Below are 71883 nucleotides of genomic sequence, written 5' to 3'. Positions count from 1 at the left end.
CAACCTCACGAAGAACCTCCTTCGACAAACAAAGTTGAATTGTTGAAAGCGCCTTTTCATCCAACTCGTCCCATTGATCATCGGTCATGGAAACTGGTTTCTTTGACTTCCCATCTAAAGCTTTCTTTAATCCGCTCTGGATAAGAACGGCCCTCATTTGGACTCGCCAAATAGAAAAGCTAATTTTGCCATCAAACTTCTCAATGTCAAATTTTGCAGACATTTTGAAATTCTCAATTTAGTAAGAGCTCTGATTCCACTTGTTAAGGTTAGAGCACAATGCGGAAGCACAGGATTGAATCAATTGAGAACAAAAGAGAAGCAAGTAAAGGATAAAGAAAATAACACACAAGATTTAACGTGGAAAAACCCCTCAGTGTGAGAGGAAAAAAACCACGGGCGATCAAGAGCAAAATTCCACTATGTAAAAAAGAAGAGTACAAGAAATCCTCTTATAATGATGAGGACAAATGACAATATTTTTTCTCACAAATACTCTCTCAAATGGAACAAGAATTCTCACCAAGAATGCACTCACAATATATGTGTAAATGAAAGAGATGTTGTGTGTTGTGAAGATGATTTTGAAGCTCTCTATATGTGTCCTTTTATAGGCAAGCAAAGTCTTGGTATCTTGGATTCCAAGCATTGGATGCTTGGAAACAAAGCCATAAAAGTGACATAAAATGCCCTTAAAGAGAGCCATAAAATTGTCATAAAATTCTTTTAAGGCATAGTAATGAGAGGCATCTAACAATCTCCACCTTGGCTCGAATTTGATAAGTTGCTCATCGCCAAATAATGCCCCGAAGGGCACTCAAGTGCTGTAGAGACCAACCAAGTCCAAGCAAAGTTGGAACTTGGTATTCGGAAGTGGCTTGGTAAGTATATCTGCTGGATTCTCTGATGTGTGAATCTTTTCCACCATAATTTCACCAATAGCAACAATATCTCGGATAAAGTGACGTTTTATATCAATGTGTTTGGTCTTGTCATGATAACGATTATTCCTGGTCAAATGAATAGCACTTTGACTATCACAAAACACTGTAAGAACACCCTGTATTAGACCAAGTTCATTTACCAAACCTCGGAGCCAAATAGCCTCCTTCACACCCTCCGTTGCTGAAATATATTCTGCTTCAGTCGTAGACAATGCAGCAATGGACTGAAGAGTAGCTTTCCAGCTAATAGCACTATTACAGAGAGTAAAGATGTAACCAGAAAGAGACCTCCTTCTGTCAATATCACCACCATAATCCGAATCAACATAACCTACAACGTCATCAGTTGTAGCCTTGTTTCTGTCAAATACCAAGCCAATACCAGAAGTACCTTTTAGATACCGAAAAATCCATTTTACAGCACTCCAATGATCCTTTCCAGGATTATGCATATATCGACTTACCATGCTAACAGCATATGCTAAATCAGGTCTAGTGCACACCATAGCATACATAAGACTACCAACTGCACTAGCATAAGGAATATGTGACATACGCTCCATCTCTTCCTCTGTATGTGGGCAAAGATCTAAAGATAACTTGAAATGTGCAGCAAGTGGAGTAGAAACAGGTTTACAATTATTCATATTAAACCTTTCAAGCACTCTTTCAATATATTTCTCTTGGGATAAAAACAATTTACCAGCTTGACGATCCCTGTGAATCTCCATACCAAGAATTTTCTTGGCTGCACCTAATTCTTTCATCTCAAACTCATTATTGAGTTGAATTTTCAATTTCCGGATCAAAGACTTGTCACGTGAAGCAATTAGCATATCATCAACATACAGTAACAAGTATATGAATGATTCATTTGGAAATTTCTGGAAATAAATACAGTCATCAAATTGACTCCTGCAATAACCTTGCCCAATCATAAAAGAATCAAACCTCATGTACCATTGTCTGGGAGCTTGCTTAAGGCCATATAATGATTTCTTCAATCGACAGACAAGATGCTCCTTATCAGGAACAATAAATCCTTCAGGTTGTTCCATGTAAATTTCTTCTTCCAGCTCTCCATGTAGAAAAGCTGTCTTTACATCAAGTTGCTCCAACTCCAAATCAAATAAAGCAACAAAAGCAAGCAAAACACGTATAGAAGTATGACGAACAACAGGTGAGAATATCTCATTAAAGTCAATACCTTCCTTTTGATTAAAACCTTTAACAACTAGTCGTGCTTTGCATCTTGGATCTTCAACCCCGGGAATACCGTCTTTCTTCTTATAGATCCATTTACATCGTAATGGTCGTTTGCCTTCGGGAAGCTCTGTCAAAGCCCAAGTACCATTCTTATGAAGACTTTCAATCTCTTCATTCATAGCCACTAGCCACTGTGACGAATCAACACAAGAAACAGCTTCTGTATAGCTGGCAGGTTCAACATCATCATTTACCTCTTGTGCAACTGACAATGCATAAGCAATTAAATTATCACCATCAGTGTATCTAGCTGGCCTTTTAATTAGTCTTCTGGTTCTGTCTCGAGCAATACAATAATCATCTTCTTGCTGATGAATAGGAGAAGTTGTACTGTCATCACAATCAACATAATGATCATCAATGCTAGATTGATTTGTAGAGGAAGATGGAACATCAACATTAGGAACTGTAGGTTTCACTATCAACTCCACCTTCTCGCTAGTACCCTGTAGATTACCTGTACTAGTAGAAGAAGACACAATAGATTGTTTTCCAGAAGATAAAAATGCATCCTCATTAAAAGTCACATCTCTGCTAAGAATTAATTTCCGTGACTTTGCATCAGAATACCATAAGCGATATCCTTTAGACTCAGATGCATAACCAAGAAATATGCACTCAACAGCTCTTGGAGCTAATTTACCATCATTAACATGTGCATAAGCAGGACATCCAAAGATTCTTAAGTTAGAATAATCAACAGGATTACCTGACCAAATTTCTTCTGGGATTTTGAAATCAAGTGCTGAATGTGGAGAACGATTAACCAGGTAACAAGCAGTAGATGCTGCTTCAGCCCAAAATTCACGCCGATGCCATAACCCAGCATTTGAGAGCATACAACGAACTCTCTCAAGTAGAGTCCTGTTCATCCGTTCTGCAACACCATTTTGTTGAGGATTTCTTGGAATAGTTTTGTGTCTAGCAATACCATTTTTTGTGCAGAACTCATTAAAATCACCATTGCAGAACTCTAATCCATTGTCTGTTCTAAGCTTCTTCACTTTCTTCCCTGTCTGGGTTTCAACAAGAGTTTTCCACTTCTTGAAAGTGGAGAAAGTCTCATTTTTATGCTGCAGAAAATAAACCCAAACTTTGCGAGAAAAATCATCAATGATGGTCATCATATAGCGACATCCTCCATGAGAAGGAAATTTAGAAGGCCCCCAAAGGTCAGAATGAATATAATCAAGAATACCTTTGGTACGGTGAGTTGCAGTGGAGAAACTAACCTTTTTCTGTTTCCCAAAAACACAATGTTTACAAAAATCCAATTTACCAATGCCATGTTTACCAAGATGACCTTGTTTGCTTAGAAGGTGCATACCTTTTTCACTCATATGGCCCAGGCGCATGTGCCATAATTTGGTAATGTCATTATCATGCATTGAAGAAGATACAGCTGTTGAACCTGTCACAACAGAACCTTGCAAGACATATAAACTACCAATCCGGTTAGCTTTCAATAATACCATAGCACCTTTCAATACCTTTAGAACTCCACCTTCAGCTGAATACCTACACCCGAGAGACTCTAGGGTGCCAAGAGAAATTAAGTTCCGCTTCAAATCTGGAATATAGCGGACATTAGCCAAGGTTCTGACAACACCGTCATGAGCCTTGATCTGAATAGTACCTATTCCTGCAACTTTGCATTGGGTATCATTGCCCATCAAAACAACACCACTGTCAACATGTTCAAAAGTGGTGAATAAGTCCTTATAAGGACACATATGAAAAGTACATCCAGAATCAAGAATCCATTCTGTTTTACTCCTATTATTATAAGAGACAACAGATAAAAGAATATCACCGTCAGAATTGGCTTCAATATTAGCAGCTTCAGAGGATTGTTGAAATTTTCCCTTATCTTGTTTTTCTTGTTTTTTCTTTAAGATAAAACAATCAGGAATGTCATGCCCCGGTTTCTTGCAATAGCGACAAGTTTTGTTGGATTTGCGACCTCTGGATTTGGATCTGAACTTTTTATAATTGGTACTCCCTTTTTCTTGAGTTCTACCTCGAACACTTAAGCCCTCACCCTTGTCCACAGAATTAACTTCAAGATCAAATTTTTCTTTGGACAATAAATTAGATTTAACATCTTCAAAGGATAAGGTATCATTATTTCCATACAACATGATTTCTTTGAAGTGCTTATAGGTAGAAGGTAAAGAGACAACCAACAAAACAGCTTTGTCTTCATCTTCAATATTAATATCAATATTTTGCATATCCATAATAATAGAATTAAACTCATCAAGATGAGTTTGAATAGGAGTACCTTCAACCATACGAATGGTGTATAACCGTTCTTTGAGACGAAGCTTGTTTGCGAGGCTCTTGGTCATGTATAAAGTTTCTAACTTCAGCCACAAAGCCGCAGCGGTTTCTTCATTGGCAACCTCACGAAGAACCTCCTTCGACAAACAAAGTTGAATTGTTGAAAGCGCCTTTTCATCCAACTCGTCCCATTGATCATCGGTCATGGAAACTGGTTTCTTTGACTTCCCATCTAAAGCTTTCTTTAATCCGCTCTGGATAAGAACGGCCCTCATTTGGACTCGCCAAATAGAAAAGCTAATTTTGCCATCAAACTTCTCAATGTCAAATTTTGCAGACATTTTGAAATTCTCAATTTAGTAAGAGCTCTGATTCCACTTGTTAAGGTTAGAGCACAATGCGGAAGCACAGGATTGAATCAATTGAGAACAAAAGAGAAGCAAGTAAAGGATAAAGAAAATAACACACAAGATTTAATGTGGAAAAAATCCTCAGTGTGAGAGGAAAAAAACCACGGGCGATCAAGAGCAAAATTCCACTATGTAAAAAAGAAGAGTACAAGAAATCCTCTTATAATGATGAGGACAAATGACAATATTTTTTCTCACAAATACTCTCTCAAATGGAACAAGAATTCTCACCAAGAATGCACTCACAATATATGTGTAAATGAAAGAGATGTTGTGTGTTGTGAAGATGATTTTGAAGCTCTCTATATGTGTCCTTTTATAGGCAAGCAAAGTCTTGGTATCTTGGATTCCAAGCATTGGATGCTTGGAAACAAAGCCATAAAAGTGACATAAAATGCCCTTAAAGAGAGCCATAAAATTCTTTTAAGGCATAGTAATGAGAGGCATCTAACAACTATAGAGTCTGACCGAGGACGAGAAGGGTGAAAACTTGGAAAAAGCACATAGTGCAATTTTGTTGTGCTTGGGAGATGATGTTCTACGAGAAGTGTCAGATGAAACTACGGCTACTTCATTATGGTTGAAGCTGAAAAGTTTGTACATGACGAAATCACTCACTAAGATGTTGTATTTGAAGAAAAGAATATATACTCTTCAAATGCAGGAAGGAAAGCCCATAAAAGATCATCTGGATGAATTTGACAAAATTATTCTAGATCTAAAGAATATTGATGTTAAAATTGAAGATGAAGACCAATCAATTCTTCTACTATATTCTCTTCTAATTTCTTACGAGTACTTCATTGACACCATGATGTATGGTCGAGAAGATCTGACATTGGACGAAGTAAAGGCGGCGTTGCACTCGAAAGAACTGAAGAAAAGAGTATCAGATTCGAGATCTGAAGGCTCAGGTGATAGTCTTTTTGCTAGAGGAAGAACAGAGAGGCGAAACCAATTTGGTGAAAGAGGGAAATCTATGTCCAAGTCTAAAGCAAAACCTAGAAAGTATAAATGCTTTCACTGTCACAAGGAGAGTGATATAAGAAAGAATTGCCCAGAGCGCAAAGGGAAGGAAAATATTTATGAATATGGAGATACAGCTTTAGCAAATGGCTATGATAGTGCATATGCACTAACAGTCTCAATGCACGACTCAAAAGATGAATGGATACTTGATTCTGGATGCTCATATCACATGTGTCCCATTAAGGATTGGTTTTCAACTTACCAACCCTTAGATGGGGGCAAGGTCCTTTTGGGAAATAATGGTTCCTGCAAGGTCATCGACATCGCCACAATTAGAACCAAGATGTTCGACGAAATCGTAAGGACGTTGACAAATGTAAGGCATGTTCCAGAAATGAAGAAAATTTTGATTTCTTTGGCAACACTATATTCAAAAGGTTATAGCTACAAAGGTGAATGTGAAACTATAAGAATATCTAAAAGCGCTATGGTTGTAATGAAAGGAAATAAAGAGAATAGTCTCTATATGTTACAAGGAAACAAAATCACGGGTGTTGTTGTTGTCTCCTCAACATCTGATTTTGATGTCATCAAACTATGGCATCTAAGAATGGGTCATGTCAGTGAAAGAGGTCTAGCCGAGTTGGCCAATCAAGGATTACTATGTGGTCAACAAGTCGGGAAGGTAGACTTCTGTGAACATTGCATTTTTGGGAAGCAATGTCGAATAAAATTCAACAATGCAGTTCATCGAACAAAAGGCACGTTGGATTATGTACATTCTGACTTGTGGGATCCTTCCCAAGTACTTTCTCATGGTGGTAGCAGATACATGTTAACCTTCATTGATGATTATTCAAGGAAGGTGTGGATCTTCATTTTGAAACACAAAAGTGAAGCATTTATCAAGTTCAAACAATGGAAAATCTTGATCGAAAAGCAAACCGGGAGAAAGATCAAGAGAATGAGAACTGACAATGGTCTAGAATTCTATAGCAGAGAATTCGGAAATTTTTGCAAGGGTCACAATATTGTCAGACATTATACCGTGAGACACACCCCACAACAAAATGGACTTGCAGAACGAATGAATAAAACCTCACTTAAAAGGACAAGATGTATGTTGTCAAATGCTGGATTGCCAAAAGAATTTTGGGCGGAAACTGTTAGTACAACTTGTTACTTGATCAACAAATGTCCATCAATGGCCATTGGTTTTAAAACTTCAGAAGAGATGTGGTCGGGTATTCCGACAAATTAGGAAAATTTGAGGATATTTTGTTGTCCTGCATATACTCATAACAAAGAAGGAAAACTTGATGCAAGAGCATTGAAATGCATTTTTCTTGGATATCCTGATGGTGTAAAAGGATATAAATTGTGGTGGCCAGAGAAAATAAAATGTATTATTAGTATTATTAGTAGAGATGTTACTTTTAATGAAGCTGAAATGCTAAAGCCTCATACAGAGTCATCAAGTGAAAATGAACATCCTAATATCTAGGAGAATGTGGAGTTTGAGGTGGAGCCAACAAAAGAAAAAACACTTGATCAAGAAGAAGTCCATGATGCATGTACTGATATTGATATCTCCCAATTACAACATTTTCAGTTGGCTAAGGACAGGCAAATGAGACATATAAAACCTCCAAAAAAGTATGGCTATGCTGATCTGGTATCATACGCTCTAAATGTTGATGATGATATCAGTAATTGTGAATCATAATCATATGAAGAAGCTATCAACAACAAAGAAGCTTCCAAATGGATTTCTGCCATGACAGAGGAAATTGAGTATTTTCATGAGAGTCATACTTGGGTTCTTGTGAAGCGGCTGAATGTTTAAAATATTGTTGGATGCAAATGGGTCTTTAAGAAGAATGAAGGAATCCTTGGGATTGAAGATAAAAGATTCAAGGCACGATTAGTGGCCAAAGGTTTTACACAAAGAGAATGCATTAATTCCAATGAAGTTTTCTCTCCTGTGGTAAAACATAGCTCTATTCGTATCCTACTTACAATTGTAGATCAATTTGATCTAGAACTTGAGCAACTAGATGTCAAAACAACATTCTCTCATGGTGAGTTGGAGGAACAAATCTACATGAAACAACCCGAGGGATTTAAAGTTCAAGGGATGAAAGTTCATGTTTGTTTGTTGAAGAAATCTTTATATGGCCTAAAACAATCTTCCAAACAATGGTATCGACAGGTTTGACACCTTCATGCTCGAAAATGGCTATTGTAGAAGTGAGCATGATAGTTGTGTCTACTACAAGAAGCTGGCAAATAAGTCATTTATCTATCTCCTTCTTTATGTTGATGACATGTTGATCGCATGTAAGAACATGTCAGAAATTAGAAACTTGAAAGCTCAATTGAGCTCAGAGTTTGAAATGAATGACTTAGGAGCTGGAAAGAAAATTCTGGGAATGGAGATTCAGATGGATAGAAAAGAGGGGACACTCTTTCTGTCACAAAACAAGTACATTGAGAAAGTGTTGGAATGTTTTGGCATGCAAAATGCTAAACCAATCACTACTCCATTGGCGACTCATTTCAAACTTTCAATAGCCTTGTCTCCACAAACTGAGAATGAAAAAGAGGAGATGTCAAGTGTACTTTATGCTAGTGCGGTTGGCAGTCTCATATATGTCATGGTGTGCACTAGACCAGATATTGCTCATGCAGTAAGTGTGGTAAGCAGATATATGATAAATCCTAGTAAAGTTCACTGGAAGGTTGTAAAGTAGATTATGTGCTACCTGAAAGGTACCACAAATATAGGGCTTTTGTATGGTAAAGTCAAATATGTTGGAAACAAGATCACTGGATATGTTGACTCGGATTATGTTGGAGATCTAGATAAGCGAAGATCGTTCACTGGATGTGTCTTTAACTGTATGGTTGTACTATTAGTTGGAAAGCAACACTACAATCAATTGTTGCTTTGTCTACAACTGAGGCTGAGTACATCGCAGTAACAGAAGTTGTAAAGGAAGTCATTTGGGAGAAAGGTCTAATTGAAGAGTTGGGTATACAACTCAAAGAAACAACCATCTGTTGTGATATTCAAAGTGATATACATCTGACAAAGAATTCAATGTATCATGAAAGAACTAAGCATATTGATGTTCGATACACTTTATCAGAGACATAGTGGAGAGAGGAGTTGTTAGAGTGGAGAAAATACCCACTACAGATAATCTAGTGGACATGATGACGAAGTCAGTTCCAACTACCAAGTTCAGATATTGTGTGGACTTGATTAATGTTCAGATTGTCTAGTGAGCATGAAGAAGAGTAGTAGGAGAATAACTATGGTAGTATTTTAGCCAAGGTGAAGATTTATTGAATATTGGCTAAAAGAAAAAGATGAGGAAAAGACTTTCTTGAGCCAAACAAAAAAAGAAGTGGCTAAAGATCATCTTGAAGAAATGGAGAATTTCTAGCCAAGTAAAAAGAAGTGGCTATAGTGAAACTAACATTAATGTTCTTTTCACTTGGCCACATAATCTTCAAGAAATTTTGCTATAAATAGGAATGTTTCATGTCATTGTAAGACACATCAAATATTTAGTTTAGTGCATATTCACTATTCTTGTTCTTGTATTCTAATTGTGTGAGAAATACTTGAGTGAAAGTGGGACTGAGTGTACTTGGGATTTAGGAAGTGAGTGAAATAATTGTAGTTCTCTTTTATCATAGTGGAAAAATCATTGTTGTTCTTCAGTTGTAGACATAGACAAATTGTCGAACCATATTAAATTATCGATGTCATTTTCTCTATTATATTTTCTTCATGGGTCTTCCGCTCGAACAAAAGATAAAATCATCGTTCCGTTACTTTTAAGTTTAATTAATTCCAACTGCCAAGCAGACATTATTGAATTTGAGTACATTTTTATCTCTTTTTCAAGACCTTTTTTTTCATAACTATAATAACTAAACTATAATGTAGAAGAGTGGATTTGTGCCTATGCTGCTGTAAAGAGTAGAGCATGTCTTGGTTTGGTGGTGCTTTCACTTGTACCTATACTCTTTAATATGGCACACTTTTCAGTAGTATACATATAATATATAATCTATGTGATCTTCATAATAAATTTATGACAATTCTTTTATTTTTCTAAAATAAAGTGAGGTATGCATGACATGGACCAGATCCACTTCCGGTGAATCTGTACATAAAATATTATATGCAATCAAAAGTTCTATTATCAATATCATTAAGTTTTTTAAATTTCCCCCTCATCCTATTCATCAATTTTAAGGAAATCTAATGGTTTAGATATACTCACTAATTTAAATCATTAGATTTCCCTATAACTGATGGTTAGAATATATATTAAATTTAAAAAACTTAGTCTTCAAGTAAGTAAATCTTTCAATATCAATATGTTAATCATACATTATTATCGACTTTTAAATAAAAATAATATATATATATATATATATCTATATGACTAATAAATATTATAATAATAGTTTATAAACTCTTATATTATCTGATTCATAAATTTTATACTCTAAAATTAGTAGAGTTTCATCTGGTGCAGTTCAATTCAATCACCACCTAAAATTTTAATGATTCTTTGATTGATTATAAGCACTATTATATGTTAGAAAAGTTTTTATGCACTTTGAAAGAGAACAAATTGAAAGTAACATTATAGAGAAGATATATATTTATATATACTCGTTCTATTCAAAAAGGGCGCACTATAAGCTTTAATAATCTTTACATCTTGAGCTAAAAGGTCCACTAAGATAGTGACTAACTTACTAGCAGTGATTAGTGGACAGATGAACCAAATTATGCACCATATTGTGTTAGACCCGTCTCATGATGTCAAATTAGTTGATGTCAAATTCCATCATACAAAAAGTGTTCAATTATGGTAATTTCTTTTTAAAAACACTATTATTATTATATCAATAAGGTGTTGATTTAGTTATATAAAACCCTATTAGATATCCATAATAACTAAAAAGTAAGTGTTCGATTCATGTGAGCAATACTTGTTGGGAGAGAATAATCATACAGTTTGAAATGAATTAATTTTTTACTTATAAGGTAAGGAGGTACTTTTAATAATACAACAAAAAAAAGACTATTATCACCATTAGTTGATTTTTCACATTTTTATTAACGGCTGATAATTTTAAATAAATATTTAATTAACACTACGCCACAATTGGTATTTACCAATGCACATTTAACATTGTTTATGTGTTGAACGCTATTAAATATTAGGTGGAGGAGAATTCACAGCGCTCTGTTAAGAAAGTGTTGTTAAAGGTGTTATTTTTAACAACATTTATTAAAGAAAGTGCTGTTAAATATCATACTTCATATATTTAACAGCATTTCTTCAACAAGCATTGTTAAATGTGTTATTTTTAACAACACTTGTTTAAGCAAATGTTGTTTAAGATATATTATCTTTAACAACGCTTATTGAAGAAAGCGCTGTTAAAGACGATACTTCATATATTTAACACCAGTTCTTCAGTAAGCGCGGTTAAATATAACACCTTTCGTGAGTGGGAATTTTTTCAAATTCAAAAACAAAACCTCACATAAGATAATACACATATCAATCAGATTATTATTTCTCTTACTTTTCTTCTTCTCCATGATATTTTTTTCTCTTTTCTTTTTAGTTTCTCTCTTCAAACAAGTTATCGGTTTTTTGTTTTTCTCTTCACGCATAAGGTAAATCATTATCTTATTTTAATTCATTTATTTCTTTTTGATTCAGTCTTGATGTTTGCATTTACACCATAAATAACAAGTCTTTATTTGTTGTAAAGTTATGCAGTTATGATGTTCTAGTGTTTTGGCTATGGTTCACTGATTTAAAACACAAGGGAGTCATAAGGTGGTCTGATGGTGAAGAGGGTGGTCGTAAGAAATGGAGTGCAGGAGGTTATGGGTTCGAGTCCCACCATCAACAAAAAAGGGAGTTATAAGGTGGTTAGATGGTAGGGTGTAGGAGGTTGAAGGTGGAGTCCCACCATCAATTGTTGTTAATTTTGTATTTTTTCATAACTTTTGCAATTTGTTTAGAGATGACATTTTTTTTTTCGACTTGCATTGATTATTGAGAAACACATGAACACTCTATAAGGACTTGCACATTTGAGGAGAAAGATGAACAATTTGCGGAGGATCTCATTACTAATATGTTATTTTATAATATTCGAATTTGTTAAGGTTTAATGTAGCTGGAGTCGTTGATGATTTAACAAATCTATTGTAAATGTGGTGGAGTTGGACATGTTTGTCATATATTTGATAGAATGTCTGAGAGAGATATTGTCTTATTTAGAAAGTAAACATTTAACAGTGTTGACTTCAGTAAGTGCCGTTAAATGTCTACTTTCTAAAGCGCTTCAAAAAACATTGTTGAATATCACCTTATGTATTAGTGCACTCACATAGAAAGTGCCTCAAAAACGTTATAAAATGACAATTTTAAACATTGTTGTTTTATTATTTTGGCGTAGTGTAATTAATAAAGAGTGTGAATAAGCAATTTAAAATATCACTAACATTACCTTTGTTAATCATGCACATGAAACAGTTATGCTCACTATATTAATATGTAAGTGCTAAGGTTGAATATGAGGGTACCCTTGTTTATACTTTTAAAATATTTGTCTAATTATTTTTTAAACTTTATTCATAAGGAATTGTGATATTTCATCAATACTGTTTCTTTTGTGTGTGTGAAGTATGAAAAATATCATGATTCATATGTGCTCGTAGGATTAAGAGAAGATCCTCAAAGATGATTTTTCTTTAGGGTTTGTGTACGTAAGAGACTTGCACTGAGAAAATAAGTCTATGGATTGGGCTGGAAATGTATTGAACACTTAAGACATATTGGCCCAAAAATGAAAGATGAAATTGATTGACACAGAAGCACGTTCTGGTCATAGCAGGTTCACAAATGACAAATCCTTGGAAAAGTTACAGATGTAGTATAGTTTGACTAAAATATTACCAAAGTAGTGTACATTTTATATTTATTACAAGTGTGGTGTACATTTTGATAAATTGGCAACAAAGTACACGAGTTCAATATTATTTTTTTCCTACTCCCACGTAAATCGTCAACCGCATCCACGTTTTATTAATTAAATAATTTCCCATTGAAATTGTTGATCTGGTTGGCGATTTTTGCTTGTTTCATTGTTAATTTTACAAAGAAAGTCGTCAGCCACAATGGAGTTTTTGGGGGTTTATTTTTTCATGCAAATTGTCATCCATATATGAGTTTTTGGGGTTTTATTTTTTTTATTCATCTACATGTAACTCGTTAATCCTTTAGGAGTTTCTCCTTGAAGTTTTTTTACCCATTCAGAATAAGGACTCGTAGTTTTTTACAATATTAAAATTCTAATACATTAAATCCCAGTAAACCTTTGGTAATGAATAATCGTCATCCCTAAGTTTTTGGTCGTGATGTTTGTCATACAAGCGGTTTAATGAATAATAATAACAATGATTTATTTATTGGGATTCAATTTGCTACTAAAGAAGCCACAATAAATAAAATAGCATGTATTGTGGCTTCTTTAGTTTCGAATTGCATCCCAATAAATAAATCATTGTTATTATTGTTCATTAAACCTTATTCTAAATGGGTAAAAAACCTTCAAGGAGAAACTCCTGAAGGATTAACGAGTTACATGCAGATGAATAAAAAAAATAAAACCCCAAAAACTCATATAGGGATGACAATTTGCATGAAAAAGTAAACCCCCAAAAACTCCATTGTGGCTGACGACTTTCTTTGTAAAATTAACAACTCGTATACTTTGTTGTCGATTTATCAAAAAGTACACCACACTTGTAATAAATATAAAATGTACACTACTTTGGTAATATTTTAGTTAAACTATACTACATCTATAACTTTTCCCAAATCCTTCTACCACATAAGAGTATCTAAATTATTTATGGAAAATTAATAGTTTGTTTTACAAAAAAATGTTACGCAAACTTTTAATTATATATGAATCATTATTTTAATATTATGACAAAATTTAAACATCACTTATTTTCTCAAATCTCACCATCACTTTTAGAAACGGAACAGGATCCACTTTTCTGGAAAAGTTATATCCCATGTTCCAAACCAATCAGTGTTTGCCAACAAATTAAAAATAATATCACAATTTATTTTTATTTTATTAAAATAATATGTTAATTTCATATGTCAATATATGAACTGAATGGGACAGGAATAGGGACACCAAGTTAAGACAGGTGATCCCATCCTTTAGAAACATAGAAGATATCATTTGTTTTTAAGACTGTGACATTAGCTTGAGAATATGTGATGTGTGTTCTAGAAAAATGTGTTCAAAAATGATTTAAATATCACTTTTTTTAATGTACCAAAAAAAACAAGCTACAACGTTTATCAAGTTGTTGGTAGAAAAGGGTGTATTAAAATGTTAAACTTTTTATGAGAAATTTGATAGTGATATTGAAGGTTGTATAAATTATTAAATACTAACAACAAAAAATAGAATATAGTGAAAAGAAAGGTGTAGTAGCACCTTAGCCCTTTCCTAAATCTGTATGTAACCCTTCAACATTCTCAGTGGCGATTGATGAAATACAACTTAGGCTTAGTTTAGGAGTTGGATTTTAAAAGGGAAGGAAGGGAAAGGGAAGACTTGGGAGCTATGAAATACACTTGTGAGAAGACTCTCAAGCCTTCCATTTCTCTTTTTTTCCCTCTAAAATTCAACTACCAAACTAACCCTTAAACTCGTAGCAATTCTAGCATTGTTAGAACACATTAAGATGCTTCCCTTTTTTCTTAGAACTCTTTTTCAATATCTCTTTCACTGCTTCTGCTTGGTACAACGCAGGATATGACCTACCAAACTTGTTGAACTTAACACAACAATTCACATGCTTTTCCAATGCTTCATTTTTCTTCCCACCATTCTTTTCCATTTCTCTGCTCACAGCTGCAGCACAAATCCCACACACTAACCTCCCTAAGAACATTTCACGCATGCCCTTTATGTATTCTTCTGTGCACTCCTCACACATTCCACAACACTCACATTTACCACTCTCTACCCTTGACATGGATGGTGATTTTAGTGCTTCTAATTCTTCTACCTCTTCTTTGTTGTTTAGCTCAAAGGTTATATCTGATATTGTTCTTTGAGGATCATTATCTGTTGAAGGTTTTGGCCTTGAGGGTATCTCAATATTGTTCTCATTGTTGGTGGTAGAGTAACTAATTGTTTGTTTTTCATTGTTGGGGTTTGCAGCCATAGATGTATATACAAGAGAAAACGTTCTTATTTGTGTGTTTGAGTGGTTTATAGATTTATGACCTAGGTAAAAGAATTTAGAGTAGCTTATACCTAGTTATGATTATTATTTAGTGTCAATGTGGGTTTGAGATAGGGAACTTGATTAAGTCTAAATTTATAGTGTCTCTTATTTTTCTCTTGAAACCTAGCTAAGAGTAGATATATGCAAAGTTTGATATTTTTGTCATGCAAAGAAAGGACGAGAAAAAACCTTAATAAACCAAATATTTAATGTTGAAGTTCGAACACGCGTAAATAACATTTTTTTGCAACAAATTATTTGCCCATAGATTCTCACGTGCGTCACTTTTGTGCCAATTTAATTTGAAAAGTAAAGGGATGACATTTATAATTTGAACATGCTTAATTGGTTTATGTATCCTATTGATTACATATGATGCAGCATGCATGTGTATTCGTAAAGGAAAGGTGGTGTATTTTTAGGATTCGGTCTTATTTAAATGATGGTTACATGCACCTTAACAATTTATAACAATATGAAGGTGCATGTTTGAGATGTAACAACGTAAGGGAATTTCGTTTGGTTAATCTCCATTAGTTTCTTGTTATTGAAGAGGATTCGCGCGATAGGGTGTATGTTTTTTTTGACACAATTCAATATAAAAGAAATGTACACTTTACAATATATAAATTAAATTAATCACAAATATTTGCACGGTTATGCACTAAATGAGTTAAGAATTGTAAATATTTATTGAAAAATTAAATATGTCACATTTAATATGTTTTGATATTTAAGATTATATATATAGATTAAGAAATAACTAAATCGTGTAAAGATTGATATATTTAACTAAAATGCTATCATTTAATCTTTATTTACCTTCGATAATTAAAAGACGAGGAGAAGTAGAAGGTGAAAAAATAATATAATAAATAAAAATATAATTAAAAAGAATGTATAGAATGTTATCTAAAATATGAATAATTTTTTAACAAAATTGAAAGATTAAAACACAACGAACATATTAGAGAGTAGAATTTCTCAATTTAAATTAATTATAGCATTACGGAATAATGTGATACTTTTTGTGTATTAGGTAGAATTTGATAGGAGTAATATTTTAATATTTTTAAATTCTCACTTATCCGGCTTAGGATCTACTCTGCTGAAGATATGTCTTAAACATGCTTGTAAAACATGAAGTAGTGTTTTTAATGATGAATAATGATATGTGACTCAAACTATTTCTGGGTAAATAACTTATCACACAAAATAACCAAACTTAAACATGGAAATTGAACTTACTTATGAAGGCATCACATTCCAAAAAAAATGGTTAAGAAATATGACTTATATCAATACAAGACGCAATAAGGACAACAAAACGGTAACCAGTAACGTTTAAGCCATAGCTTCCAAAATCCACTGAAGGTTGCATGGGTGTTGTGCATCCCACTTTATAGAGTTCGGACAATTTCTATTAACAGAGAAACAAATATATCTAAAATAAGAAAAAAATGTAATTTAATTTAAATTAACATTTTATCCTTAAGATATAATAAGATGATATTTTTACATATATGGATGGATAAATGTAAAAATGATTATTTGTCTCTCTATTAATGATAAATCATATGATCCCAACTCCATGTTATATGGCACACTGCAGATAGTGTGTTGCCAATCAAAAACTAATACGAGAGACATATACTATACCATTGAAATTAGTTTTATCACTTTTTAGAAATTATTTTAATTTCGCTCAAGTGTTTATTCATACGAAACTACTTCAAAATTGATAATTAATTAATTGCAATCTTACAAGAATACTTTAACATTTCACTTTACTCGTAAGAAAACAAATAAACTTATAAGATAAAATAAAAATTGATTGATTTTAGAATGTGATATTTATATGAATGATATATTTGTCTAGTAATGTAAAGTTCTATTAGATCCCAAAATGACCAAAAGGTCAAAGTTCAATTCCTGGGAGCGGCAGCTACAAATCCCGAAAGGGATTAGTTCCTTACCCAAAAAGGTGAAGGATACTCTTGCCAGTACCAAAAAGAATGTGATAGTTATGCACCACTAGTGTAAAGATTTATAGACAATTAATGTATTATTCACCATTTATTTATATTACTTTTTTGAAGAGTCAATGATAATTAAATATGAATGACAAATGATATACTGACAACGTATAAAAGTAGATAATTTTTTCCCTTAATTTTAATGGACGAACAATATATAATTTAAAGAGAATAAGGAAGTGTCATTATATTATAATAGAATACAATAACATTGTACAATTATTCAATAAAAAATATTTACTTAAATTTATACAAATTACTATCCTATCATACTCTTTTTCTAATCAACTTCATGAGAAACATCATAGGAAAGATACTACAAAAATTCCAGCAACCAACTAGGAACCATCCATTTAGACACGTAACAAATTTCAAAGCAGACGAGAGGAACATGAAGAGAAACTCAAGCCACACACACAGACAAAACAGCTATCAAGTTTAGTTCACTTGCTTATGCCAACTAATCTGTAGCTCTCATTTCTCATGGTACACAAAGGAACACTTGCTCCAAACATTTCATAAAAACCCATTTTTATTTTGGATAGAAAATCTTTGATTTTTATAAGCAATATTTGTTGAAAGGACAAACATAAATATTTTTCAAAAACAAATAATCTACTACTATAATACATAGTTATGATTTTATAATATAGTATATCATTTTTCCCGAAAATGCGGTAATAAAAAATAGAAAGAAAAAAAAGGAAAGAATAAAATTGTAAAATGAGAAGAAGCAACCGAGATTTTCTGCAGCAGTTACTCCCAACGACCCTGGCAAAACCGAACCTCACGATTCCCCGCCATATCTGACGAATAAGTCAATGCCACCTGGCAACGCAACTAGTCTTTGCTGTACCCTATAGATATCTCCAATACCGATGCAAACAACGCTTTATCTTTTAGTACTCCTTTTCACCAGCATCAACAACAGTAACTCTCAACCATTAGATTAACTTCAACTCATTAAATAAACGACTCAGATCATTTAACAAAAAAGTATACATAAACACACAACCGTGTGAAGACAACCTTAGTTTTCGTTTTAGTTCTTTGTATATTGTCTGAAAAACTCAACTTAACGTTTTCCGTTACCGGCGATGGCTTCCTCCGTCGAGACAGGGATGGAGCCGCTGACGTCAGGGGCGAGCAACCGCATAATCCCGATTCTGAAAACGCTTAAGGTTTCTTTATTCTTCGTCTACACATTCTTCCTATCGTTCCTTTTGTTCGTTCTCCCTCGCCGTCGACGGCTCTCATCGCCGGTGACGGTGCTACCTCCTTCTTCGCCGAGTAAGTATATGAAGCGGCGGTGGTTGGTTCTGGAAGAGGAGGACACGTTGAGGAGAAGAGCGTTGGCGGAATATGTTGGAATGGGACGGGATGATGGGTGGTTCCGGTGGAGCACTTTTATCTTCTATGGTCTTAGAAACAACGCTCTATTTTGCCGTTCATGGTTTCCGGTCACCGGAAATCTTAAGTAAGGTTTTTCCTTATTCTATGATTGTTATTGTTATAAGTTTTCTTTTGATTCATGTTGTTTTCTATTTTTGTTCTTTCAGGGGAATTCTTATCATCATTCATGGGCTTAATGAACACAGGTAAGCTTGTTTTGTGAACTTTGAAATTTTACATTATTGCTATAGTATATATAAAGCTTTAATTTGAATGTTTTTTTATAGAAGAATAAGATCTTTGCTCATTTTGTAGTGGAAGGTATGCTGAATTTGCAAGGCAATTAACATCATGCCATTTTGGTGTCTATGCAATGGACTGGATAGGTAATTTCAATGTTTATTCTTTCATTTGGTCCCTGGAGATATTCATTGATACTTGATGATTTATTCTTCTCAAATTTATATTATCATAGTGGTTTCATTGTGAACTGTCCTTAACTTTTTATGATTGATTGAAGTTATTTTTTCCTATCACAGGTCATGGAGGGAGTGATGGATTGCACGGTTATGTTCCTTCTCTTGATCATGTGATTGCAGATACTGTAAGTATAACTCTTATGTTTTCTTCCTTTTTTATAAATATAGCATTGTTGCACATATTCTTGTTTGTGATTGTGGGTCTTAGAATGGAAGAAGTTTTAGGCCTCAATGCATAGTTTCCGCTGTTTTAAACACTGGGATGGAATAAGAGAACTGAATATTGTGCAAATTTAAAATATATGTTGACCTTTTCTTCTGAGCAATGCACTTAAAGCAGTGAAGCTGTCTTAGTTAAACCATTATCATGGCAAGTGCTGTTTTCATGATTCAATTTCTGTGTTATTGTTATTTATGGTCACTTTCATTACCATATGAAAGTGTGATTACTATGAACAATTTAAAATATTTGTGTTCTTTTTTCCTCTTTAAAAAATTGTATTGTATTATCAAATGTCACTTGGTGATTTTGATTGTATACTTTGCATATTGATGGTGATGTTATAAACAGGAAGCTTTCTTGGAAAAGATTAGATCAGAGAATCCTGGGATACCATGCTTTCTCTTTGGTCACTCTACTGGAGGGGCTGTGGTTTTGAAAGTAAAGCCTTTAAATCTTCTGCGTACCTTCCGAAACTAAATTGTCTTGGTTGAATTTTGAAATTGAATTTCTACTTTTTGTGTAGGCGGCTTCCCTCCCGCATATTCAACTTATGGTGGAAGGAATTATATTAACCTCGCCTGCTTTGCGTGTGAAGCCAGCTCATCCAATTGTTGGTGTAAGTTTTTGCATTTGAAGGCTGTGCATTATGTTTGCAATTGATGTGTTTCTGAATTCTTGCTGAAATTGCTAATAATGAGCAATTTTAACTCCCTCTCTCTCTTTCATATTTGTGGCAGATAATAATGAGCATATGATCTAAACTAAATATCACTAATCTTGTTAACCTGTTACATCATCTGTTTTCAATGGAGTAATCAAACTATAGTCAATGTTATATGAGCTATAGTTAAATATAGGCATATTCCTTGATGGATTTGAGTTTTGTCAATTGATGCGAATGAGAATGAACACAAATACACAATCACCATTGTTGTTTTACTTGTATAAGTTGTATTATATGTTTGTGTTAAGGCTTGAAAATTCTGACTGTTATAGTAATAAGTGCATAAAATTGGCTGGTGATTCATCCTCATTGATGATTTTGCCACCAATTCCTCTGCCTCGTATTTGGTCTCACACCTCTGCTCCTGTCCGTTTAAGCATTGATCATGTTTTTCGTTATCGGGTGGAAAATTCCTAGTTGTCAGTATAAGTAATAGCAACTAATCTACTCTTATTCATTTCTACAATCTCAATATTATAATGTTATGTTGCTCGATGTGTTTTGCAGGCTGTTGCTCCAATTTTTTCTCTAGTAGCTCCAAGGTTCCAATTTAAAGGAGCAAACAAGAGAGGAATACCGGTTTCCAGGGACCTAGCTGCAATGTTAGCAAAGTACTCTGATCCTTTGGTCTACACGGGACCTATAAGGGTCCGAACCGGCCATGAAATATTGCGGATATCCTCTTACTTAACGCGGAACTTCAAGTCTGTGACAGTGCCATTCTTTGTCCTGCATGGAACTGCTGATAAGGTAACTGATCCACTGGCCTCAGAAGATCTTTACAATAAGGCAGCTTCAGAGTTCAAAGACATAAAGCTTTATGATGGCTTCTTGCACGACCTTCTGTTCGAGCCGGAGCATGAAGAGATAGCTCAGGATATTATCAACTGGATGGAGAAGAGATTATCTACTATCTGATAATGTCATGAACAAGAGGGAAAAAATGATGCAAAGGTTGGCATGTGTAGAAATTGAAGTCGACCCAAGGAAAAGGGTGGCTTAAAGTAGATAGGGATTGTAGGTGTTAGAATTATATATGACAAGTGTTTAGATAAGTATTCTATCCGGTAACAGATATATGTTATCTTAGATCTTGTCTTATATGTTATCTCGAGATAGCATATGACATAGGATGTGGGACAGTAGATCTTTACTGTAGTCAAGAACTTGTATATTTATTATATTCCAAGTTTCATTAGTGTTTTTATGCCCCCTTATAGTTATTGCATTCGTTCAATATGTTATGTTTTATGGGTTAATATATTTAATATCTAGTTTTTTGTTGGTAAGGAGTAAAATCCATTGGAATGAAGCAAGAATGACATCAAACTAGAGGCTTATGGTTTTTGTTTTATATTTGAGCATGTTGTTTTCAATTGTTTTTGCATAATTTCGGTTATTGTCAATGGATTTGTTTTAATGCTTTCGTATAATATCTACACTAAAATCAATCTTTGAAGTTTTGTGATAGGCTCACGTAAATATATAAAAACGGCAATAATTATTTTCTTTTCCTCTATGCTTTTGGATTTTGGAATATTGAGAAATACGTATGGCAAGAAGAAACGTAATAACTGGGGTATCATGTCATTTTTAGTATTTTTTTTAACCGACAAATTAATAGTATAGTTTAATTAATAGGTTGACTTTGTATTGTGCACCTGCTGCAAGGTTCTTCAAATCACTATTCCCGTTTTTATTATGGTGTTTTAAATTCAGCATTCTGCCATGAAAGAAGATGTATACAAGATGGATCATTGATTTGTGAAAAGCTATTGATAGATGTAGTTTATAATTTAAGACATGGGATGCTACCATGATGTCAAGTATTTACTAGAGCTGTGATATGATATTCCTTATTTACACAGGTTCAATTCGTTAATCTTAGGGATGGCAACTGGCACACGGGTAGTAGCTACCCGCTGCCCATTTCAAAATAAGAGAGTATTACTCATACCCGTGTGTGAGTATTGCAGGAATTTCTAGATATCTCCAGGTACAATAGGTAAATTTATTGGCAAAAATGTTAAATTTATTGATGTTTTCTATTTGTGAGATTTGTTGTTCTTATTTCCTTAACAAAAAATATATATATTTTTTGTAAAACATGTGTGTTTCTATACATGTAATAATATTTATAGGGTGTTTTACCACCAAATTCAATAAAAAGATGTAAACAAAGTAAATAGAAAAAATGTAAATAGTGTAATTAATGTTAGAATAATATACATTTTATTTTAATTAAATATAAAATAATAATCATATAAATGACGGGTACCTGCGTGCGCAGATACCATAATACTCGTACTCTCCCGTATGTACTACGGGTATTTTTAGAAACTCATTTGTAAAACTCACATGTACTCATTTATGACCCATGCTCGTACGAATTTTACATGCGGGTATGAGTATTTTTTGCCATTCCTAGTTAATCTTTAATATATATACAATCTTCTTGAGTGGGGTTGGGATGTGAAAATTAGTTGCAAATGTTGCATTAATTTTTGTTACACTAATAATATAAATGGATGTTAAATAATAGAGTGTAAAATGTGTGCACTGACAGTGTAAGATTTATACATAAGTGTATCATCCACTATTTATTTGCAATACTTTTATTTAAAAGTCAATGATGACTAAAAATCAATGATGGATGATATAGTGACAGTATAAAAAACTTTTACACTGTCACACTCCCTGAGTTTTAGTGAAATTACACAAACCACCCCTCACTTTTCTACACCTACACAAACCTCTCATAGTTTTTATATTCCATTACACTGGCCACCATTGCATAAGAAATAAGTGTAATATTTTAAACAAAAAATATGATAAATGCAATTAAGTTAAACAAAACATGATATATTGTGTAGACAAGTCTAAATAATATACAAATCAATGTATCTTTATTATTTTTTGTTACAAAATGCATCAAGAATTCTAAAGAAATATTGTTTAAATCGCTCTTATAATATAGTGTAACGAACCAAATATAATAAAGAAATATTGACTCATATATTATTTGGAATTGTCTTCACAATATATCATATTTTTGTTTAACTTAATTGCGTTTATCATATTTTTTGTTTAAAATATTACACTTATTTCTTATGCAGGGGTGATCACTGTAATGAAAAGTATAAAAATTAAGGGAGGTTTGTGTATGTGTAAAAAAGTGAGGGATAGTTTATGTAATTTCACTAAAACTCAGGGGTTATTGTAATTTACTCTTTATATTATTATACAAAGTTAAAACTAGTGTTTCAAACGATACTAAGTAATAATCAAAAGATTAACTATAAATTCTTCTTGCTAATATATTTCTGTTTTTAAGATTTCCATACTTCACATGTCAGGGGCCAGTTCGTGGGAGAGTTCAGCCACAAACGTTAAAGCCTGTTGAATCTATGGGCTTTTATGGGCCTAAAAAAGTTGTTCCTCTTCAATTCTTTATTTTGTTCTTATCATTCTTAGATCCAAAAAGTATGGATCCATGTTTAGGGAAAAAAACATATACAACATTTAAGAACTAGGTTTGATCTTAAGCATCACATATATTTATCTTCTTTTTTTCTTCAACTTCTCTAAGATACTTGATTAAAGAGATAAATATTCATTAAAACAATCCTCTCTATTAATTATATTGTGCCAAAAAAATTCATAAGAAAATAGTTTATGCATTAATAATATAATAATTTTCACACTATCAATATATTATTTAGTGTTCATGCATACATAAATGATATATGATACATAAATTGTGTACTTAGATTATATAAATATTAAACTATTTTTGTTTCTACTATTCAAATAGGAGTGTAATTTAGCTCACATGTCTATTTTTATATTTCTCCCAATTTAAGGTTTTTTGAAACAAAATATAAAAATATCTAAATATTTTTAGTAAAATTGTATAATTATATATTGTTAATTATATTTTTAAAGGAAAAATAAGAAATATTATAACATTATTATTAATTTACTCTCATTTTTAACTTTCATACTCTCAAATAAGAGTTTTCTTTTCTCATTCCTAAGCCTTTAATTATTCTCATTCATTTTCTCTTATAACTCCCAAACATATTGTTAAAAACCGGGGTCCATTTGGCAGCAATTATTGGTAGTGGCATGATTAGAAGAAATTATTGCATATCCGATGAGAAATTGATGTGTGGTCCTCAACAAGTTTGGTTTGGGAAAAAATAATGTAAATGCATTATCACACACTCTACCGACACCAAAAATGATATCCTTTATATGAGGGTAGTTTGTTCTTTGGGATACTTGATTAAATCATTACAAAAATCCAACAAGAAACAATTGGTTGTGAGTTTAGGACACATTCTTATATGAGAAAAACATGTATTTACTGAAAATGTATGAATATATGAGTTTTAATTGCTATTAACTTTTCGAAAAAAGTAATCTAAGTAAATAGTGGATGATGGAGTGCATACATATAAATCTTTACATGGTCAATACATAGATTTTATACTCTTATTATATAGACGAGTGGGTAGCATACAGGAAATGGTGAATACATTATATTTAAGTATTTCAAGTGATGTTTAAGGTCATTTTAATAATATGAAATTTTAAAGTTTTAACTTAAAAAAAAACATATATTCAAACAAATACATAAAGGTATGTGTGTAGTTTTTCATTCATATTTTAATATATTAAACTTGTTATATTATTTCCATTTTTAGTCAAAGTGAGATATATGTAATACTAAGTGTATTAATAAAACAATATGAATTGTTCCAACTTAATTAGATTTATGGGGTTTGGGTAGATACAATAATTGTCTCAAATAAAGTTAGCTTCAGAAGTATTAAAATATTTGGTTTATGAAAGTAAGTTGAGAAGGTCAATCATAAATTTAGAAATACATTTATTTTTTATTTATAGGATGTAGAAATATAAGAGACTTTTCTACATACAATAATCTTACTCAGTTCAAATATGATTATCCAGTTAGGAAAAAATAATATTTATATCCAGACAACATTTTCTGTCACATCCGGTTAGGAAAAAAAGAAGATGAAATATGTGATATACAAAGAACAAAATTAATGTTTACTCTACTCTAACTTTTCTAATTTTTTGAGATACAGAAAATCAATTATGGAGAGCAAAGGGCTCTAAATTTTGTAATTGACCCCTTAAAAATTCATTTTTGGGTCCTCCCAGCCTTAGTTATGACGTTGTATTTTAATTTAATCAATATACTCACACATGAAGTTTCCCATAATCCCATTCCCTAATACTAATATATTACTACCCTTTTATGTGAATTATATGATTTTTTACTAACAAAAAATAAAAACTGATTTACTAATGACAATGTAAAAATGAATATACAATCAATGCATCATCCATCATTTTTTATATATATTACTTTTTGAAGAGTCAATAATAATTGAAATAAATATCTCATGCTTCAGTAATAATAAATAATAAGCATAATTCCATTTTGATTTCAACTTTTAAGAAAAAATATCTCATTGGAATCTTCTTCGGTTATATTTCAACGCTGTTTTCCAAGTTTTCTTTGCCTATTAATCAAAGTTTTCACACTTTAGATTCTTATTTCATTCCAAAAAAATAAAAAAGGGGTCAAAGAAGATTGAATACACATTAACACCAGCACAAATGTCATCATCACACATTAACACAAGCAATATTTAGGCAGATAAAAAGATATAAGATCCTTCAAAAATCAATACTTAGTTGTTTTAATGTACTAACAGTTTTACTATAAAAAAAACTAGTTAATTTATTCTATGGTATAGAGTGGATTCAATGAGGCCTTATATTACTAAACTACTAATTTGTTTATTAGTTAAGTATTACATATTCTATAATTTAATATTGGACAAGTTCAATCCGTTTAATTTATTAGTATTTATTAACTTTTAAAACTTTGTTAAAACCATAACGATCAATAATTTTTTTTACCAAAAATATCAATTAATGTCTTTCTAGAGTCTATATCATTGAATATATTTATTTTTTTCAATCACGATAATTAAAAATATAGTTTTTTGTGGGGTGTTAAAAACTTAAACTGTGATTTTTTTATTTTAAGAATGGAACAGATTAATACATATAAGGAAAACTGTTATATTATGTGGCTCTCATTTAGACTACAACTTATATGCTTGCTTGCCAAGCTTTCAATAATCATCTACACTCCATTTGCATATAAAAGGCAGCACTATGAAGTGTATTGAGCTGTCGAAAAAAAGGCACCAAGATCACTCATGCATAAAAATCTGTTGTCCCTAACCATATCTCTAACCACGTCTCTGGTCAATCACAATAAAGGAAAATTGATAAAGTTATGAATATTTAAATTTTTTTAACTGACGTGGCATAATATAATTGGTCTGAGATAGAGTTTGGGACAACAGATCACTCGTATACATCTAGTCACTTTTTTTTTGTTTAGTTTTGTTACTACATAGAGTTTGAGAGATTTTTCAACACCTCTTTATTTGAAAGAATATTTTTGAAAGAAATTTTTTCTTTATCCTTAGATGTATAATAAATTTGTTATACTCTCCTTTTTTTTAGTGAAACTTTGCTAATAATCGACCTCTTACATTGAGTATGTTTTTTTTTTAATGTAAATCTTGTATGTTTATTTTTCTTATCCTCTTAAAATAAAAGTAAGAAAAGATTTTCTAAGTCAATAAATAGTAGCTCATATTAAGTAAAGTGATTCTAAAATAACCATCTTATCAAAACTTTATGAGGTGTTTTGTTTAAGTTTATAAAAAAATATTATTGAGAATAGTTGGTTGGAATAATATATATAGGGAGCGACTTATGTGAACAATTGATGTGAATCATTGATTCTTATTTGAATAATTAAGGTTAAAAAATATATGTACATGATTATCATCTGACTAATAACTAACTTTTAATCTCAACCATCCATAATTGGTTGTAAGATCCAAATTTATTGTTCTCACAATTTTTACATGAGAATTGTTCTCATTTGAGTCATCATATATATATATATATATATATATATTTTAAGTTGTACAAAAATTTATTCAAGTATAAAACTTTCTCATAAAAAAAATATTCTCATGCTTTTTTTATTGTCATCAAATAATTTAAGAATGTTTCACTCTCATATCTAAAATTATAATTTTACAATTGTACTTATGTTTTCTAATCTTCCATTACAATGTGCACTTTCATGCCTTTTTTCTTTCTCCATATGCTTACATAGTAAATTTGTATTGGAATTGGATTTCTAAGTTTTCTATATATATATATATATAATGTTTCAATCTATATTATGATGAAGAGATAATATTTAGTTATTCTTAAATTTTAGAGATATTGTATTCATTCTTCTAATTTCTTGATTCCTCCACCACTTAAGATTAGTATAAGCTAAAAAACATTTTTTAAACAAAATACTTACTACGTAAGTAATCAAATAATAACTTTTTGGTTATGTAGTTGTATTCAAGTATCATTTAGCTTAAATTTGTTGTTTTACTTATACAACATCAGAAAATGTTAATTTTGTTTTCTAAACTATATAATTGAAATGATAAATAGAATAATATTTTAGAATATGAGTATTTTTTGCGTACTACTATAAGTATTACCTCACCTTTGGTAAAGAACTAATCCATTTTGATATGTATGATTTCTCCTTAATAAGTGATGCTCTTAAGAATTGAACTCTTAACATTTTTTGTCATTTTGAAAATCTAATAAAACTTTATACCACTAGATCAAAATCTTGTTAATAAATATGAATGTTTTGATAATTATATAATCCATTTTCATGGATATACATCATAAACAAAAATTATTTAAAGTTATTTTCATGAATATTAATAAATATTCCAAAAAATATATATAAATGTAAATCAAACATATATTACAAATCTATTTCTTGAAAGAAATCCCAAATATAAGAGATTGTCTCTCCCCTGGTAATCTCTTCCCACTGCAATCCAAATTCATAGGTAAACATCTACCATCTCACTCTTTTGTACTACTCCATGTATCACGAAATATAATTGGTTAAAATAATATTTAATAATTATATTTTTAACTTAAATAATTTTTTTAACTAATTAGAGGTAATTATACATGAAATGATAGAAAAAGTGGGACAACATATATGATCCCAAATTCATGAACTCAATTAACAATTTATTTTTCTAAAATCCTTACCCATATTATTAAAATCAAAATCCCAACCATATTATTAGAAAAGTCTGAATTTTGTATAGATAAGGTGGGGACCCAAATGAATTATTCAAACATTAATTAATTTTCCTATAGCAGACCAATATTGACTATAATAAAAAACGCGGAGAATCATCAAATCTTCCCTTCCACCTCTAAGATGTGGTGGTTAAGTAGGAACAACCACCAATTCAATATTCTGGCACCACCTATTATAAAGGTCATTTTTTTACTTTTATTCATCTATTTTTTATGCAAAAAAATAATATGGAACATTCAACTATTTATGTGACTTATGTATACATCATAGTATTTATCCATTTAACTGTTACACATTCTTGTCCACGTTGAAATCTAATTCCAACTTGCCTATCTTAATTATCAGCAACCACACCCAAAAAAGATAAAGGAAAAAATAAACTTTCATTAAAAGTTTATAACTTTATATGCATATATATATATATATATATATATACATATAACGTGTACCTACCTCAACCTCAACCTAGTATATCATTTCTATCTTTTGTGTCTGCATAGTTGTAAAGACATAACAGGTGAAACTATGAGCTTGTTTTTTTGACATGGTTATTATAGACATAGAATTTGATGCTAGTATTTTTTATGCTGCATATTAATATAGATTATGTTATGGTTAATTATTTGTAGTTGCAGAGAGTACTAGGTGTGTTAAGTGGAAGTGTTTGTTGTGGAGAAGAAAAGGGTGAGAAAAATTTGTTGTTGGAAGAGATGTCAAGCACATTGAAGGAAAATGGTGGAGGTGTGAGTGATTTGTATGGTGAAAATAGTGCCACTGAGGACCAGCTTATCACTCCATGGAATTTCTCTGTGGCCAGGTTATCACTCATTACTAGATAACATGATATAAATTATATGATAACTTGTTATGATTTGATCTATTTGACTATTTGATCTTGTTATTTGTGACCCTTCTAAGTTTTGGTTAGGCTTGTTGAATTGAATCTGTGTAGATCAATATAATTTGGAGTTATTTTATGCTGTAATAGTTAGTTAACTTGTTTTGATGTGATCTGCATTAGAAGTTAACAAGTAGTGTTGTCTTGTTTAATTGGGCAAAATTATTAAAGCACAAATATTGAGTTAGCACTTGAAGTATTTCCATAGATTGTAATGTGTTAAGTAATTGATTTTCAGTCTAATTAACTGCAATGATTTAACATTGAGATTTCATATGTTTCAGTAAGTCAGTTTAATGATCTTGAAGTCTGAGCCAATTTCTAAAGCATTTTGGTCAATAATTTGAAGAAAATCCACAATATTGCAACCTATGAAGGTCTTACTCTTCCATAGATTTTGTGTGCTAATTCAAGTTTCTTGTGTTACAGTGGCAGCACTTTGCTGAGAGATCCACGCTACAACAAAGGGCTTGCCTTCACAGAGAACGAAAGAGATGCTCATTACTTGCGTGGCCTTTTGCCACCAGCCGTATTCACTCAGGATCTTCAGGTTACATAGAACTCGTCATGTTACATCCCATGTATTTAATTTTTTACTTGCATAAATGGTACCTTGGTTTTTTGCTAATTGTCCTTCTTGTTATTCTGGTATTCAGGAAAAGAGGATGATGCACAGTCTTCGCCAGTATGAGGTTCCTCTGCATCGGTACACGGCCTTGATGGATCTTCAGGTACTAGCTGACTTACAAACAATCTTTCTAATGAAGAGTGCATATGGCATAGTTTTTCGGAAAATTGAAAACAGGCCACTATTTATGCATATAATACTCTTCTGGTGCTATCTCTTGTCGAATTTTAGTAAAGAACATGTAACCAAGATCTATTAAGGCATTTCTCACTTTGCTGCATTTCTGTATTCGTAGGAGAGAAACGAAAGGCTGTTTTACCGGCTGTTGATCGATCATGTCGAGGAACTACTTCCTGTTGTTTACACTCCAACAGTTGGAGAAGCGTGTCAGAAATATGGCAGCATTTATAGGCGTCCTCAGGGTCTCTATATCAGTTTGAAGGAGAAGTAAGCTTTAATCAATGACATTCCTTTACTTGTTTTTAAATTAGCGTTTGGAAAGAAATATCAAGTACTTGATCTCTTCAGGGGCAAGATCCTTGAAGTGCTGAAAAACTGGCCAGAGAAGAGCATTCAAGTTATCGTTGTGACCGATGGTGAGCGTATATTGGGACTCGGAGATCTTGGTTGCCAGGTAAAACTATAGCGTTGGTTGCTTTTTCGCATCGCACTCAAAGAAAACTACATTGACATAAATCTTGGAAATTTTGTCAGGGAATGGGGATTCCTGTTGGCAAACTTTCTCTCTATACTGCATTAGGAGGTGTTCGCCCTTCAGCCGTAAGGACTAATAAATGCTCTTTTCCCTTCTCCCTTTTTCTTCATCAAAATCGATCAATTGATGAATCTGGATCTATGATTTCAGTGCCTGCCTATCACTATTGACGTTGGCACAAACAATGAGACGTTGTTGAATGATGAGTTTTACATTGGGCTCAAACAAAAGCGGGCTATTGGGAAGGTCTGATCATCTCTCCCACTCACAGACATGCAACAAACGCGCAATTCCGTTTTTATACTACAATTATCGAGTATGAGAAATTTCTACGCTGTTAAACTGATATTAGTTTACTGTGGTTTAGGAATATGAGGAGCTTCTAGAGGAGTTTATGAGTGCTGTCAAGCAGAACTATGGTGAAAAAGTTCTTGTTCAGGTTGCATATCAGATTTGACATACTACTAACCACTTGATCTTTATTTTCAATCTATCGTTTTATTAATTTATATGGTTCTTTTTCAGTTTGAAGATTTTGCGAATCACAATGCATTCACTCTGCTGGAAAAATACAGTTCATCTCATCTTGTTTTTAATGATGATATACAGGTATCATGCTTGAAAGATTTTGACTACGTGCGATTTTCTTTGTATTAATTCTGGTTACTGACTAGTATCTTCGTTGGTTTAACTCAGGGTACCGCATCCGTGGTGCTAGCAGGACTGATTGCCTCCCTGAAATTAATTGGAGGAACCTTAGCTGACCACACTTTCTTATTCTTGGGTGCTGGAGAGGTTAGTGTATGAGGCCGACTTACGAGCATTTGTTATGAAGTCCTTAGAATGTGTGGAAGGGGACAAAAATCATGTTTTCCACATCTTCACATTAATCTTTATCATGCTCTATGACTTCCTTGTATAACCCTTTGGTCATTTTCCCTTTAGTAATATATAATTTATTAGAATGCATGAATAGACATAAGAAATGAAATTTTTCTATGTTGTCTTTGGGAGGAACTTTCATTCTCACTTTTATGTTTGGTTATTGAAGGCTGGAACTGGTATAGCAGACTTGATTGCTCTTGAGATTTCTAAACAGGTAAACTTGATATGTGTCTAGAAATTTTTATTTAATGGTATTCAATTTGTGAAATGTTTCTAAATACTATTTTCTTGGCCAGACAAAAGCTCCGGTGGAAGAGACTCGCAAGAAGATTTGGCTTGTGGACTCGAAGGTAAAATGTGTGGCAAATCGGAACATCATGTTCTTTTCTGCTTCTTCATTTTCTTTTCTCCTAACCTCTCATAACAACTAACAATCCTGTTCTATTTCAGGGACTTATCGTTGGCTCTCGTCTGGAATCACTTCAGCACTTCAAAAAGCCTTGGGCTCATGAGCATGAACCTGTAAAGGGGCTTCTAGATGCAGTCAAGGTGAGTAAAGTGTTCCGCGTTTTGCTTTATTTTCATAAATGATTTGTTATAACAACCTTCATTCTTCTATACAAATGTCTTACATTTCACTCCATCAGGCAATCAAGCCAACCGTATTGATCGGAACATCTGGAGTAGGGAAGACATTCACCAAGGAGGTGGTTGAAGCCATGGCATCCAATAATGAGGTTCTTTCTCGCTTTCTCAAATAATATTTTTACTGCCTCATGAGAAGACTCTTACATCTAATATTTCTTTGCATGCAGAAACCTCTCATTTTTGCTCTCTCCAACCCAACTTCACAATCTGAGTGCACAGCTGAAGAAGCTTATACATGGAGCAAGGTAAACTTTATTTATTTACTTAGCCTGAAAAACATCATTTTCCGAGTTTATGTTAAAGAATATAAACAAGCTGAACTCTTATTTATCAGGGTCGAGCAATCTTTGCCAGTGGAAGCCCATTTGATCCTGTTGAATATGAAGGAAAAGTTTTTGCTCCTGGCCAGGTTTTATTCAACACTTGCTTAGCATTTCATTATTTAACATACACACCTTACCACAATTAGTGGCTGATTTTTTTCCTTGTCATGATGCAATTCAGGGCAACAATGCTTACATATTCCCTGGTTTGGGTTTGGGTTTGATAATGTCCGGTGCTATCCGCGTGCGTGTTGAGATGCTCTTGGCAGCCTGTGAGTACACAAACTATAGAAATTACTGCATCATAAGGTGCTACGTGAATAAAACTGCTGCAAGGGACATTGTGCTTGATAGTTTTTACTATAGCAGAAACTCAGAAATAGATTACTGATGCAAAAAATACCACAGAAAAATCTTGAAATGATAAAAGAACTTGCATGCCATTATGATGAAAAAAAAACAATTGGGTATGAAGGCTAAATCTATGTATTAACTATAACTATTACATTTTTTTTCGCAACAGCCGAAGCTTTGGCTGCACAAGTATCACAGGAGAACTATGATAAGGGACTGATTTACCCTCCATTCACAAACATCAGAAAGATATCTGCTCACATAGCTGCTAATGTCGCAACTAAGGCATATGAACTCGGTTAGTTTCATAAAATGTGTTCAATTCAGACAATGCTGGTCTATATTTTCTTTTTTCCTTAACTTTGTCTTGTTTTTTTTGGTGGACAGGTCTAGCTTCTCATCTACCTAGACCAAAGGATCTTGTCAAATATGCAGAGAGATGCATGTACAGCCCTGGATACCGTAGCTACCGTTAAGATGTTTGAATCTTATAGTCTGCTATCTGCAATGTTTAATTATGTGCTTTTGTTTGTGAATCATTTTTTTCTTTTTGATATTTGGATTGTATAAGGCATTGCCATATCTACTCAACAAAGGCTTTGCCATATGAACTTAATTTGTAATGTTGCTTATTCTTTCAAAACTTTGTAATGTTTAATTATGTTGCTTATAAGGCATTGCCATATCTAAACCCACCTCTTGCTTTAAAACTAAAAAATACATGCTAGTTGTACTTGTTACTTCTTATTCTATAGTCTTATATATCCATGAGATTCATGACAAAATCAAAATATAAATAAAAAGGATGAAATAATTTAGATTAAAAAAATAGTGAAAATACATAAATATCACCATGCACAGTGCCACATGGACATTGATTCTATATGGCATTGCTGCCATACATAAATATCACCATATTGTGGAATCTAACAAACGAGTTTAACAGGTACTGCAAAACAATATTGTTCCTCCCCGGATAAATCAGGGTTATCCTAGGTGAATTCCGGGCTAACAAACTGACTGGCATTCTCGACCATCCACCAGGCTAAGTCAGGCTTACTAAAGATACATTAACGCATCTCTGACTTGCCATTGATGCCTCTGACTTGTCATTAATGCTTATGACGTGTCATTAATGCATCTGATGCATCATAGGGCTGACATTTCACTTATCACGTCGCATGCAAGTTCCATCTGCTCCCCCAACACATAGTCACTTGCAAACCTGCAGGGTGGCTCAGGACAGTCCGACATACCCCTGTCGTACCCACCAAGTACTAGCCAATGGCCAGGCGCCAAATCAGCCGATCCAAACTCTATAAATAGAAGACCCTATAGGAAGTATAATTAATTTTCATTCCCTCGATTATTACTTGTATTTATTGCTCTTCTCTAACTTCCCTCTTATTTACTCTCATTCTCTCTATAGAAAAACTCCTGATCACTTCTACTCAACCAGACATTTGATACCGACCATACCCGATCAACACAAAATAACATATATACATATTGATATTGATATCTTACTGCAGTAAGAACTAAGAAGAGTATAACTACTAATTAGTAAATAAAGATTATATATTCTCTTTTGCTTTCCATCCATTAAGGATGTCTATTTGCTCATGATGCACTGCAAAATCAAACTTTGCAGAAATGAATAAGATGTGACATGTATAAGCAATTAATTCAGCTATGTTCACACCAGGTTATACCTCCCTCAACTTCATCAGAAAGATTTTCGTGCAAATACACATGAAAAGTGATACGTACCTTTAACAACATAAGTTTCATCAAGCTAAATGATTTTCCTACCACTTTAACATGTCTCTTATGAGTTGGAATTTGGAGGGAATATATAGAAAATAATTTTTTTTTGGAGTCGTGAAATACATATGTGAGGATGTCTCTTATTTTGTTTAATTTGGTTTATAATATGTCACATCACATGGAAACATTATTATATAGGTCTGAGGTATGTTCATCTTCTTGCTTCTATTTAAACCCATGAAGCTCCAAATGATTCTTTATCTTTATTTCTTTGTTGATCTTAAAGCTATAGGTCTGACCTCATATAACGATGTTTTTTAGCATATTGTTTTATGAAAAAATGAAAGGATCCTAAAGCACTTCATTCAGATGTTCATAGTGTACACCTTAAAAACATTATGTGGCCAAGTATAATGGTTTTGTTCGGGGAATCTGAGGATGGATTTTATGCCTCAACAAAATCATACATTTTAATGATAAATCTCACGAGGACGTGGGTTTATAGCTGTATGAATTCCTAAAAGGTGAGCAGGATGATACCCTAACTGCTTACCGAGCTTAATTATGATTGAACTCAAATAAGGTTGGATCAAATTTAGTCTAGGTCTGATTTTAAAAATTAGATTATATAAATATTTAGGGTCAATAAATATGATTTTCTCATATCCGTCTCATATTATTATTCATTTATCATGTTTGTATGTGTCTCTGTTTAATTATGTATATGGTTATGATATCTTTTTGGTCAAAAAAATAATTGATTCTCTAACTTTTTATTATATGTACTTTATTAACAATAAATATATCTATAATTTCTTATGTCAAATTAGATATTCATTAATAATAAATAATATCGAAAATACTATGAAAGTAGTATACATATTATTTAATTTGGTCTAGAGTTGTGTTCAGGTTCAAATGTTGACCCAATCGACATTTAAGGTCAGATTAGCTTCGAGTCTAGAGTTGAGTTCAGATTAAAAAATTAATTTGGTCAACATTTAGGTCGGGCAAAGGATAAGCCTTAATCTGTCCAACCCTACCCATACTCACCATGACTAATTTCCATTTTATAATTTCTTTCTCATTTCTAAAATTTGATATTTTTAAGTTTTATTTCATTAATTTTTGTACATCCATCCAATGAGAGAAGGATTGCTGAAATAACCAGTGTTTATTGAAAAAAAATCAAAATGTTACATCCCAAAGTAAAAAGCAAATCATTTTCTAATATAAATTTATCTTTTAATGTGTTAATAATTTTTTTTGTAATTTTCAGGAATATTTATTTTGTATATGAATCAAATGAGTAAAACTTAAACTATAAATTGAGGTTGTTAAATAAATAAATAAATCAAAATTAACTTATTAGATTCATAAGCTTTCTTGATTACATACATATAAATGTAGATAATTTTTAATCTATGAACTTTAATAGGTAGTTATATTTATTATTAAAGTTTACTAGATATATATGTATAATTCACTAGCACGTTGTCGGCCTTTGAACTTATATTGTTGAACAAGATATATTAGAGTTCCTCAATTATTTGAAAGTTACTTTAATTAAACCAAACTTAAATTTCCTATTAGACTCGGTTTCATTCTCAGCTACTCGACTCAATTATGTATTACATAAAGCCCAATTTTAATAAATACATTATTATGTACCAAAAAATAAATACATGTATTAAATGCACACAATAAAAAGAATCTTCAATCTTAATCTAAAAAATAAGAGTGAAAGTTACGTCAAAATCAGGTGCACATGGCAGATAAGAATAGTAGCTGGTAAAATGCGCCACTGGTTTTCCTATACCAAACCCCTGATTTCATAAAGTGTTATCCTTAATAGGTGGCTGATTATATAAGGGACACATCTTTTGTAATATAAAGAGTGTGGTTCAATGTATTATTTGATTTTTTTTACTAAAAAAATATTTCATTATAAAACTTATAAACCATAAAATATATTTTTAATATGTACAAGTGATATATGAAGTGATATATTTCTTAAAATAACACATGTACCTTTTTTATCTACACCTAAATGACATTTTCGTGAAAATACAGATGAAAATTCACATATTTTTTAAATTTGATAAATAAATATAGTGTCATTTGTATAATTCGTTTAAAAATTAATATAATATATCAAGTTATGTAAATATTAATTTTGCTTCTAATAATATGGTTTCAATTGAGTTTGTAATAAAATATGGTTTTATTTGAGTTTGTAATAGTTTTATATTTTATCTAATAAATTATGTATGTATTGATATATATATACTAATGATACTTATAAGTCATTTAATAATGATAATATATGTAATTTTGTTCAAAAGTTCTATCCGATAAATTTTAATGAGCAATAGAATATTAACTTGATATGTCAATTTTAACGTTTTATTATTGTTATTAGCCATTTAATTTAGATATGAAAAACTATCAATACAAAAATATCATCTTCAATAATGAAGCCAACTAAGCAAAATTACATAATAAGGTAGAACATGATCATTTTTTGTAATCAACATAATGGTTTGTATTAAAAAGAAAATAATTAAATTTTTTACCTCTAATTCATCTAGTGTATGTTTCTTTATATTTTTTTGGTACTAAATTAATTTTAGTTATAAATTATAAAGTTTTTTGGTAAAGTTTAGATAGAGATTCACCAAATTATTATCTTATTTACCATAATTTATTTATGAATTATATACTAATTTTTCTATATATAGTATAATCCACCAACATCTTTCCTCTATTGTTTCCACAAATATTACACAGAGGTTCTTTATTTTTTCTCTCACTGATTGTTGACATCATTAGTTTGTATGACATCACAGAAAATATGAAGTTAATTTTAAAGGAAACGTGAAATTAAGTTCTGGTAAAAAAAAACTTGTGCAAATAAATTGATAGAGATAATTATACTAATTTTACACAAGAATAGTTTTGATCTCTAACGTCCATGGGCAGAAAGCAACTACACGGAGGGTCCAGATTCACATGCCATGTGAAACCAAGTACATATTTGGTCGAAATTCTCTCACTTTATAATAACATTTTTATTCCATAGAGGTAAGAGGTAACAAATATTATTTTTATTTATATTCTATACATTATTTTATAATTTATTTTGGCTCCTCATAAAATATGAATAATATATATTTTTCTCATAATAGTCCAACATCATTCTTATTTGAGACTCATATTATTTATTTTTCCCCACAGTATCTATATCTCTCATCACTTTTCATTGGCTAAGAACAAAAAAATTATTCTTATTTAAAAACAAAAAATAAGAATCACATAGTGGAAAAAATTGTAAAAATATTTTTATTCTATTAAGAACAATCATTATAGTTGCTTTAAAACAATAGTAATGGAAATTAGAGCATGATGGATTAGATTATTTTTTAGTGTAATATCTATTAACTATAGAGAGAAGATCTACTATTCATTTACATTATTTTATTTAAGAGTCAATATTAATAAATTATGAAAGATAACACTATAATAATGTACAAAACTAAGGGAGAAGATCCACTTCCTCCAAGAATGAGTTATTTAAACTTAAAACTTATCATAGCCATCAATTTTAGAGAAATCTAATTGTATAAATGAGTGACTAAATCTAAATCTTTAAATATATCTCTATTCTATAACTAATGGTCTGTATTCATGAATCATCATCCGGCACCTTGTTTTTATTTCTAAGTCATTATATTCAAACTCTCTTCCTATTTTCTATTTGGTCCTCGCGCACCGCAACACCGAAATTTGAAAAGTAATAAAATATTAAGAGTGGGAAATTGCAGAGAAGAATCTTTAGAAAAGAACAATGGCGTCCAGTGAAGATGGCGATTCGAAGATGAAGATCGTTCATGGCGCAGCTGGTTACATTCTCGAAGACGTTCCTCACTTCACCGACTACATTCCCGATCTTCCTGTATTTCTTTTTCTCTCTCTCTATTTTTTGTTATGTTCAGTTACATTCTCGCATATTCACGATCGGTTACTGATTTTTTTTTCAGAGTTATCCAAATCCGCTTCGATCCAATCCAGCTTATTCGGTTGTTAAGTAAGCGAGAATCATTTCTATTAATATTGTGATTGTGATTCGAGTTTTATGCAATGGATGTGTTAACAGTGTTTCTCGTTTTGTTTGAGCAGGCAATATTTTGTGCACATGGACGACACCGTTCCGCAGAAGGTTATCTATTTATGAAACCTACCTCTTTGTTATTTTCTCCAATTTATTTGTGTTAAATGCTTTTACTACGTCATTCTTTAATTCAATATGTTACTGATTTGAGTGCTTTCTTTCTGTATATGAGTGTTATTAATAAAGTAATCAATCACTCATCTAGGACCCTAGAATAGGGGGTGTAAGTTATAAAATGTAATAATATCTAGGATGAATATCTAGCTAGTACAGTTATTTATTTGATCGACCATCAACCAAAACCGGTATTAATTGGCTCGACACAACTATTTTGTGGATAAAACTGATGACTCAGTTTGTTGAATCGGTCAGATCGATCGTTCGAACCAATCAGTTTTTTTTAAGAGAAATTAAGACTATGTCTCGTAGAGAAAACAAATCTTGTACTTTCTCTTGGCGTCATTGGAATTTATCTGTGCTTTCTTTATGTGATTTGTTAGTTTATGTTATAACAAAATATAATTTGTTTAATTAATATTTAAATTTATTTGTCTGCTTTCTTTCTGTGTAACATTTTATTGTCGTAATTCCTTTCTTGTAAGTTGTTTAATTAGACCCTCGTGTGATAATAATATTTTTGAAATTGGAGTATCAAATTATTAAATAATATTAGGTAATATTATAAAATTTTAAAACTTTTAAGGTAAATTGATCTAAATTGTCTAACCAATAACTCACTAATCTGACCATTGACCAATAAGTCATTGAGTCAATGGTCTGAGTTTAGTCACATTGATTAAATGGTATAGGACATATCACAATAGGATAATTGAGTGATATTGGTGCAATTTTAAATAAGTAAGTGGTGAAACAAATATTAATTATAAGAGTAATATATAAATCTTTCTTGTTCATGGAATGCATTTGCATACCCTCACATATGAGTGGGTTCGTCCATGATCACAATGATCAGGATAATAATATAGTTGTTTCAACTAGTGATTTAATGGTTAAACTATAATTAAGTTATATATATTATAATAAATATAAGAATAAATTATAGTAATATTGTCTGAGTTTTAATGTTCCTTAGTTTATTATAGCTACACAAATCACCATAATTATATATATATATCTATATTTATTGCATTGACTATTTCTAAATGAGAGATGAGTGTAATCATTAAAATAAGAAAATGATTGATGATTGTAATTTTAATTTAAACTTTAGGGGAGTGTAATTTAGTCTTAATTAATTATACATTGGCTAAAATAAATTGGTTATATACCATATAGAATTTCATAATGAAATTTATTTAAGAAACATGTCCTTAGAATTATTAGTGATTTAATGGTTAAACTATAATTAAGTTATATATATTATATAAATATAAGAATAAATTATAGTAAGATTGTCTGAGTTTTAATGAAATTATAAAAATTGTTTCTTAGTTTATTATAGCTACACAAATCACCATAATTATATATATATATATATATTTATTGCATTGACTATTTCTAAATGAGAGATGAGTGTAATCATTAAAACAAGAAAATGACTGATGATTGTAATTTTAATTTAAACTTCAGGGGAGTGTAATTTAGTCTTAATTAATTATACATTGGCTAAAATAAATTGGTTATATACCATATAGAATTTCATAATGAAATTTATTTAAGAAACATGTCCTTAGAATTATTAGTGATTTAATGGTTAAACTATAATTAAGTTATATATATTATATAAATATAAGAATAAATTATAGTAATATTGTCTGAGTTTTAATGAAATTATAAAAATTGTTTCTTAGTTTATTATAGCTACACAAATCACCATAATTATATATATATATCTATATTTATTGCATTGACTATTTCTAAATGAGAGATGAGTGTAATCATTAAAATAAGAAAATGATTGATGATTGTAATTTTAATTTAAACTTTAGGGGAGTGTAATTTAGTCTTAATTAATTATACATTGGCTAAAATAAATTGGTTATATACCATATAGAATTTCATAATGAAATTTATTTAGGAAACATGTCCTTAGAATTATTGATGCATTTTTGTAATGAAACAAAATGAGTTTTTTTATAATTTATTATGTTTTTACTCCCCTTTGTAGTATGTTACTCATTATCTAGAGAATTATGACGAAATAAGTTTTGACACATACTATTTTAAATATAGTAAATTGTAAAAAACTCATTTTGGATCATTATAAAAATGCATCAATAGTTTTAAGAAGACGTGACTTAAATACACAAAAGAAAAGAATGATTTCATAATCAAATTCTATATGCAAATTTACAAACGAACCAATTTATTATATTTAATGTAGAATTAATTAAGAATAAATTACACAAACACCTCTTAAAATTTAACTTAATTACACTTATGACCATTTTTTGTTTAAAAGATTATACGCATACCCTTGAACGAGTAGTCAATGTAAGGTATGCAATTATGCATAATAATTAAGGATAGTTTATATAAGTGAAAAAAAGAAATGGGTAATTTGTATAATTTAACTAAAATTCGGGGATATTGATGTAATTTACATCTATGAATATAATATTATTATTTCCAATATATAACTTAATTATTGAAATATTGGAATCTTTCAATTCAATGACTAACTATGTTACAAGTAACTAATAAGTTCAAACTTTGAATCCTTATTGTCCCCCTTTGAAAAATATTGAAAATTTCATTCATAAACCAGTTTTGACTTATATTATACCATATAATTTGACCAATATTTTTCGGTATTGACTAGTTTTAAACAATTTAATTGCATGTTGGCTTAATTTTTATACTGTATATAACAATTGGTTAATTGGTTTTCCGGTTGAACGGCATTTACCACAAAGTTTTAATAAAAGATCATGTGGTTGTAAAACATGTGTTGTTTAAGGCTTTTGCATATAGATTGATGGAAGGTTTGGACAAATGTCTTAATTATGTGGCTTATTCAATAATTGAATTAAGTTTTTTTTTCATTGAAGTAACTAAAAGTTATCTTATTTTCTTAAGCTTCTTTGATAAGCCTAATTAAATAAGCTAAAGAAAACTCATAGGAATATCATATAAGTTCTTGCTAATGTCTCTTGAAGAATAAATATTTATTTTGGTTATTAAAAATTTCCATGTGTATCATCTTGATTATTAAAAATGTAAAAATCCATGTTACTAATCAAGATCGCGAATGTAGGTCAAAATCGTCCCTGACAATAACTAAAATGTCCAAAAAATTAGTCATAAAAATGTTAAATGACTAATTTGACATATATTTGATATAGTTTGGGTTTTTCAAAGATCGAATTGATACATGAATTTTTTTGAGGGATAATATTGAGTCTTTACTTGATATTAAATACTCTCATTTCTTACTACATTTAACTGAACTATTCTCTTACTATATTAATGCTCATTTATTCCACTAATTGCATCTTGGTTTTGACTAGGGTTGGTAATGAACTGAATTAATTCGGTATTTGTTTGAAACTCAACTTACTATTTAGCTTGATAGATTTGATTCATGAACCAAATAACTGAATAAGTCAAACTCGAGCTGGAAAATGAGCTCATTAAATAGATGAACCAAACTTGAACGAGATACAGTTCGACTTGTTAGGTTCATGAAATGACTTGATCTATATATATAATATCTTTTTATATCTATATATAAACTAAACTTTTATGTTTATTTTTTTATACCATGATACATGCATTATTTTTATGTTTATTGTTATTATATAAATAAAATTATATTTATATATATAATCTTGTGCAATATTTTTTAAAAATGAATTAATTATTTAAGTTGTTCAAATGAACCAATTCTAGTTGAATCGAACAGTTCGTGTACTTTAACAAAGTCGAACTCGGGCTAAAAGAATAACTCGTATTGAACTCGAGTTGAGTTTTAAGCTGAACAAATTCTTATCTAGCTAAACCGAACTGAGCTCTATTTCAACTTGGTTTGGCTCGTTTCCAACCTAGTTTTGACAAATAATATGAAACAAAATTTTCTGTTTTTTGGTACATACAAAATTTCTCTTCAAAACATTAATACTATGAAAAAATGGGGAGTACTTCATTAATTAACAATAATTGAATGAAAAAGGTTTTTTCATAAATAATAAAAAATTATCCACCCTTTTTATTTTTATTTTCCAATGCAAAAGAAGGTAGGAAAGAATAAAATATCTGTATTTTTTTCATTCACGAGCATTAGCAACATGGATTTGTGATCAAACTTTTACTTGAAATTTTCGTAGGTTGTTGTTCACAAGGATGGTCCAAGAGGTGTCCATTTTCGACGAGCAGGACCTAGACAAAAGGTTATACCTCTTTTTATTTATAGATATTTAATTAAGAAACCTATGAAGTTTTTTGTTCAACTCGTGGATATGGGACACCTAATAATATGCTGTTCAGGTATATTTTAAGTCTGATGACGTGCGTGCATGTATTGTTACATGTGGTGGTCTCTGCCCTGGCCTCAACACTGTCATAAGGGAAATTGTCTGTGGGCTTTCTTACATGTATGGTGTCAACAAAGTCCTTGGCATAGATGTAAGTGATCGAGTAAACTCTCTTTTTAGTTTATATTCATAAATTATCTGTTGCTCTAGAATACAATCTGATTTGTGCTGGTATAGATAACTTAAATTGCTAAAACCTAAAAGTGTACTTCACTTTTCGTAACTTCTTTGTGTGTATTTTATTTCATTCTCCTATGTTATGTGGAAAATACTGGTAGTGTCCTCTTGGTGGCTTCACTGGCTTGTGCTAGTTTTGTCAACTTAGATTGTGTACTGAAGGCATTACAAAATAGACATTTTTTTATAAGTTGCAACATTTTGGATTAATTAGATATTTTTGATGCATCTAATTGTCTTTTTATGCATATCTATTTTTTCCGAACAAGTTCAACTTCTCATAGTTGCCTGGTTTGTATTTATCACATTGGACCAGTAAACTAACTGTACTACTGTTTTGAGCATAAAATCTGATTCAGGTTTGAAATTTCTTGCAACAAAACAATCAATGTTCATTTTGAAATCATGATAACTTATGCAGCAAGTTATGAACCCAATTTCTTAGCTTATTCTTGCCATGATGGTTAGGATATGTGAATGAAATATGATACTAGTCAGGATAAGCAACTGGCTGCTATAATGGCTTAAAAATAATCTGGAAGGCGAATAAATCCTATATTTTGGCCATCATCCTCAAACAGCAAAATGACAAGACAAAAGTGTGATTTAGTGTTTAAATGAGACATGGACATTTTATGGGTTTTACGAGTTCTAACAAGTAAATGCAGGTTTTTAGTGGAAACCTACTATTGATTCATGTTAAAGTGCACAAACTTTTTTAACTTTTGCACTCATTCTTTCAAGCACAAAATTAATTTTTATCACCAATGCTATACAGGGTGGTTATAGGGGTTTTTATTCGAAGAACACAGTTACTTTAACCCCTAAGGTGGTCAATGACATACATAAGCGTGGGGGTACGATTCTTGGGACATCACGAGGTGGGCACGATACTGGCAAGATTGTTGACAGCATCCAGGATCGTGGAATTAATCAGGTTTACTATGTGTCAACTGTATTCAAAATTTCAAATGAAGTTTCCATGAAGATGAATGTTGGAAGTTTAAAATTAGAGTTTGTTATATCATATACTTAAACCAGGTAGGTTGGTTATTGTCATGGCATGGTTTTCATTGTTTGGTTATGATTACAGGTTTATATTATTGGAGGTGATGGAACACAGAGAGGAGCGTCTGTGATTTATGAGGTACACTGATTCAACGGTTGCCATAATATTCCTCCCTTTGGTCTTCAACAAGAAAAAAAGGGGGAATTTCATATCTTTCAAAGATGATATATGTCTAGTATATGCCTCTTTTAGGTGACAAATCCACATCTGGGCATAGTTTATGTTTGTTTATTTGTTAAATTGCTTGCTTATGTTTAAAGTTAGCTTTTTCTCCAAATTTAATTTGCCTTCTCTATCTCAGTCAAGAAACATTTGATAAGCTTTCATATGTTCACTCTAATTGCAAGCCCACACAGTGATAGTACAGATTAAAACGTGTTTCAAATAATAAATTCTAGAGTGTCAATATATTGCTGACTAGATAATATAATAATGAAATTTTTAGTAGGTAACTATGACAATCAAATATATCATATACTAAGTTGATTTCCAGAAATGTACTCTTTAAGTTGCAGTACTATCTTTTTCGGTGTCAAGCTTGATGGTCATTTCAATGGACAGGATGGGAAAATGAAATTACTACAAAATTTTGGTTGCATAAATTTTATTAGTAAAATTGTCTGATTAACTGTTATCAGTTTTGGTATCTTTTGATATTTTACGTATTTGGTTATCATACAGGAAGTTAAACGGAGGGGTCTGAAAGTAGTAATTGCTGGAATTCCTAAAACCATAGATAATGACATCCCGGTATGCTGGATCATAATGTCATAATTTTTCCCCTGGACTCTAATCTTGCCATTTAAAATACATCTGAAGAATCAGTTGTGTTTTGATTAACTTCATCTGGATTTTCTTCTTTTATCTAGGTGATTGACAAGTCCTTTGGTTTTGATACTGCGGTTGAGGAGGCTCAACGTGCCATTAATGCAGCACATGTTGAAGCTGAAAGTGTTGAGAATGGCCTTGGTGTTGTAAAGCTAATGGGACGTTATAGTGGTATGTATCGTTCATTTATGTTTGATATCTTTTTGGCTTCTAACTCATGATTTAAACCCTATGTCTTCACTTTATGCAAATGTAAATGAGTCAAATGGCTAAAATGTTCAGTGTATCTTCTTCTTAATCATACTTGTTTGATTATTGTGTTATAATGGATACTAGTATACTAATCTAGCCTAAGACTTCATCTGCTAATCACACCACCCCAACTCATCTAATCCATTGGGAACACTAATCTATTCCAAGACTTCATCCGTTAATCACACAACTTACTGCAGGTTTTATTGCAATGTATGCTACTCTCGCTAGTAGAGATGTAGACTGTTGCTTGATTCCAGAGTCACCCTTCTACCTTGAAGGAAAGTCTGGACTTTTCGAATTTATTGAAAAACGGCTGAATGAAAATGGACATATGGTTATAGTCATAGCTGAGGGGGCAGGACAAGATCTTTTTACAGAACACTTGCAAGATATGAACCAGAAGGATGCTTCTGGAAACAAGCAACTTCAAGACGTTGGCCTATGGATATCTCATAGTATCAAGGTATTTACTTGTTGCAGAAGAAGATTATTAAAATATGATTCTCTTTGTAATAAATTTCTGGAGTATATTGCTGCTTGTTGACTTATATATCTCCTTGGGGATTTAAGTGCTCTGTGATCTCTTACCAAATACAGGTTAACTGGTTAGGTAGTAGATAATTCTTAGACAAGATTCATTAGATTGATTTTTGACAGACCTGTATTCATTCCGGGATGACAGCTATCCATTAACTAATCTAAACTCGACCTGTAGTTCAGTACCAAAAATTAATTTGGAATACTGGGCAGGAGGCCGGCATCACAATATTTGATACTTCTTCTACTTGACTGCTAAACTTTTGTAGATGCAAGTGCTTTTATCCCTGGGTACTGAGCCACAGCCCTCGGTGGTTGGATACCTTTCCGTGTAATATGTGCTATATTACCCGACTTAATTTTGCTCTACCTAGTGGGTTTAAGGTTTCGTTGTTGTTGTGATTGTTTGTGTATTATGGTACTTAATTTTAACTAATTAAATGCTAAAACTTGGTCATTAACTTGATTAAAACATTATCATTTTCCTTCTAGTTTTATCTTTCCAGTATCCAATTTCAGCTGGTAACTCTTAATGCCGTTTAGTCTTTATGCATTACTTGAAATCATAATAGGAAACTGATAAAAAAGGGAAGCACAATTTCAAAAAAATTAGTTATTGAACTGCTAAACAGATGAAAATAACCAGGAATTTTTTGAAGGTGTCATCTGATTAACTCTTCAAGTTGAATCTCACCAGTTTTGTTTCCTTTGCACTATCAATAAAATCCTACTATTGATCAACATTCCCATACTGCTTAAACTTGTATTAGATGACTTACGTGTATGTAGTTACATCTTATTTATTCAGTTTGTTTCAATACACGTATATCAGTATATATATACATATATGCATGTTTGAATGTATCTATATGTTCCCCTAGTCCCCTACAAGTCTGTGTGTTGAAAGTCTTTCTTGCCTGAACAGACAATTTTTTCAATTCTTTATCTTCTTTTAATAAACATTCCTGCTTCTGTATAGGATCATTTTGCAAGGACAAATAAGATGGCTATCACTCTTAAATATATAGGTAATTTTCTCTAACTGCATCCTCTTACTTTTTAATCTACTTATATCTTATTTAGGCAATCATTTTGATTAGGGAACAGATGTTTTCTTTTTCTTTTTAATATGACCTAGACAATGTTGTTTAGTGCTCTTACCTAAGTTGTATGACAGATCCAACTTACATGATCCGTGCAATTCCGAGCAACGCATCAGACAATGTCTACTGCACACTTCTTGCTCAGAGTGCAGTTCATGGAGCAATGGCTGGGTATACTGGATTCACAAGTGGGCTTGTCAATGGCAGACAAACATATATTCCATTCAATGTAAATCATTCCTTACACAAACTCTGAATTGTTTTATATTTTGGTGTTCATGTTATATATCATGTGGTTGCAACTTGCAAATAATGAATATGCAAAGGTATATGCTACAATCATCTACAAGAAAGAATGATACTTATATATTCACCTTTTTTTACAAATGTTTTCACTTTTCACCACACATGCATTTGCATATGAACAAAAACATCATGCTAAATTGCATCCTTTTGCTTCTCCAATTTTATCAGAATCGTTCTGATGATAGATTGTATGTTCAAATTTGATATGCAGAGAATCATTGAGAGGCAGAACAAGGTTGTGATTACTGACAGAATGTGGGCAAGACTCCTTTCTTCAACAAACCAGCCAAGCTTTTTGCATCCAAAAGATGTTGAAGAAGCCAAGAAAACAAAATCAGAACTTCCCACTCAGTTGTTAGAAGATAACAATTGCAACAATCTTGATGAGGCCCATAAAGCAGGAAACAACTCTGAATAGAGTATCAAGACAAAAAAATTAGATGCTGTCTCGTTTAACTACAAATTGTATTTGGTGGAAATCATTTTGAACCAAGAGTATCGGTAATGGTTCAATTTGTCATTTTCTACGTATTGCAAGTTGGTCGTGGTTATCAAGAATGGCATGGAATAATTTTTCTGAAAACGAGGTTTGTCGAGTGTTTATTGTTTTTATCTGGAGATGTAGTTCCATGTTTTTAACAATTCCAAGTTCTATACTCAGTTTTTTGGTACGAGGTAAACTAGTGTTCTACCATTGAACATGTGAAGAAATTATGTCCCATATAATTGGCTATATGCATGCTGTGATATGGTTAAAAGCTGGGAAGTAGCGGTTAAAATTGTATCATATTGTATTGGTCAAATTAATTTGCGTATGAAAAATTCATATTTTTCAAAATGACATATTAAGAAATATACAACTTGGTATGCCCCTATGCGGTATAATGTCTCCATCAAGCACAATGTTTGTAAATATTTTTCCTAATCAGTATCTGATAATCCTGACTTGAAAAATATACCAGTCAAAGTTTGTAAATATTTTTATTAATCATTATATGATAATCCTAACTTGAAAAGTATACCACTCAACTCCAACTGGCTGAATAAAATTTCCTACTCTTATGGTTCGTTTACGGTCTTTGGTTTTGTGAACAATGTAGCAAAATATATGTCAAAGAAATTTGTCGAAGCTTACAAAATAGCTTTTTATGATTACTAGCAATCCCGTTTTTAAAAATAATGTGGGGAAACATTTCCAGTCGAGATGGTAAACAGAAAAAATTATAGTCTACCGATAGTGTTTTTTTGTACTATCAAAAGTATCCTCACCTTTTTGGATAAGGAACTAATCTAGTGTGATTGTGTGGTGGTAATTTTGTGAACATAAATAATAGTAGCTAGTAATCCTAACGTTGGAATGTGACATTTTACTGCTTCCCAAAGCCATTTCCATCCCCCTAAAATCAAGCTATATCGTGATTACAATCCTACCCAATCGCAGAAAAAAAACACTGCATGCTGTAATATGTATAAATTTGGATTTGACAAATCAGTTATTCCTTGTCTGCAGGGTTTACAATCAAATAATAAGAAGTCATAGCTTCTGATAAGAATGTATATGCAAAAGACCAAATGCTTTTGTGAAAGAGCTAATGTTATAATCTTCTTAACCTTGGAACTTCAATGTTTTCAGCATTTCTCAACCAAATGTTGTCAAGTACTTTGAAGAAGCTGGTTACAATTTTCACAGTAATAAAAGTACAAAGAAGTTACAATATCCACTAGCCCCTATATACACCAATAACAATTGCAACAATCTTGATGAGGCCCATAAAGCAGGAAACAACTCTGAATAGAGTATCAAGACAAAAAAATTAGATGCTGTCTCGTTTAACTACAAATTGTATTTGGTGGAAATCATTTTGAACCAAGAGTATCGGTAATGGTTCAATTTGTCATTTTCTACGTATTGCAAGTTGGTCGTGGTTATCAAGAATGGCATGGAATAATTTTTCTGAAAACGAGGTTTGTCGAGTGTTTATTGTTTTTATCTGGAGATGTAGTTCCATGTTTTTAACAATTCCAAGTTCTATACTCAGTTTTTTGGTACGAGGTAAACTAGTGTTCTACCATTGAACATGTGAAGAAATTATGTCCCATATAATTGGCTATATGCATGCTGTGATATGGTTAAAAGCTGGGAAGTAGCGGTTAAAATTGTATCATATTGTATTGGTCAAATTAATTTGCGTATGAAAAATTCATATTTTTCAAAATGACATATTAAGAAATATACAACTTGGTATGCCCCTATGCGGTATAATGTCTCCATCAAGCACAATGTTTGTAAATATTTTTCCTAATCAGTATCTGATAATCCTGACTTGAAAAATATACCAGTCAAAGTTTGTAAATATTTTTATTAATCATTATATGATAATCCTAACTTGAAAAGTATACCACTCAACTCCAACTGGCTGAATAAAATTTCCTACTCTTATGGTTCGTTTACGGTCTTTGGTTTTGTGAACAATGTAGCAAAATATATGTCAAAGAAATTTGTCGAAGCTTACAAAATAGCTTTTTATGATTACTAGCAATCCCGTTTTTAAAAATAATGTGGGGAAACATTTCCAGTCGAGATGGTAAACAGAAAAAATTATAGTCTACCGATAGTGTTTTTTTGTACTATCAAAAGTATCCTCACCTTTTTGGATAAGGAACTAATCTAGTGTGATTGTGTGGTGGTAATTTTGTGAACATAAATAATAGTAGCTAGTAATCCTAACGTTGGAATGTGACATTTTACTGCTTCCCAAAGCCATTTCCATCCCCCTAAAATCAAGCTATATCGTGATTACAATCCTACCCAATCGCAGAAAAAAAACACTGCATGCTGTAATATGTATAAATTTGGATTTGACAAATCAGTTATTCCTTGTCTGCAGGGTTTACAATCAAATAATAAGAAGTCATAGCTTCTGATAAGAATGTATATGCAAAAGACCAAATGCTTTTGTGAAAGAGCTAATGTTATAATCTTCTTAACCTTGGAACTTCAATGTTTTCAGCATTTCTCAACCAAATGTTGTCAAGTACTTTGAAGAAGCTGGTTACAATTTTCACAGTAATAAAAGTACAAAGAAGTTACAATATCCACTAGCCCCTATATACACCAGAGGGCTCTGCATTCTGAACAATCCAAGGATGTTCAAGAAGCTTGTGCAGTGGTAGACGTTGAGTAGAATCCTTGACCAGCATCTGTTAGTAAAAAGAAGAGATGAAAAGGACTAATCAGGCAAATGCTTGAACAAATTACCTCACATAAAGGTTAAGTTAAGCCCATGAGATAGAACTTTGCAAAAGAAAAACCATAGTAAGATGTAAAGTAAAACCTGACTGATCAGGTCCTTGGCTGCGGAAGACACGATTGGTTTAGGAGGAAACTTGAGATCAACTTGTACAATCCTGCAATACATATCATCAGAATGTTCACTAATAGTATAAGATAAGAAATAAAGAAGTCCACTCATATCATGTATAAAACAGTTCATAATTCAAAATTTTAATTTATACTAAAGTGAATACCTCCTATAGGTATCAGAATGCTCTTTAGCCTCAAAAGGCGGGACTCCATAGAGAAACTCATAGCACAGGACACCAAGGCTCCATATATCCACACTGGCATCATGTTCTACACTCTCCACTGTCGAAGTATAAAGTGTTTAGAAGACATATAGTGATGTATCATCTACAGAGAGAATAACATATTTGAATGAATGATCCAGATCCATGAATTACGTGAACATACCCATCTCAGGAGGGAGATAATCCAGTGTACCACACATGGTCCGCCTGCGATTGAATGTGTGCACTGACCATCCAAAGTCGGCTATCTTTAGCTCACCCTGAAAAGGAAGAAGACATTGACATGATAAGCAAAAGAGGAAGACAACAAACAAAAGGACTGGAAAATTTACAGGATCCTAGGTTATAAGAGATCACCTGTGCACCAATCAAAAGGTTCTCTGGTTTGATGTCCCTGTGTATTACATGCTTTCCATGGCAATATATAAGGGCCCGAGCCAATGATGCCACATACTGCCTCAACCACGAAAATTCTATTAGCTAATCAATCTCAAAAGAATGTTCAAGGGAAATCATGACAAACACAGGATTTCTTCCCCTAACCTAGCACACAAGACTAACTGCACAACTCCATTTTACTTAAGCCAGATGTGGCACCACATTATGTTTCAGTATTAACTTCCGTTTTAATACAAATATTATATAGGTCAAAATTTCATCAACCAAGGGATATCTATATAATTCACAAAATATTAATACTGGGTGACCAAAGATATATAGAGAGTGAGCACAGGTGTATGACATATAAACTTACAGTAGCTGCACGTCTTTCACTGAAATATTTGCATTTCTGCAATTCCTTGTAAAGTTCACCTTTGGGTGCATACTCCAAAATCAAATAAACACGTTTCTGCAATGGGTTATTCCAGGCATAGAATGTAATTAGCAGTGTGACCAAAACTCAACCCTCTACCAAGTACCAACAACTCTAGGATATATTCTAATGATGTATAAGCATAAAAAGAGGTATACCTGATCGTAAAAGTATCCATAAAGGCGTAAGATATGGGGATGTCGGAGATGACTTTGAATTTCAACTTCTCTGCGAAGCTGATGCTCAACTTGTGATTGTTGTAATTGGCTCTTAAAGAGCACTTTCAGCGCAACAATATGGTTACTCTGTTCCAAAAATTCAATTCATTAAAATGAATATTTGAAGACAACAAGGAGAAGAAGGAAAAAATAACAACAGTACAAATCAACAGCGATCATATACAAAATAAACATTTTAGACTTCCAAATCAAACACAGCTATACAATTGATTGATGTAATTTCCCAATGTCAAATTTGCGATAAAGACAAAAAATCCCACACAAATCTTGCCCAAACAACTAAGCAGCATATCAAGAGTTTTCTCCAAACAAAAGTAAGCAAAAAAGGGGAGTAAAGTAAACATAACAAAAAAGTTCATAAAAGTATCACAGCTATGAACTATCCATGATCATCACAATACACATTCCTAAACAACCGGCACGATGACAATAACAACAGAATTTGAGAAAAATAGTAATTAGAAAAAGGTGCAATTAATTAAAACTGGAAATGAGAAAAGCTTACTCTCTTTTCTCTAGCCAGATAGACATGGCCAAATTTCCCCCTTCCAAGAGGTTTCCCAATATCAAAATCATTGAGGGTCCACCTTCTTTGCTCCCCAGCTGAAACCTCTGAAGAATCCTGCCAAAAAAATAAACAATGAGTGAGATTTAACATATCTTTAAACCTACCCAGAAACAATAACATCCTTAAATCTTCGAATTTTGAGAAACAACGTCCCTTAGACTTAATATTATTAGCTACCCTAAATCCATAATTGTTGAAGAAAACAAAAAAAAAGAGGATTTTGCTTTTGATATTGATTTTTCTTTTGTTGTCGAAGAGATTCGTTTGACGCACGCTTCGTGAATAATTTAACAATAATTGAATTAAGAGCGAGAAAGAGAAAGATGATTTAACAATTGAATTGAAGCAAATGTGGTGAATCGAAAACCCTAGGGTATGTTTTGAGATGTGGAAATGATTGCTAATAAATAAATGAAAAGAGAATAAGAATACCTTGTGTTGATGTTGATTTTGTTGTTGTGTCTCTGTTGCAATCGCCATTTGAGAAGAGCGATTATGATTAACAGAGAGAGAGAGAGAAAGAAATGACAATGAAGGAAGAAGGAGGAGGAGCTTACAATAATAGAGAGAGAGAGAAAGAGGAACTTGTCCTTCTTTCAATTATTTATTTATTTATTTGTATTATTATTAAGTCTTACAACGGTCGAAAAACGGATACAAGCCACATCCTCTACAAAGGCTATTTCTTCCTTACAAACATCATTTCATTCCTACACTGTCCTACTTTCTTTCATAATCTTACTTTTTTATTATTTTTTGTTTTTTATTTTTTTATTTTATCCAATGTTAATATGTGATATGTTTAGGACATTGAATAAGATACCGTTGAAGATATGTGATGATAACTATTTCTTACCATATCACACATTCTATCTCTAGATTATCAATAATATTTAATATGTATACATTGACAATGTAAGTATTTTTACACTGTTAGCAAATTCACACCATTCATATATTAGCTAGTATTAAATATTGTTACATAAATAAAAGAAAATTTTAAAAAATAAAAAGTAACATTTTGATTGATTCGAGACAGAGAATGAAACACATATTGCACTTGCACTGCTTATCTTATATTTGTAATGGTTGGAATACCCTGGTACTTCATTAATTATATCTTTGTTTTCCTTATCTTATTATGTTAGATTGTTAGTCTATTCATTTTTTTTAAGTATAAAAGTAAACTGGTTATATTTTATGCTTCCCTTATAAATCAAATATACAAAAAGTTATTTTCCTTTCATTTCTTATAGCCATAGTTGGAAAGGTAATTTTTGGTGCTGGTGTCGCATTCATTTTATTGGTGCCATAATTTGTGAATGCTATGCTACTATATAAAACTATATATCCACTACTCAGGGACCCATGGATAACTTCCAATCATATGATGAAGGAATAGGAACCTACAAATGAAATGAGCTTATTGGTTATGAGTTTTTTACACCCAACTTAATTACAGCAATAAATGTTACTATCTGGATTCTGGACTTTGATCTATCACAGGAGTGAAAAATGAGCATCATCTGAAGAAGTATATAGTGTATATATACTTCTTTTTGCAGAGATATTTTGTACTTGTTATTTAATAACATTCAAATTCATATTTCTTAATGAGAACACTTACAACTTCAAAAAAGTTCTATAATTGCTTCTGCCTATTAGTATAATGCATGTTATTATTACTTATTCCCCATTTTATAAAGAAATGTTTTAGGGATTGTTTAATCTAATATTCAGATGGCAACCAGTTCTACAATTTAGAAAGATATTTCAATTTCTCCAAATAATTTAGAGTCGTTATTACATTTTTTTTACGATTAAAATATTGAAAATTTTAAATCAGTAGGAAAGGTCGAAAATGGTTTGGCTGGACTATATAATAGTTTTTAATGTGAGTGATTTATCTATGAGGAGATGAATGCATAAGTGAAGAAACACAGAAATAATGAAATAACTTATCATATGGCTTCATAATAATAGCATGAAAGAAATGAGTGTTTCAGAAATGTTTTCGGACACTAGTCACTTATAAGGACAGGTGTTGGTTCTTGTGCTGTTGTGCAAATCAATTTCCATGCAAATCAGCCACGACACCATTATAAACCCTCTTCTATTGCCAAGTATTCTGCACCATATTCCACCCTTTATGCTATATTATACTACTACCTTCTCATTCACTCTCTTTATCTCAACTCAAACCCCAAAAACTTTCATCAACTTTCTCAAAACCCATCTCATAATTTTCCCTACCAAGGCATCAACACTATCATACCATCATGTCTGATCAAACAAGAAGAGGTTCATATGGATCATCCTATGATACCAGTTTTGATGTTAACAACAATAACAATAACTCAACCTCACGCCAAACCATTAAGTTCTTGACTGCTGCAACCATTGGTGTCTCACTCATGCTCTTATCTGGTTTAATCCTCACAGGCACTGTTATAGGTTTGGTCATTGCAACCCCTCTTCTTGTTTTGTTCAGTCCTATCCTTGTCCCTGCAGCATTTATCCTATTCATGGCTGCTTCTGGCTTCTTGTTTTCTGGTGGCTGTGGTGTCGCGGCGGTGGCGGCATTGTCATGGATATATAATTATGTTGCTGGAAAACACCCTGTGGGTGCAGATAAGCTTGATTATGCTAGAGATGTGATTGCAGATAAGGCTAGGGATGTGAAGGATAGGGCTAAAGATTATGCAAGTTATGCACAAGGGGGTACTACAACAGGATCTACATATTAATCATGATAGTGCATGTAATAGGTTGAAGCTTGCACCATTTGAGATTTGCATGTTGTAGTGTTGTTATTTGTAATGTTGTTCTGTTTGTATGTTAGTTTGCAGTGTTCTGTGTTGTTATGGTTTAAGTGTCTTGTTAGTTTTTGAAGCTAAATCTTTTACCTTATTTGTGCAATCATATTAATAAATCTCTTTTGTAGCCTGCAATACTTGTGCTTGTTAACAAATGTGTTTGATTGTTTCATCACTTAATATTCTTCTTTTTACTAATTTCATAAGATATGCACCGTGTGTATATATATATATAGTCAGTATATTATTCATCGGTGATAATATATAAATCTGTGAGTGCATACATTATTTTATCATTACATAATCTATTTGATTGAATTGGTAAAGCTTTTACATAAGCTTTTGATTGGAACATTTTTTTATTACATGCCACTTCGCATTTTCCACAAAACTTGATCTCATTTTTCATTCTTCATATACTTCCATTTGGATTAGCATTCGTGTACAAAATGTTGGTACGAAATAACAATGCTAAATATTATTACTGTTTAAAAAATCAATCACAATGAGACAAGTGGTATATCATGCACCCGTTATTTATAAGAGTCCATGAACGAAATAAAATCAAATAAAACGCAAGTAAAAAAGACCAACTTTAGTTTGCATGGTTTTTTGAAAAGTTAAACCAAACTAAAACGTTTTATTGCAAGTTCCAAGTTATGATTCCCCCACATAAAAAAAATACTCCTTTGTTATAAGCATTAGGGTATTTTCATCCGTAGGACTCTTTAACAATTAACATTTTGTCACGTCAAGACTCTTAATATTTTGTCACGTGAATATTTCACTGAGCATGCGACGGGTTTGGTCAAATAAGGACAAATCCTCCTTTGACCTCATCAAATTATTTTTTATATTCAAACTTGGTCCTAGACTCAAAGCAAACTCAATTTCAAATATTAATTGAATCAATTTTTGAACTCGAATTTAACCCTTAAATATAATACATAATACTTGTAGATAAAATCTTTTCAATATTATTATTATAGATATATAAGTTGACATATAAAATGGTATAAATACATGATTAAAAATTAAAAAATCAACAATATTATGTCAAAGAGATATAGTTATTCTATACTTAATTGAACACACCTATACAAACATGATGAATAACATGAGACAAGTTGAGTTGGATTATGTTTGTCTCGAGTTAGGATCCTCTTCATTAATGAAGAGGTAAGTGCTTTAAAATACAAAGGGAAATACAATTTTCAATGACATATCCCTTCGATTATAATAAAATTACACTTTTGACATTCAAAATATGTGTAAAAACATGTACTTGCCTCTCTATTAATGGAGATGATCATTTTCCGTTTGTCTTTTACCTGGCCCTTAATATTAATGATGTCTAATTTTTTTTTTACTCAAATCCAGCTCTAAATCCAATGAACCCGACCATATTTGATGTTGGCATAAACAGCAGGCAAACCAGTCCGGTGAACTAGGGTAAATGGCCTAATATAGCATGCCTGAACAACACAATATGCGGGTTAATGTCCATGTTGCTAAGACTTTCATATAATTAATATATTTTATAAATATTTTAAATATAACTTAGTGACGTGGCAGAAGGAGTGGTAAGCCAATTATAATTAATAAGGGTAGAAATATATTTACAAAAGGACAAGGTCGACCTTTAAAAAAGGAAGCATAGTATTAAGTCTACCATGACGTCACATTTAATAATTGAAGAGAATGACAAAACAGGCAGTAGCACAAGTTAAGAAGAAAACTCAAGCTACAATACATTAAATAGTGCTTATTTACTCCATATTTACAATGTGGAAAATCAAAGTGAATACTGAATGTATATTTATAAGAAAAAAGACTATTGAACATGAGATGTTACAGTAATGAATGCCTCTACAACTTGTATTCTGGATTTCTGTAGTTGTATTTCTCCCCATCTTGACTTGGAAAATGGGAAGGTAATGTTGAACATATTACATACCCTCATGACTGCCAAAATACCTCAAAATCATTACTATACAAGGAACGGTCTTGAATTTCCAGATTAGCGACATGCCAATTTATCAGTTGAGACTGTAAAAATTTACACAAAACCAGTCCACCTGGAAAAATCCACCATTCATTTTCATCCCTGCATCCACCAACAGTTTTGAAATAAGAACCTACACTAATCAGATTTTCCTAAATAAAAATCTGTTATGGAAGCTAGGAATAGCCTTACATGCCAATACTCCATGGTTGAGGGTGTCTTTTACTGGACGATGATTGAGAGCTATAATGAATATATCCGCAAAGAAATGCAACCACCTAATGAAAAGGATATTAACATAAGATCCTCAATCAAAGCTGAAAAAATGTAATTCATTCTACCCATATAAGTAGAAAAATCATTTGGCATAAAAAAATTAAATAAAAGTAACACTAATAAGCTGAAATCTGATAGAAAACTCACAACATTTATGAAGGATGTAAGGTTCCACAAAGCATAAAGACGTGCAAGGCCTGCAGAACGCCTTGGTCCATGACTAAAGAGAGCATTAATTCCAACAGGAAATGGGAGAAGAATGCTAAAAGGTAAAATCAACAGAACAAGGAAGACATCCACCATAGAAATTGAATACAACTGAAGCAGGGTAAGTAATACTAAACTAAAATCTCCTAGAAGAAGAATTGAGATTACCAAACCAACAAGATCCTGCAATCACCAAAAGGGGGGAATGTCTCTGTTATCAAATGATACTAGAAGAATCAGAAACTTCATTTCATACATAAAAAATGTCAATATAAGATACCTGATGCCCAACAGGTTTTGTATTATGAAGTATAAAAGAGAGAAGATAAAAGATATCTCTCTTCTCATCAAGCATCTGCAAATTGTTTATATCTAAAGCAGCTACTTGCGTCCTCCGCTTCATATAATTGTCCTCAAGTCTTCCTTGAGGGTTTACATGAGCTCTACTTCTTGGAAGCCCAGAAGGATGCTCCTTAACACTCTGAACCCTGAAAAGCAAAAAAAAAATCAAATAAAGCAAATCATTAAAATATCAACTATCATACATACCATGCTAGAAAATTCTCTAGTATGTAGTCAGAACATCATTCTTTTACAATATATCTCATGAAGATATGTCAAGTGTGTGGTAATGTGCTATGAGAATGAAGGGTTACCGTGATCTTTCTTCAATTTTTAAACCTCCATCAATACTTCCTCCCGTGGTAGGATGACCATCCTCGAGAGCATAAACTACAAGCCCATAGTGGCAATAACCACTACTTGTAGCCTGAAACCAGGCAAGATCAACTTGTACCTTATGGATACTTAATGCAGGATTGGCATGAGTCTCGAGCCATCTAAGGACAGGTTGAAATGTTACTCTAAGTCGTCCACGGCGAACTAACCGCAATTGTGCATTCAGCCCAGCAACCAATCGATACCATGTTGTAGGTTGAACTGACTGCCAACAACATTAACCATATGTATTAATTTTCTATTAACAAGGAAAAATATATAAATAAGTTCCCAAAGAATGGAACAGAAAGTAACAGAAACATACAAGTGTACTTAAAAATGCAACTGGTAACCCTAAATCAATAAACAAACCTGACTCATAAGGCTGGTAAGGATATTATCACTGTTAAGAGAGAATGGAGCCATATAACTTCCATCACCTCCGAAAACCAATGACATAGGGAATCTATCAAGTAATCGAGGAGGAAGGTCCGGCCTCTTTTCATCACCACCAAGGAAGAAATCCACATATGCAAGCATCAAATCAGAGGTTGCATTTACCTACATAATTTTACAGGTCAATTAACATTATGAAATAGCAGTTAGATTTACTCTGATTACAATTGAGATTAAAAGTTACAAAGCTAACTTAAGATCATTTTATTCTTAACAAACAGCTCTTCAATTCAAAATAAGAACAAATGAAGATTAGGTGACCTTGACACATCCAGTGGGAAAATACGATGAAAATTTTATCTCATTAACAATCAACATGCCCAAAAGTTGGGAACCAAGGAACTCAGCCTGTCTATTTATGAAAAAGAAGTCATAAAGATCAACCACGATGTAATAAATTAACTGGCATCTATTATCATAAACCATGGTTGGTCTAGGTATAGAACTTCAACTAACCAGTCATGACAAAGAAATAAAAACTAATCATTCAGTCAATATATGCCCACTTATCCTTATTAATGCACTTGACAACTATAGTTGATCGTATCAATGCACACTAAGATAGGCTTAATATCTACACCAAAACCAAGATATGTCATTAACAAAACAATTGAATATCTTAACAGCTCATTGTTCACAGGTTCAAAATGCATAAGAACAAGTCAAACCTTGATCCCTTCATAGAGAGCTCTAGAACGGCAAGAACGAAGGCAGGCATGATCATACTCTGATCGAACAAACTCACGCAAACGTTGCAACTTCAATCTCCGGCGACATTGTTGCCATGACCAAGCAAGGGGATATCCAAGAACGGAAAGAATGCTATATATTGCTCCCTCCCACCATTGATAAGCTGCTATAGCATTAATCTCATCCACAAATGTATTAAATGCACCCTCATAACTGCCATACCAAATGTGGAAGATTCCCATCTCAATATCATAACCAAATAACATAAATTAACAAAAACAAAATGGATGGCATCCTCAAATTTCAACCACAGAATCTACAAGGGATCAAACAGAAAAGAGTATTACTTACACAATATCCTGTATTTGTTCAGGAGGTATATGTGGGAGATGCCAGGGCTCACTGAAAGTATTAGGCCCCATGAAGTACATTCTATGAACATGACTTTGGGACTCCTCAACTCTGTTTGTTTCCAAGACCTAGGCATTTCACAGAAACACATCATCATCATAACATAACCAAGGATTTAAAAAAGAATAGCAAAAACAAATTAGAGATAGAGACAGACACAAATGCTACTGTTAAGGGCTACGGTCATCTTAATTCACACAATAAGAGAACAAGAAGAAAGAACACATAGTGAGAGGTAAACCTCATTTAGAGACTCCAAGAAAGGGAAAGAGTGGTCTATTTGAGAACCGTGTTGGGTGGGTCCTGGACCTGGTGATTCATCAACCCCAACAAATTTCATTCTTGCAACACTGAGCACCAGTGCCAGCAGAACCAAGAGACCCATAAGAAAAAGACCAAACAACCAAGGCCCACCAAATGTGTATATTAACTCTTCGATAGCTGTATAACAGTCTGGCATGTGATATCTGTCCGAAATGCATTCATAAGGGCAAGGAGTTTCCGCAATACCACCTGTGTAAAGGATCAAGACGAAAATTAATGCACTGATACAACGGATATTATAATAAGGATTGGTGTCTTTTAGTACATAACATGTAGCAAATAAGCGGTATCACATTACCCATTCCCCACCCACGAAAAAAACATGGACATATTAATTCATGATTGCAAAATATATAAAGAAATTCAATAAAATCCTTCAACTTTCACAATATGATACTTCAATACAATAGAATCCTTCAATTTTCATCAGAATAAAGCCTCTTGAGAGCCTTCGTAATTAAACATCCATTAAACTGTAAAATCTACCTCGGACTGAAATATAAACAGCACGGTGAGGAAGCTCATTAACAGGACATTGACGACAAAGTGATCGATCAGATCCAGTAACATTCTTGTAAGTGCCAGATGGACATTCCTGGAGGCAAGCATGAAGTAAAAAGCCTATGAATATAAAATTTAGAATTGGAACTGTAGAAGCGTCAATTAATCATCACAAGATGGAAAATATGGAGCCAGTCAGAAACATGAGACAGGGTAAAGAAAACCTATTAATCTGCGTAAGATTCCTAACATCTTGCCAAAAGCAGAGACCGACTTGAACACTGAGGCAAAGTGGAATACCAGTCAAGTATGTATGGTTGCCAATAGTGAAGGTCTTATCAAGCCAAGAGACAGAAGAAGCGGCAAGAAATGATCTTGGCTGAGAAGCTGACAGGGGATTGGTCAGTTTCTAGGTATTTCCGCTCAATTCTTAAAGCATTTCTCTGTCTCCTGTTTTCTCCATCCAATGCAATCCACACTCCATTTTCCTTATCTCTATTTCTCTGGTCATCTATATTCAAGTCCAGCACTCACAAATCTCAACTTCAACCAATATTTATTTAGACCATATTTCAAGTTCCTACAGCATGTTTAGTTTATTGTCACTCACAAAGAATCTATCAACACGTTATTTACTACCTTAGTAGCTTGCACGAGACCATTTTTTTAATATAATTTTAACCAGATGTATACCCATGCATCGCACATGGCCATAGCTAGAGCACATAAAAAGATATGGAATCATAACAGAATTAGGGGAAAGGAACGGGCTAATATACCTCACAAAATGTACCATAGAGCCCTTTGGGGCAAGCCTTCCCAGTTATAGTCCCATTTTGTCCGGATCCACCTTGGCCTTCACCCTTTCCTCCCCTATTATAACCACCAGATAAAATAAAATTTTGAAATTACCATTATAAAATATTAATAAAAATCAAGGGCAGAAGTGGAAATAAAATAGTCGGTGGTAAAAGGTTGAAACAGAAAACACCGAGGGCAAAAGCTTAAATAAAATAAAATAACAAAAAGATATTTAATTTTCAGAAGGTTAGGCTGCAATCAGCCCGTGGGCGAATATAGTTCCGACCCTGATGAGAAGTGATCATGAGAGAAAACGTTACAATTAGCTAATTCAAACTATAAGGATAATGCATAGAAAATATCTCCCCACTCACCCTAATAACAACTCCTATCACAAAGAAGGATAATGCATTGGCCAAAATGATTAAAAGAAAAGATTTGCTAAAGATTCACAGACCTCAAACATTTCAAGACCTTTTCTATGAGCACTGGGTGTGCCCTTCCACATTACAGCAGTTTTTTATGGTCTGGAAAGTTTGGCAAGTGTAAATATGACAATTCTGTGACAGTATGCTAACTTTACTATTATTTTGTGTACCTAGCTAGAGCAGAAATAACAAATTTTTAAGGGTGTCTCATTGTCCTTTAGTTTGGTTTTCAGATAGGTTTATGTTCTTACTCTCGCGCGATTTCTTCACAGCATTGTTTTAAGGGAGCACAAAGGTTGTTCGGTAGCCTTGCTGCTTTAGTAGTTTCCTTTCTTGATTTTGCATTTTTTATTTTTTATTTTTTCTACCTCTTGAGAATACCCTATCCTTGTCCAGATTGTACTTATCTCTTCAATCATACTTTTCTCTATCTATCACAAAAATGAAGTACATTAGCTAACAGCCCTCTTATCAAGTTATTCTTTTGCAAGGATGTCCCTATCAGAAGACATTACTAAGCTTACTAATATGGCAAGTAATGACAATCCATTCCTCTAGAAAGGAAAAGGATAACTACAATAAAAAACAAAGGAGAGTGACATCAATTGCCACTACACTTATTTTAAATCCAGCATATAACATCAAACACTGGTGGCATAGTTGCAGTTTATTTTTGGGATAAAATGGCGGCAGGCACTAGAAGACACATCACTTTCTTGCAATTATAGGTATTATGATAATTCAAATTTAAAAAATATAGTAGAATTGCAACAAAAGCTTACTATAATCATACCCAGTTTGAACGTCTCCTTTCACACTAGCAATGGGCTGATAAACATCTCCGGTGGGAATGTCAGACCAATGAAAGTGAATTCTTCCACCACCTCCACCGCCACTCCCATTAAAACTGCTATATCCCCCAATACTGGAAAGAATAGCTGATCCACCAATGGCCACACTATGGAGAAACAGCAGTATAGTACCACCAGATCCACCCCCAGGAGCTCCAGTAAAATTATCAAAAATCACATTTTTTTCCTTTCTGATAGCTGGTTCAAAATCCTCTCCATCGGCACTTACAGAACCATGAATAGACAAACTTGAAAGAGGGTGTTCTAATGACCCAATGACTGCACAACAGATGTAACACAAGAATGAAAGTTAAAGGAAACACAGTGATAAAAATCTTCCACTATTCAAAAGAAAACCCATTAACTGACTCCAAATATAAGCTTACCTATGATACCTCCCCCGGCAGTGGTATCAGCTGAGCTGCCCATTCCACTTCCACTACCAAGCTCACAGGGAAGACTTGCACTTCCATAAGAAATGCCACCTTCAATACAGTTATCATTATAACATGCATCCCCACCTTTACCACCATGCCCACCACCGCTGCCAATACCATTACTTGTACTATTTCCGCTGCCCAAACCACCAGTACAACCTGCAAATTAATTGTTAAGATACAGAAAAATATAGAAAAATACAGGTATGAGTTAAGAAGTGACTAAAACCTCAAGGACAACAAAGAAACATACCCATTCCAGAGGCAGAAATTATTCCAGAAGATTCAACAGTTATGGTCCTTGCCCTGTGAAAATGAACAACAGAACCCTTTATAAGGCCTTCAACAAGGATGTCCTCAACTCGGCAGATCTACAGAAGCAGCAACAGAGCTTTCAACTATAGACGTATTAGCATTGCAGAATTCACCATAACATTAAAACTTTAAAGATTACCTGAAGTGTGAATGACAAGGATGAGTTCACATTGCAATCTTCAGGAGGCTGAAGTAATTCATAGGGACAATCTTCGTTGTCACAGTAAAGCTTTGGAGTACTGGCAAACACAAGAGTATATAAATATAGCACAATCTTAAACTAAAGCATGGAGTAAGAAGTCAGCAAATGATGATTTGACAACATCAAAACGTACACATCATCAGTTGTTGCATTCTCCAAGGGGCCACGCAAGACAGATCCAGGCCCAATCTAAAAAATTCCAAAACCAAACTAACATTTTAGAGGTAAGACCAATAACTTAAACAAAATACAAGCAAATATACATGTATCAGCAATCACTATTGGCTACTGCCAATAAGCAACAAAGTTGCCACAACGATTCTATTTAAGACAAGAGAAAATGTGAAAACATCCAAACCTAAGGCCAAAAGATGTTGGGAAAACCAAGAACATTAGAAAAGTACAACCAAGTAACCATTGACCAAAGAGACAATGGTACATTGCACCCCCAAAACTATGCTCAAGAATGAGTAAGCACCTAGCTCAGGATCCTACAGTGAGTACAGCTAATAACCAAATAAGATTACTTGGAACAATAAACAAACAAAAGAAGAAGAAAATCATGTCATTGTGGCCTAAATATACCTTGCTTTGGGGTATATGGTTGGAGTATTATGGTTAAATTTTAGAGCAGTGAGCAGTCATCATTGACCTTAATCTGTATATGATAGGATTGTCTACATGGCTTCTCTTTGGTGTTCAGCTGAAGGTTTCTGAAGGTTAATCTGATAGGTAATCAGATTTTAGATAGGTGAATAGATTTATTGTAACTGCTTTCTATTACAGAATTATGTTTTTGTTCAGGAGGAAAGTGTCTCCCTTCCTTTCATAGTTTCATTATACTAAGAAAAATCACAAGGTCGTCATAATTGAAATATTAAAACATACAATATTGTATTAGATTATTATTATCAAAATAAACAAACAAAAAAACAAAGACAAAATGAGAGACATAGCATGCAACAAACTCTAAGTCAGTAGGAAAAATGTTTTCCAGCTAACCAGTAAAAATAAAAGAATAAGAAACAATAAAAATTAATATGAAAGATTACTAAAAAGAAAAGAGATAACTGGATTCAATACACTAGACGAATCAGATGGAGGAAATTGAATGCTTAAAAGACTGCACAAATGATCAGTGTACAAAAAACAGTGTCTCACATGAATACTATAAAATAAGGATAAAACCAAACGCTGTGCTTCAATCCAATCCCCTGGTCCTGACAAATTAAGTAGTCCTTGTCCATGAACTCCAAGGTTTGCATTAGAATGTATCACAGAGGACTCCTGTTAATAAAAAAAGATGTGTCAAAATTGCACATAAACCTATGCAATAGTATTATGCAGTGAAGGAGTTGTTAAATACCCTGAGAACAATCAAATTACTAGCCTCAAGCAATGATGTTGACACTGCTACATCTTCCCCGCCATCTATGAGCATTTTTGAGTTCCACATCAAGAACATTTTTACCGTCATGCGTAGAGCTCCATATACCTTTGTCACAAATTAAATGAATTTTTAAAAGCATAAATAAATGACACTGGATCTTGACTAGCAGTAGTTTGCAAAATAAAATAAATAATTAGTGCCAGCTTATGTCTGATTTGTTCATTTATGTTTAGTAGTTCTTGATAAAACAAGTAACAAAAATCGGGAGTATATGAGTCAGTTTTATAGCACAGTTCAAAATGTCTGATATGTTCATTTTAGAGGTAAGGCTTGACAATGAACCAAGAAACAAAATCTACTAAACAAGCTCTCAGAGGTTCCATCTACCTTCATCACAGAATCACTCATCAATAGTTCTTCAGCCAATAACTCAAACTCTGATGTAGCATAGTGTCGCAGTCCAAAGCTCAACACCCCACCCTGCAAGACACTTATCTGTCCTTGCACCTATAAAACGACAAGGAAACAGAGCATATAGTTGAACTTACATCCTCACAAGCCACATATTTATTCATGATAGACTGAAATTGAGAGGGAACATGCATTGCTGTGTAAAGGGAGGTAAGGGTGGAAGCTACAGTTTTCTTTTCTTTTTTGGGAGGAAAGAATTGTTTAATTGCAAAGGGGAGAGAACACAGACGAAAAATAGCACATTCTCTAAGCAGCAACCAACCAAGAATACTAAAAGATACCAAAAAATTATTATGAGATTTCTGATCCCTTTACATATCTAACAAACACCCAAACCCCACTAACTATATTAGATAATAAGAGAAAGAGAGGGGATCCACTTACTCAAGGAGTAAATAAAAAAAACTACTTAACATCTTAGCTATCCATTCTATGAAAATGTAACGATTCACGTGATTTAAATTAGTCAGTAGATCTGAACCATTAGATTTTCATAGAATGGATGGCTAATATGTGGAATAGGTTTTTTTAACTTACTCCTAGAGTAAGTGGATCCCCTCTCTAAGAGAAAAGGCAGGGAAACTATTTAAAAACTAAACAAAATACAATTAAAATTCAAGGATAAGGGAAAGGCAATATATGGATTTAAAAGAATATATACTTAGCTGCACAAGCCAAGATAAGCACTATATATCAAGTAATTGGACCGCAGGCATGTGAAACACACAAGGACTCCAGTAAATTATGGCAATTGGTGCTTCATTCCTTTTATTTCTATGATTTTAACAGGGATATTCTGGTTCTCTGATTAATTAAAAAGATGGCCAGTTGCTTCAGCAATTGGCTTCTTTGAGTGAGACAATTTTAGTAATCACAACACAAAATATACACCTATACCTCATTTGGTACATTGAATGAAAGAGGACTGATCAGAAATTCAGAATTTTTCAGATATGTAAATTGGTAAAACATTAAATTCTTTTTTCATTGCTATCAGTTCAATCAGATGAATTAAGTGACTCTTTTACCTTCTTCAAATGTTTCATTCTCATACATGTATTCATGTTTTGTGTTTACTGATGAATTTAAAAATTATATAAATATCTTGAAGATAAATACGGTAGGAAAAGGATATATTCGAAGCGAGGAGGAAGAAAGAGCAAAGGGATTGATTACAAGAAAATTGATATAAGGATTATCCAACTATTTATGGATCTGAATTTGACAGACCTGTACACGACTCCAAAGCAAAGGAACTGTGGCCCTAGCCTTATTTCGAACATAAACATTAACCATGAGAGGTTGATTAGGAAAATCCAGGAGCAGTGTTTCTGTATCAGTTGTCAAGTTAAAGTTATCAACTGAAAGGCTCCGAGGAACTGCATCAAAAAGTGTCCCAGCAGCACCAGCATTTTCAGGACAGCCAATGCTATCACCCCCTGAAATAAGAAATTGATTGTGCAGTCAACTTAGCTAAACACAACAATAAAGTCATATAAGAATTTCAAAGTCATCTGATGATAAGCCAAAGGGATGGGCTCATTAAACTAGTTAGCAATCTCTCACCATGTTAAACTAATAAGGTATATATTAAGAGCTTACCATGCATCAGTACTTTTTGCAAAAAAAGGTTTTGTGCAAAGCATATCTAGAAAGAGCTAAACAGCGCAAACACATAAAATCCTCACCATGCACATATATTTTGGGTTCCTCATGCCTACTGAAAACCTCAACTGAAACTCTGCCACCACCACCGCCAGCAAAACCATCACCTCCACAAGCACTTATCCTCCCACTACCAGTCCTGCTCTTTAAAAGAAGATAACAGATCAATGAAAATGCATTGAAGTATTAAATCATGTTTCTCCAAATAAAATTTGAATGAAATATATAAGAATAAGAGTAAACCATCAATCCATTCCCCTAATGGCTTTCTTGCCACCAATTAAGTCTTAGTCCTTAAAATAGAAGTATGGTGACACTTTAAATCTTCTAAGGACTTAATTGGTGACAAAAGTCTTCATTGGCCTATCTGGCACCACTATAACATACTAAGTTAAAGGTTTTCTCCATATAATAATAACATTTGAAATCTTTCTGATTCAATAAGAACATGCTTGTGTTAAACCAGATAGATCAAATTAGGTAACAAAAAAATAAATAACTTATTACATTCTATAAGCCTTGATGTAGATGCTGCCTCCAGAGCCCCCTCCACCTTTGGTTCCTCCATCACCTCCATCAGCCAAAAGACTTGCATTCATCTCGAGAACTTGATGAACAACCATCCATACTCGCCCACCACCCAATCCACCATAATCACTCTCCTTACTCGTCGAAGCACCCTTACTCCCAAAACTATCCGGTATATCCAATGAAGCCCACGCATACGCATCCCCTCCCCAAACATCCTCCGGAAGCTTCGTCGAGTCCACCAAACAACTCGCACCTCTCCCACCGTGTCCCCCGCCTCCACCATCAATCCCTTGAGGCGTGCCACTCGTCTGAGGCGGAGGATCACCGGCCATACCAGTATTATTAATTAAAGTACCATTCTCGAAAACAACATTATCCGCCTCCAATTCAAACGCTCCGGTGACGATCGAGGCATTTGCTCCTAAACTAAAATTACCGGTAACGTTAACGGTTATCATGCATCCAGGAATCTCACAATGGAACTTCACACCAGGGAGGATGTTAAAATTTCCCTTCCCCGCTATATACACATCGCCGGTAATGTTCGCATCGTTCACTATCTTGCACGTTGTGTCCAGAGAACCTACACCGCCGAGATCGTCAACACACGACACCGAGGGCGGATGAGGTGGCGGCGGCGGAGGAGCCGGAGGGGAGTAATCCTGGTGAGAGAGACTCCAGTCAAAATCAAAATCAAAATCAGTTATCGAGAAATCACGGTCATCGGCGGAGGCAGAAACGGCGAGGATGAAGAAGATGATGGTGATGGAAAAGAAGAAACGAAATCGAGGCATTGAGCGGTGGAGAAAGGAGTCATTAGATTGAAGAGAAAAGTGTTGACATTGAAATGAGAGAGAAAAGGGTGTGGTAAAAACCCTAGTAATTTGAAAACCCTAGATATCAATATCTTAGAGACGCACGAGGAACAGATCAGAGAAGAAGCACGATGCTAATGCTGATGGGGATGGGTTATGAGATTTATATGTCTCTGCAATCACCACTAACTTCTACAAACAAATATTACTAAATAAGTCTATGTTTGTGTTTTTTTCGTAACAAGTATTTTCCTTTTTAATATTTGTTTGGAGTTCTCTGACTGTTTTTCCCAATAAATATCACTTAATAATTGAACACTTAATTTTGAGATTCTTTTCTCTTATTATTATATTATTATCATTCATTTTTATTATTTATTTTAAAGAGTTGAAGATGTATAAAACTCATCCATTCTTTTTTTCATGCTCAAATATTAAAATGGTGGTTATTTTAAAGTTTTTAAAACTATTTAGAAAGTGGTTTGTTTGGAGGAGTTACCTAACTTGTTGGACACTATGTTTTAGACGGATAATTTTACGTTTAACGCTTGTATTTATTTTATTCATTTTCTCTGGGTAATAAAAGCAAAAGAACAAAGTTAAGTCATCAGATGCGGTCAAGTTCATGTGATCCTCTGTGTTCTACTCTTTTCTAACGTTAACTCTTAATTTGGTATTCACATGACTGAATGTCTAAATATCATTTTTTGTACTTGAAATGGAAATTCAGTTATAATTTGGTGAAATCTGTGTTGGTTTAAGTGTGGTATATGTTTGATTCTCTTTAAGTAAGGTTTTGGGTTCGAATATTGTGGATGAAAAAATATTCACTGGAGGATAAAAAATATTCGCCGGTATATGTTTGATTCTCAGCTTGAACATAATTGATTTCAGAGTGAAAATAGTTATGAGAAACAAAAAAAATAGACTGAGTGATTTACATTGAAAATAAAAAAATAATAATCCTTTAGTTAGATTTAGTGATGCCTAGATGTTTAGTGAGATAAGTGATTAAGACAATTTATAATTATTAATATCTATAAGTAAGTTAACACTTTACTTCTACTACTAGTCCAACTCCAACTCTTAAGATTAGTTGCTATAGTTTTTTTTTCCGTTGGTTGTCTAACTGTATCACAACTTAATTTAAATAAATTCATAAAGGTTATAATACTTTGAGTGCTTATATTTAGAATTAAATTGATTGATTTTAGATTCTCATTATTTCCTTATTAAATGGACAATGTTTCAACAATTAAATGATTTATTTATAATTTTTATTTTAAAAGTAGTTTTGTTAAACAACCTAAAGCCAGTAATTAAAAATCAATATTTATGATTTTGAATTTTTTAACTCAGAAAAATGTTTTTAATTTTTTATAGCATAAGAATGAAAATGACATCAGCACAAATCCAATGTTTTATCATCTTGTGCACGAAGATCGTTGTTCTGATTGGGGAACACGGTGGACTTCACCGTGTTGGATATTTTCTATCTTTACCAAATCTCACACCACTTTAAGGAGCGTCAGAGACACACCCCTCGATTAATTAATGAAATTAAATAACCGACGAAACCACGCGGAGTGAGAAAAAGAGCAGGTTATATTAATATTATAATGAACAAGACATGAATCTAGTACTATAACGTCCCACTAAATCACAATGTTAAGATTTCGATTTTTAGGAGCAACATGTATTGAGAGGTTGTTAGGAGGGGTCACTACAAAATCTAGAAATAATTAATTTTTTATCCAAAAAGACTTTAGTAGTACCATAAAATATTAATATTATTACTAGCGTAGAGCACACGCACGGATCATTACTGCGTGAAGGCGCGTAGAGATAGTACCACGACAAGCGTTGTAAGAAGTAAACGACAAAGTCTGCACCTTACATAAAGGATGGAGCGACGAAATAGAAGTAAGTAGGGCCGTGAGGTGACGAATGAGGTTGCGCCACCGGTTTTAACGGAGGGTGTTGGTGGCGTTGTGAATGTGTTTGGTTGCATGTTATTGAATAAAAGAATTAAAAATGTGTTATTGTGGAAATAACGGGTGATGGGTATTGAGAGTAAAAGGGGACACGTGTATAAATAGAGAAGTGCCAGAAAGACAATGCAGAAGGAGCTTACTCATACTGGTTTGGTGTCTTGGGTGCTTCCAATGATGCCACTCATTCAATCTTGTATGGACCATGGAGAATCCTACGTCAACCTATTTTTCAATCATTAGTCTACATTTTAATTTTGCATACTAATTTTTAACATAAAAATCTAAAAAATAGGTTGTATAATGATAATACAAAAAAATGTATAATTTATACATTGAAAACGTAAAGATTTATGCACATGCACTCATCATCTACCTATCATTTGAATTATTATTTTTTTAAAAGTCAACAATAATTAATTATAGTTGATAGATGATACGATGACAGTATATAAAACTTATACAATGTCAATACATACATTTTTTCCTGTAATACAAATGACTTTTAGAGTGCCTTTGTTTCTGGTATTAAAAAAATATTCACCCATTCAAGTTATAAAAAATGTTGATTGGTATAAACATTTCTTGAGAGAAAATATATTCTCACACTTTAATGCCTTTTTTGTTCCCAATAGTTTGGGAATGTTTCATTCCCCATATAAAATTTGAAAAATTTCAATTGTACCCATGTTTCCCATTAACTTCTTATGTCCCACTAATTCTTCATTCCGCAAGACATATTCTATACAAAAAAAAATTTAGATAAGGAATCAAATATCAATTTTTTGGTTTTGTAGTTATATTTAAGCATTATTTAGTGTAAATTTATCATTTTAGTTATATCACATC

At 32.5% G+C, this 71883-nt stretch overlaps 7 protein-coding genes and 1 long non-coding RNA gene across 13 annotated transcripts; 4 read left to right on the top strand and 4 right to left on the bottom strand.

The window, feature by feature from the left end:
* LOC109326410 lies at positions 14685–15185 on the bottom strand. Its single transcript, XM_019559094.1, has one exon. The coding sequence runs from the start codon at positions 15183–15185 to the stop codon at positions 14685–14687; it is 501 nt and encodes a 166-aa protein (XP_019414639.1).
* On the top strand, positions 18243–21315 carry LOC109326794 (monoglyceride lipase-like). Its single transcript, XM_019559601.1, has 7 exons — positions 18243–18761; positions 18844–18882; positions 18992–19062; positions 19216–19280; positions 19727–19816; positions 19902–19994; positions 20610–21315. The coding sequence occupies exons 1-7, from the start codon at positions 18382–18384 to the stop codon at positions 21018–21020; spliced, it is 1149 nt and encodes a 382-aa protein (XP_019415146.1). The 5' UTR covers positions 18243–18381; the 3' UTR covers positions 21021–21315.
* Positions 28474–33435, top strand: LOC109326793 (NADP-dependent malic enzyme-like). 3 transcript variants are annotated; one of them, XM_019559598.1, is made up of 20 exons: positions 28474–28548; positions 28998–29185; positions 29696–29816; positions 29923–29997; positions 30190–30341; positions 30423–30528; positions 30609–30674; positions 30760–30855; positions 30977–31048; positions 31135–31218; positions 31306–31404; positions 31661–31708; positions 31791–31844; positions 31945–32043; positions 32142–32231; positions 32310–32387; positions 32477–32551; positions 32647–32737; positions 32989–33117; positions 33207–33435. In XM_019559598.1, the coding sequence occupies exons 1-20, from the start codon at positions 28489–28491 to the stop codon at positions 33293–33295; spliced, it is 1872 nt and encodes a 623-aa protein (XP_019415143.1). In that variant the 5' UTR covers positions 28474–28488; the 3' UTR covers positions 33296–33435. The 3 variants fall into 3 exon arrangements, with proteins under 3 accessions (XP_019415143.1, XP_019415144.1, XP_019415145.1); XM_019559599.1 differs by lacking the exon at positions 29923–29997; XM_019559600.1 differs by lacking the exons at positions 32989–33117; positions 33207–33435 and adding an exon at positions 32845–32980 and having other exon boundaries at positions 32647–32758.
* Positions 38297–48226, top strand: LOC109327047 (ATP-dependent 6-phosphofructokinase 6-like). Of its 2 annotated transcripts, XM_019560030.1 has the most exons (13): positions 38298–38541; positions 38627–38673; positions 38766–38805; positions 43044–43106; positions 43204–43341; positions 44206–44364; positions 44521–44574; positions 45178–45246; positions 45366–45495; positions 45777–46042; positions 47096–47144; positions 47294–47448; positions 47737–48226. In XM_019560030.1, exons 1-13 carry the CDS (start codon positions 38434–38436, stop codon positions 47941–47943), a joined length of 1485 nt encoding a protein of 494 aa, XP_019415575.1. In that variant the 5' UTR covers positions 38298–38433; the 3' UTR covers positions 47944–48226. The 2 variants fall into 2 exon arrangements, with proteins under 2 accessions (XP_019415576.1, XP_019415575.1); XM_019560031.1 differs by lacking the exon at positions 43204–43341 and having other exon boundaries at positions 38297–38541.
* Positions 45776–47089, bottom strand: LOC109327048. Its single transcript, XR_002105312.1, has 2 exons — positions 46125–47089; positions 45776–46082 (listed from the first exon to the last, which is right to left on the bottom strand). It is a non-coding gene; the product is annotated as an uncharacterized LOC109327048 (long non-coding RNA).
* LOC109327201 (serine/threonine-protein kinase Aurora-2) lies at positions 48960–53308 on the bottom strand. Of its 3 annotated transcripts, XM_019560271.1 has the most exons (10): positions 53167–53308; positions 52672–52788; positions 52086–52232; positions 51868–51963; positions 51471–51566; positions 51277–51373; positions 51054–51171; positions 50861–50933; positions 50615–50726; positions 48960–49211 (listed from the first exon to the last, which is right to left on the bottom strand). In XM_019560271.1, exons 1-9 carry the CDS (start codon positions 53212–53214, stop codon positions 50625–50627), a joined length of 894 nt encoding a protein of 297 aa, XP_019415816.1. In that variant the 5' UTR covers positions 53215–53308; the 3' UTR covers positions 48960–49211; positions 50615–50624. The 3 variants fall into 3 exon arrangements, with proteins under 3 accessions (XP_019415816.1, XP_019415815.1, XP_019415817.1); XM_019560270.1 differs by lacking the exon at positions 48960–49211 and having other exon boundaries at positions 50339–50726; XM_019560272.1 differs by lacking the exon at positions 48960–49211 and having other exon boundaries at positions 50339–50726; positions 52672–52779.
* On the top strand, positions 54899–55701 carry LOC109326216 (oleosin 16 kDa-like). The gene has a single exon (XM_019558914.1). The coding sequence runs from the start codon at positions 55014–55016 to the stop codon at positions 55479–55481; it is 468 nt and encodes a 155-aa protein (XP_019414459.1). The 5' UTR covers positions 54899–55013; the 3' UTR covers positions 55482–55701.
* Positions 57282–69216, bottom strand: LOC109326782. Its single transcript, XM_019559586.1, has 22 exons — positions 68205–69216; positions 67721–67836; positions 67263–67471; positions 65949–66068; positions 65538–65666; positions 65333–65458; positions 64305–64360; positions 64109–64208; positions 63908–64025; positions 63604–63813; positions 63160–63496; positions 61917–62010; positions 61123–61231; positions 60554–60825; positions 60253–60380; positions 59880–60114; positions 59128–59316; positions 58695–58981; positions 58319–58526; positions 57979–58221; positions 57748–57833; positions 57282–57657 (listed from the first exon to the last, which is right to left on the bottom strand). The coding sequence occupies exons 1-22, from the start codon at positions 69020–69022 to the stop codon at positions 57510–57512; spliced, it is 4338 nt and encodes a 1445-aa protein (XP_019415131.1). The 5' UTR covers positions 69023–69216; the 3' UTR covers positions 57282–57509.

This window comes from Lupinus angustifolius, chromosome LG14, assembly GCF_001865875.1.
Source record: "Lupinus angustifolius cultivar Tanjil chromosome LG14, LupAngTanjil_v1.0, whole genome shotgun sequence".
NCBI classification, from domain to species: Eukaryota; Viridiplantae; Streptophyta; class Magnoliopsida; order Fabales; family Fabaceae; genus Lupinus; species Lupinus angustifolius.
This window is presented reverse-complemented; position numbering and strand designations above follow the sequence as displayed.

Coding starts and splice junctions, on each gene's coding strand:
- LOC109326410 (XM_019559094.1), bottom strand. CDS start 15,185: ATGGCTGCAAACCCCAACAATGAAAAACAAACAATTAGTTACTCTACC.
- LOC109326794 (XM_019559601.1), top strand. CDS start 18,382: ATGGCTTCCTCCGTCGAGACAGGGATGGAGCCGCTGACGTCAGGGGCG. Junction 18,883..18,991: donor CATGGGCTTAATGAACACAG/GTAAGCTTGTTT, acceptor CTCATTTTGTAG/TGGAAGGTATGCTGAATTTG. Junction 19,817..19,901: donor GAGGGGCTGTGGTTTTGAAA/GTAAAGCCTTTA, acceptor CTTTTTGTGTAG/GCGGCTTCCCTCCCGCATAT.
- LOC109326793 (XM_019559598.1), top strand. CDS start 28,489: ATGTGGTGGTTAAGTAGGAACAACCACCAATTCAATATTCTGGCACCA. Junction 30,529..30,608: donor TCGGAGATCTTGGTTGCCAG/GTAAAACTATAG, acceptor AAATTTTGTCAG/GGAATGGGGATTCCTGTTGG. Junction 32,552..32,646: donor AAGTTTTTGCTCCTGGCCAG/GTTTTATTCAAC, acceptor GATGCAATTCAG/GGCAACAATGCTTACATATT.
- LOC109327047 (XM_019560030.1), top strand. CDS start 38,434: ATGGCGTCCAGTGAAGATGGCGATTCGAAGATGAAGATCGTTCATGGC. Junction 38,674..38,765: donor CCAGCTTATTCGGTTGTTAA/GTAAGCGAGAAT, acceptor TTGTTTGAGCAG/GCAATATTTTGTGCACATGG. Junction 47,449..47,736: donor AAACATATATTCCATTCAAT/GTAAATCATTCC, acceptor TTTGATATGCAG/AGAATCATTGAGAGGCAGAA.
- LOC109327201 (XM_019560271.1), bottom strand. CDS start 53,214: ATGGCGATTGCAACAGAGACACAACAACAAAATCAACATCAACACAAG. Junction 51,567..51,867: donor GTGAAAGACGTGCAGCTACT/GTAAGTTTATAT, acceptor TGGTTGAGGCAG/TATGTGGCATCATTGGCTCG. Junction 50,934..51,053: donor CATTCTGATACCTATAGGAG/GTATTCACTTTA, acceptor TATGTATTGCAG/GATTGTACAAGTTGATCTCA.
- LOC109326216 (XM_019558914.1), top strand. CDS start 55,014: ATGTCTGATCAAACAAGAAGAGGTTCATATGGATCATCCTATGATACC.
- LOC109326782 (XM_019559586.1), bottom strand. CDS start 69,022: ATGCCTCGATTTCGTTTCTTCTTTTCCATCACCATCATCTTCTTCATC. Junction 64,361..65,332: donor CCTTATTTTATAGTATTCAT/GTGAGACACTGT, acceptor GGAATTTTTTAG/ATTGGGCCTGGATCTGTCTT. Junction 59,317..59,879: donor CTCTCTATGAAGGGATCAAG/GTTTGACTTGTT, acceptor AAAATTATGTAG/GTAAATGCAACCTCTGATTT.